At 40.9% G+C, this 71,240-nt stretch overlaps 5 protein-coding genes across 9 annotated transcripts in view; 3 read left to right on the plus strand and 2 right to left on the minus strand.

Moving 5' to 3' along the window:
• bmp7b (bone morphogenetic protein 7b) overlaps positions 1-15,143 on the minus strand; it is a 23,867-nt gene extending 8,724 nt beyond the window's left edge. Inside the window, exons 1-2 of the mRNA XM_039801848.1 lie at positions 14,420-15,143; positions 1-132 (exon numbers count right to left, since the gene is read on the minus strand). The exon at positions 1-132 is cut by the window's left edge and continues 61 nt beyond it. Coding sequence (XP_039657782.1) covers positions 1-132; positions 14,420-14,819 — 532 coding nt within the window. The 5' untranslated portion in view covers positions 14,820-15,143. The remainder of the gene's footprint in view (positions 133-14,419) is intronic.
• A 9,376-nt stretch (positions 15,144-24,519) lies between these two features.
• Positions 24,520-32,114, plus strand: spo11 (SPO11 initiator of meiotic double stranded breaks). 3 transcript variants are annotated; one of them, XM_039799353.1, is made up of 13 exons: positions 24,520-24,670; positions 25,816-25,929; positions 27,090-27,178; positions 27,540-27,606; positions 27,715-27,823; positions 28,293-28,379; positions 28,670-28,706; positions 28,862-28,971; positions 29,075-29,174; positions 29,571-29,608; positions 30,014-30,090; positions 30,496-30,607; positions 31,043-32,114. In XM_039799353.1, exons 1-13 carry the CDS (start codon positions 24,558-24,560, stop codon positions 31,160-31,162), a joined length of 1,173 nt encoding a protein of 390 aa, XP_039655287.1. In that variant the 5' UTR covers positions 24,520-24,557; the 3' UTR covers positions 31,163-32,114. The 3 variants fall into 3 exon arrangements, with proteins under 3 accessions (XP_039655287.1, XP_039655288.1, XP_039655289.1); XM_039799354.1 differs by having other exon boundaries at positions 28,670-28,694; XM_039799355.1 differs by having other exon boundaries at positions 24,522-24,680.
• A 1,165-nt stretch (positions 32,115-33,279) lies between these two features.
• LOC120558427 (5-aminolevulinate synthase, nonspecific, mitochondrial-like) lies at positions 33,280-39,132 on the plus strand. 3 transcript variants are annotated; one of them, XM_039799422.1, is made up of 11 exons: positions 33,280-33,376; positions 34,604-34,809; positions 34,963-35,139; positions 35,301-35,432; positions 35,526-35,742; positions 35,890-36,074; positions 36,229-36,408; positions 36,685-36,849; positions 36,938-37,206; positions 37,359-37,521; positions 37,899-39,132. In XM_039799422.1, exons 2-11 carry the CDS (start codon positions 34,620-34,622, stop codon positions 38,057-38,059), a joined length of 1,839 nt encoding a protein of 612 aa, XP_039655356.1. In that variant the 5' UTR covers positions 33,280-33,376; positions 34,604-34,619; the 3' UTR covers positions 38,060-39,132. The 3 variants fall into 3 exon arrangements, with proteins under 3 accessions (XP_039655356.1, XP_039655355.1, XP_039655357.1); XM_039799421.1 differs by lacking the exon at positions 33,280-33,376 and adding an exon at positions 34,084-34,246; XM_039799423.1 differs by lacking the exon at positions 33,280-33,376 and adding an exon at positions 34,268-34,295.
• Positions 39,133-41,988: 2,856 nt separating this feature from the next.
• LOC120559823 (dual specificity protein phosphatase 7-like) lies at positions 41,989-46,380 on the plus strand. The gene is made up of 3 exons (XM_039801853.1): positions 41,989-42,717; positions 43,385-43,813; positions 44,713-46,380. The coding sequence occupies exons 1-3, from the start codon at positions 42,348-42,350 to the stop codon at positions 45,021-45,023; spliced, it is 1,110 nt and encodes a 369-aa protein (XP_039657787.1). The 5' UTR covers positions 41,989-42,347; the 3' UTR covers positions 45,024-46,380.
• Positions 46,381-54,358: 7,978 nt separating this feature from the next.
• tnnc1a (troponin C type 1a (slow)) lies at positions 54,359-58,523 on the minus strand. The gene is made up of 6 exons (XM_039801808.1): positions 58,372-58,523; positions 56,949-56,979; positions 56,610-56,756; positions 55,882-55,996; positions 55,268-55,404; positions 54,359-55,070 (listed from the first exon to the last, which is right to left on the minus strand). The coding sequence occupies exons 1-6, from the start codon at positions 58,393-58,395 to the stop codon at positions 55,039-55,041; spliced, it is 486 nt and encodes a 161-aa protein (XP_039657742.1). The 5' UTR covers positions 58,396-58,523; the 3' UTR covers positions 54,359-55,038.
• Positions 58,524-71,240: the final 12,717 nt, after the last annotated feature.

Raw genomic sequence — 71,240 nt, forward strand, 5'->3', positions numbered from 1 at the left:
GTTCGTGGATGAAGTCTTTATATATACGAAACTCAGCAGCAGTGACCGCCTCACCCTCCGGGATCCGTGATAGGTCGAATCTGAACTCTCGGTGATGCCGCCGCACTGGTAGGAACTCCTTATCGTGCTCCACTGCAAACAAAACAAAAGTAAAACATGAAAACTTAACAAAAAAATGCATCATCTGACAGACTGTATGTATGCAGAGAATGTTGCTTTTTTTTTACATTCCCCCCTTTACCAGCAGGGATACAAAATGTGTGCAGGGAGACACAGAATTTAACTCAATAAATTCAGTTGCATCTAACAGAGAAACAAAATCTGTTCACAAAAGAAGTCGAGGCTCTAGAACAAATGTCTTTTGATCTCAGAATTTCTACTATTCAATCTTCCGCCACAGTCCATCAACCTCCGTTGTTAGCAAGGAGCTGACATAGCTTTTCAGACTCTGGGTCCGTTCCAGACTAAAACATCTATAGATATGCAGTACACATGTTGGCCTATGATTGAAACATTCATGAGGACGAGTACTAGAAGCAATGCATCTGGCACACACTGAGCCATGATAGAGAGATGCAGGCGGACTCTGACAGCTTTATGAGCCCCTTTCTTCTCCCTCTTCTTCCTCCTATAGCCCAAGAGAGTCATCCAGTCTGTCCTTCATCTGGTTCTCATGAGTTGGGGGCTTCATGTTTGGTGTACCCCATCCCCTCCTCTCTCTCATCCCCACATGCTAGCTTTCCAACCCCCTGCACCCCAAAGACGTGCCCCCCCTGACCCTGCTCCTCTCATGTCCCAGCAGGACATCCCAGGGGTCAGCGCCTTGTCTCTCATCATCTCCTGGCTCTCCCTCCACCTCTCTCTTTATTAACTGTCAGAAAGACCGCCCACACAACCACGCATCAATACGTATACAAACAGAAACACACACACAAATTATTTACGCTGGCAAAAACCATGAAAACAAAGCATCATCTACCCAGATCTCGTGGGCATTTTGAGCACTTCTTTCCTACGATCGTGTCCCCCTTCTATATACTGTAGTTTAGAGTAGAGATGTCCTCTCTCCCTTATTTATATAGTACTTATCACAACTAGAGATTACAAAGTGCTAACAAGGAAAAATTATTTAAAAGAAAATAGTGCTACAAATTATATTATACCATTGCAAATTGAAAGTTAGGGTTTGGGGGTCAGACAAACAAGCAATTTAAATCCAAAGGATTCATCGATTACATAAAAAAATGACTACAGAGTCTACAGCCATGCTAGCAGCTCTGTGAGGCTATAGGCACAGTGGTAACCTGACAAGCCAGACCCACCCCCTGGCTGCAAATTAAATTTGCTGCCACTAGGGTGCGTCTAGATTTCAAGGCTAGCACAGTGGTGCTTTGAGCTAAATGCTCAAAATCAGTACGCTAACATGCTAAGGTTTAGAAGGTTTAATGTTTATCATGTTTACCATCTTTCTAATTAGCGCTGAAAACAAAGCACTGCAAAGCAGATAGAAATGTTAGTTTTGCAGGACAGATTGAAATTTTGACCTGATGATGAAGCTAGATGATAACCAAAGTTAATATAGTTCATCCTGAGACATTTCATTTCCAATAATTGGGCTATTGGAAAAGGAAGGAAAAGGAAAAGTCAGGGGATGACCAAATTCTTTAGGATTCATCCTCTGGGGACCACCAATGTGATAAGATTTAATGGCAATCCATGTCATATTTGTTGAGATACTTCTGTCTGGACCAAAGTGGTGGACAGACTGACTGACCAACAGACTGACAAAGCTATCCCTAGAGCCATGGCGCTAGCGGATGAAAACAATTGTTTACAGTCCTAATACAGTACAACCATATGCCCCTGCAGGGCTGAGTCACAGCTGGTGACAGAGGACAGCCCCCTCTGCAATCTTCAGCAGCCATCCATCGCTACTCGGCAGTTCTTTATCAGAGTCAACTGTCTCTGAACTCTGCACAACTTTTTCTTTGCCGAGCCATCATCACACTAGTGCGCACGTTATTTTTACAGTCTGCGCACGCACGCACATTACAATTCAAAAGAATTTCTGACGACAGCATACTTGTTCTATACCAGCTGTTAGTAATATAAGTGTGCAATGATGTAAATGTTATGCATGTTTCACTACACAGCTAGTGCTGTGTTTTTTTCCTTTCACTGCACACCTGCCTCATTGTCTTCCTCAACTCTGTTTTTTATGGAGTTCTCCCGATAGACTTTCTGCCCTACACTACCTTTCATTTATGTCTCTATTAAAACCAGTTGCTGAAGGACATTATACAAAGGCAGCACTGTGAGATGATTGGCCAGAGCAGGAGTAAAGAAAGGATCTAATTACTCTTCAATGAGGGACAGCTCTGCTCTCTGTTGGCCATTAGATGGCCTAGCTTTAGGCTCCCATTGTCCTCGGTCTGCTATGGGCACACATTGGACTGGTTTGAAAAGTTGTTTAACTCTTCCTGAAAACAATGGACTTAGACCTTCATCAATTTAACAGTGCGCTCTCTGTCCACACAAATATGCACTGTGGACCTCTTCGTCAATCAGTGCTTTCATCAAGCCCCCACCCTCCAAGTCACCCTTTACGACATTACATTGAGTGTGTTGAAAATGCATGCTTCTAGTGCTGAAAAGTCTAAAGCTACACCTACACCTGAAGCTGACCTCACACTCCGACTCTACTACACACTACAATACGCTGTAATAGCCCAGTGGTTAAACAAAGCAAATGTTCTTGATTCAAAAGAGGAATATAACAAAGTTAGGACTACCATTTTGATTTGATCAACCATCCGTTTACTTACTACACGTTTTTGGTGCCCTCTCTCACGCATTCTCTTTTCACCTTCATACCTCTCTGCTCCAGGGCCTGCTGTTTCCTCTACCACACCAGGGACCTCTCCCTCCTCCTGTAGCCCAGTGCAGGTGCACTCCCTCTGGGGAGAAAGCCAGACCTGTTCCTCAGCCTCCAGGGCAGCCGCCCGCCCCTTCACTGTAAAAGCTCTTTATCTTTGCTTGTGAGAACAGCTGGATGCTGCTGTGAAACTCCCACACGAACAATTTCTCTTGCATCGTTTTCCATTTCCACTCCTCATTGAATGAATTTCATCTGTTCAGTTTAAGAGAAAATGAGAGCAGCCTACAAAGTGAAGCTTTAGCCTCTGCCACGAGTCTTCCTTTGTCTCCCTGATTCTTTCTCTTACAGGCCATTATAGCAGCATGGCAGTCATTATATGAGGGGAAGAGGCACAGTCAAAGTCAAGCGGGTGCATTTATGACTTCCTCTGGGAGGAAGCGGGTAGCCATCGCCCCACCTGTGTCACAAACATACACACACCACAAACATGGTGAACACACCCTCTCAAGGCTTATGAGCCCTTCACACACACACACACACACACACACACACACACACACACACACACACACACACACACACACCCAACTATCACAAAGTGTTTCCTGTGAAGCGAACGGTCTTGTGCGTCACAGCACGGTAACACAATCATTATGGGTTTCTGTAATCCATAATTAGAGATGCAACAACACACATGCAAAGAGACAAACACACAAGCACACAAACGTATACACGTACACAGTGAGCTGCTTTACCATTCGGTCTGACATCTGATTTGCTTTTTATACAACTTGCTGATGATGCACAGTTATCCCACATCATTTGACTTGTGTGGGCCACACACATGCACAGAAGCACACATCAGAGATTTCGTGATGATGACGACTTCTCCGTCCTCCAAACCTACCGTACACCTGGCAACCAGAGGGTTACTACGGTATGACCACTGCGTTAGCATCTTTTGAGATTTATCCAAGGCACACGGCTTCCTTGTCATGTTCTCCGCTACTGAGAATCTCTAACTTTTCCAGAAAATAAACAACACTGATTTGAGGTTCACTATCAATTCGGTGATTTCTGGATTTCATTTCATTAAACTGTATATTATAAATTTCTTTTTTTTTTTCTTTGTTTTGTCTACGGACTAATGAATTGATCCTACTAACAAGCATTGCTTTTCCAGCCAGAGCCTGATATAGCTTATTCTTCTTGCCAAAAAATATTAAAAACATATCACATATCGCACCAAAGCCACAGCTGAAAATAGTCCCCAACAAATACACTATTTTCTCCTGTTTGTGTAACATTTGCTAAAAGCTATAGTTATCCTTTGTTTATGGAAATGATCTAGCCTTTTACAAAAAATGAAAACATACATTTGTTAACCATTTCTCCCAACAAATGGGAGCCACTGATAGGCTGGGTTTCATTGGATTTGTTGACAATAACAAAAACATCGTATATACCCAGCTTTGTCCTTTAACTAATTTTTCTCTCTTCTTACATGCTCCTCTCCCCCTCTCCTGCCGGGCCAGTAGACCTAAGACACTTCTCCGACACCTCAAGCTCCGGAGCGGCAGTGGCCAAATCTGACGACTCGCATTAGCCCAAGTGTCTGTTCGGCACCCTCACACCTGTTAGTCCCGCCTTGCACGCTTCCGCTGCTCTGCAGGGGGGGATCTCACCCCTGGCACCACTTTCACTTTTCTCAACCGACAGCTTAAGCCCCCCCCCCCTCCTCCCATCCCACTTTCAGCTCTCTTGAGATAACTGTGCAACCATTATCTGTACCTCATTCTGCATCCCTGTGGATCCCATTAACTCTAACAGCACACCTGATTCCCAAACCAGAAACTAGAAAAAGCAATAAGTCAAATCAGGGTCAGTTCATTTTATCATGAGAATCTGGAAGTAAATGAGGGCGACTGGAACACTACATAGAGTCATGCAAATTTAAGTGATGCACCATAATGATCTGTCTTTCTTTCTTCCTCTTGCTCTAACTTCAACAATGTTTTAAGCACAGTACTGGGAACAAATAAGTCATAGTTTCCGTAAGCTAAAAGGAGGAGGGGAAGAAAAACTGAGTGCAAGGAACGGGCAGATGCTCAAGATGTTTATCCTATAAAGAGTAGAGAGGGTTTGATCTCTTGGGTACCGGGTGACTACCCACAGTAGGGTGATTACCACGTTAGGAAACATCCTGCCCACTGGCGACTACTGATGACATCATGCCTGCGTGATGTATTTGTACTGCTGTAGGGCCTGACAGCAATGGCTCCCTGGACAAGGGTCAGCGAAGTTTCATGCTATAACTTACTCACACTTAACGATCATTAACTCACCGCAGTGTGTGTGTGTGTGTGTGTGTGTGTGTGTGTGTGTGTGTGTGTGTGTGTGTGTGTGTGTGTGTGTGCACGATCACATACACATGCCTTTGAGCCTGTGTGCAAGTTGAAGCAGTAACCACAGGAAGAAGTCTTTACATTTTAGACTTGTGGTCAAACCAAACCTTTGAGTTCTTTAGCCTGAGGGCCATCGAGAGGTCTCAGATTCACTCACAGCAGCTTTGTTGACCACTCTCTCCCTCTTACTGCAGCCATCAAACATGTTTGCCCTCCGCACCCGTAAACTGTAGTGCTGGGTTCCACCTCATGCTTCGCTGGGCATCATGGACCAGAGATTTATACTGGCTATGTAACAGCCTGGAACTCACAGGAATGTATCGGACTGTAAAGCCTCTCTTTGGCACTCAACCTCTGTCCTTTACAAAGAAGCCGCGAGGAGCTGTGTTGAAGGGTCAGTTCGTCCAAAGTACAAAATGACCTTATCTTTACTGGTGTCTAGCCATGCACAAAGTTTTGGTTTAAAGGAATAGTTCGAAATGTCAGGGAATACGCTTATTTGCTTGAGAAGATCAATTCCACTAAATATGAAGCTGAAGCAGCTGGTTAGCTTAGCTGGGCATAAAGACTGAAAACAGAGGAAAACAGCTAGCTTGGCTCGTTAGTTTAATCTGTACAAAAAACTGAAGTGTAAAAACAACAATTCACAAGATTTATGTCCTGGACAATTTCTTGGCTGAGAGCAGTTGCCAGGCAACCAGAGGAGACCCCAATAAGCCAATTCCCGCTATTAAACTCAAAACTGTTGTTTTTACATAATGCGTTAATTAGTAAACGTAAGAGGTGCTGGCAAGCAGATTTTGTTACCTATAGATACAGCCAGGCTAGGTGTTTCCCTCTGTTTTCAGTCTTTGTGCTGAGCCAAGTTATATTATTCATATTTCATAGACAGACATTAGAGTAATATCGACCTTTTCGTCTTACTCAAGGCTTCTTTGATACCATTAGTGGTAAGTGAGAAAATACATAATTTCACATTTAAATTGTTTTATTAATTCATTTTGGATGAACCTCTCCTTTACTGTAAGCCAAAGTGATGAATCTGAAGAGCCCACACTACAGTGATTGAAGTTCCTGCAGGACAAATTGAGTCATCTCCGAAATTGGAGCTTAGACATCATCATCATGTTCGCTCAGAGGTCTGTCGAGAGAGATTGCACATTAGCGAAAGGCAACGATGACAACAAAGAAACCACATCCTAAATCTTCAGCGGCCATTGTTCTGTGGTGCGATATAATGTGTTGAGAGACAGGGACGAAGGGGTGTGGACAGATCTGTTACAAGCAATGAAGGATCTCTGTGTGCTAATGCCACAGTAACCATCTGCACTTCCTCTTAACTGCTGGATAAAACAACTCAGAGACGTGGAACCACAACCATTCAGTTTCCCCCTCTCACTCTTCCCCTCATCTCCTTGTTTTTATGTTCTTTAATTTTGTGGCCACAGGGGCCACACCCTTCTCAACTAGCCAAGCCACCTCTTATTATAGACCTCAGGAAAATGCACATACAATACGCACATTGGCACAAAGAGACACACAAATTTCCCAGGGTCTACATAAAACTTTTTATAATTTCCTCCTGCATCCCAGAGCGGCATCTTGTGCACACATGACGGGCACATTGGCACCCTAAATTTAACAGCTTGTTGTTTATTTTGTTTAATTACAGCCCATTGCTTTTTTTTTTTTTTTTTAAATAAAAAGAATAGCTGTGGAGGAAACACAGGGGAAACACAGCGGCACGCTTGCCTAAACAAATAGAAGCCTGCCACATGCAGTTCATATTCCACACTGTCCAACGCAAAATGTCATCACTTATCATAAAAAACACTTGCATACAGTTATTGCTTGGCTTTTACAAGCTTTGATTTGGCTGTTGAAACCTGTTGAGGAATCTGGTCAGTATTACGGGCTTCCGCTAACGCAATCTTCCGCTAGGAGAACCAACACACATCACACAGTGCAGCTGGTGACTGGGCAGGGTAAGTGGCTCTAAAATTGTGTTTTTCTATGCACAAACACACACATAACTGCCCTAACACGAATGCTCTAAACTAAAGCACATTATGTTCCCACAAGGAAAAGAAATAAAGAAAGAAATGCACTCGGTTTGAAGAAATGCACGGAATCCATTCGTGATCCACCTTTTCCCTCTCCTCTTGGCCTTTCCTTTCCTTTCCTCCCCTCTCTTCTTTCCTTTTCTCTCTTTTCCTTCTCTCATCTCCTTCCTCCTCTCCCCTTAGCCCTGTCAGTTCCCCCAGTACCAAGCAAAGAGTGCTGTATTTGTTTTTGCAGCAGCAGAGCTGTTGGTCCCAGGATCTCTGGCTGTGCTCTGGCCCACATCTGCTCTCTTAGCTTCGCTGCTTGGTACCCGCCGTCATAGAAGTGCAGGGGAGTCTTATGTGCTGCCGGTCACTGATAAGGCAAGGCCAAAGTAACCCAGATGAAAGAGAAGCGGCTAAACGCATGTAAATATTCATTCTGTTATCCTCTGCACTTTTTATAATCTCACAGCTCACTTCAATGTATCAATTATTCCTCTTTATATATGCACTTTGCAGTGGTCGCATATTGTCTACAGGTCAAATAATGTGAGTTCAACACAAATCGGAGCTACGTTTGGAGACAGACAGAAAAGAGAAAATAATTAGAGTAGGAGAGTGAAATTATTAGAAAAACTAAAATGAGCCCAACATTCCTGGCAATGAAGGAGCTCCGTCCATCATTGTAGCAGAGCTAGAACGCCCGCTGCTTAGTACATCTGGGCCTTTTAAACACTTGCCACATATGTCAAGTCCCACACGCAGAGTGTTTCATCATCCCTCCCAGCAAGTGCCTTAGACTGGCCAAGAGCACGGAGGCTCTGCTATGTTCATCCAGATGTCATTCTGGACTCCTGGGTTCAACAGGTGAATCAGAGATAAATGAAAACAAAACCAGGATTTTCCTGCATCTATGTGGCTAGAGACTTTGTAAAGCTGCCTGAAACTTAAGAGAGATTCTTTGTCTCCATTTGTGGTATTTATTTACAAACCAGACCTCAGCGTAATACATCAAACCGTGGAGAGCATTAGGAGAAATTACCTGACAGGAAGGCAGGGCTATCTGTACCAACTGTTACATTCCTCTGCTTCTGCTCACTCCCTGTCCAGCAGAAGGCAATAAAACATGCACTCAATAACACTAATTAGCTCCAGAAACATTCCTCTTGGGCAAATAAAGTGTGTGTGTGTTTCTCTCCACACATGTATGCATGCACGTACATAAACATGCATGTGCTTTTAGTTCACTAGGAGTGTATACAGAAGCGATGACATAAATCTACGGGAGGGAGAAAGGCGTACTAACAGTGGCAAGGACAGGCTGCGCGCACACACACACACACACACACACACACACACACACACACAGGAATAACTGGCCTTCAACACATACTTGTGTTTCAATTTTCTGGTCCTCATGTGATGAGAAGCCTTCTCAAACACATTTGGGGAAGCAGCTTCTAGTGTGAGATGGAGAGACCGAGATAGACGAATCCATCAAATTACAACAACTCAACGATAGGGAAAAAGTGTGAGGAGTGAGAAATTAAGTAGAGAGAAAGGGAAAGCTGTGTTTTGGGTTCAGAGAAAGTGTGTGTATGAGTGTATGTATGTGAGAGAGAGAGAGAGAGAGAGAGAGAGAGAGAGAGAGAGAGAGAGAGAGAGAGGTGGGGAGTGGAAAAACACACCAAAGAACTTGAGAAAGTGTTGAAATGTTTTATGTCTGGAAGCACGGGAGGTTTAAACCTCTGGAGGTGAGGGTCAGGGCAGGAGGTTGGAGACTAAACACCACACAACACCACTGGGACCATATAATAACTAACTAATTAAAACTGCTGATAATCAATACTGTTGGCTCAGGAGCGTAGGGAGGGAAATTTGGTATCAGATGATCCTGCGTGTGGGACAGATTGGAGACAGGGCCAGACATGATGGTGGAGGTCGAGATGAGGAGACTTGTTGGACTCTGAAAAGCTAAAGTTTCTCTGCACAGCTGCTTTGGCCTGCAGACAGAGGGAAACATCTGTATTAACCTCAGCACCATGGGCAGCCCACTGCGAAGAGGAATGCAAGGAGCAAGAGATGAGGGTGGGGAGGGAATGAACTGGATATATGAGTATGTTTTTTTTTAAAGAGATATATTGGAGCTATTCATTTGAAATCGTAAGTGTGGAACTCTCTACTTCTCGGCTATCGGCTATAAAACAAGAGCTGCGTGCCTCTGGCGTGACTGTAGTGTGACACAACTGCTTCCGAGCATGAGGCCGTGAGTGTGTGAGCCGGTGACACAATGCTGTCTGAAAGCCAACTAATTTACCAGTCAGACATTTCTTCCCCTCTCTGCTCTCCATTACCTTCCTATTACCACATTCTATAAAGCAGATAGAAGTGGCAGACAAACTGTGTGGCAGCACTGATGGGAGCAGACGGAGGGGCCATGAATGGTGGAGGGCCAGCTGGTGCCCTGTCAGGTCACCAAGGTAACGCAGAGGATAATTACCTGCTAGTGCACTCACTCACTCAGCCAAGTCTGTTTATGACACCTCTCCCTTCTCAGATCACAGCCACAAGTCACTAGTTGAATATAGGCAAAGCTTCAACATGACACAATACTGACACTAAAACTGGTCCCCATGTGCAACATCACGGCTCGAACTGGGTGAGATAACGATATCAAAATGTTGCATATTTCAACAATGAGAGAAAGAAAATCAGTGGAGCTTTGTTTGTGTACTGCTTTTCAACTCCGTTTAGTGAACTGTATCACATCTTGTGCAGATTAACAGCAGCAGAACACTGAGCAATTAAATGCACCCTGGTAGCACTTCTTTTTTTTTTCAATGGCTTTATATTTGTTCACTTTTTCGATGCTTTTACTTTACAACAGCAACCCCTCTGAGTGTCCAGACATAAAGGCTGACTTACAGCATCACTGTTACACATGCAGTGGCCTGCCAGCCAAGGTTCAGTTACTGAAAAAATAACAAGCACAGTTTATAAGAACAGTAAGCCATTGACAGTGTGACAGTGAGCAAGCATGCACAAAAACACAACCCTGAAAAAGAAGCCGGTATTATCATGATATTAATGAGGATTTTTTACAATACTGGTACTTATCATAATATGGCAAATGTATGCAAAATCACTTGTAAAATAATCAAATATTAATGTTACTGTCACCATTACACACGACCAAACTTCTCACATGTCAAAGAAAAGCTTCATCTTGTCAAACAAATTTATACATAATATACAATTTGTATATTGTTTTGGTCTTTTCATGGGATTTGTTGACAATTAGAAAAACATCCTTTAATTTAGAACAATATCATGATAAGACCATATCATCACAATATTAATCCACAGAATATGAACCATTACACTGAATTTTTGGCCAGCCCAAATGTACACGCACACAAACATGGAACGTAGAGTTGCCTCTTTTCCTCAAACTCACCTCAGACTAAGTTAATACATGCCTGATTGCAGACAAAATAACGAAACGGTGAATACCACACCTCATGATAACATGCCTCCCACACAAACACAGGTGATGATGTTGCTACTGTTTCATCCAGGATGCAAATAGTAGACGTCCAAGTCATAGCCCTTTCCTGTGGTATAGGACAGTGGTTCCCAGCCTTCTTGGTCTAAATTACACCCACAGCCCTCGATTCACTAATTATATACAGTATAAAAGTGGATATTGTTATTTTTTTTTATACAACTGAACTGTCAATATTAAGGTTGGTTTGGTCAGCAACTACTACTAGTATAGTGTTCTAGTACTCGATGTGCAGCTGAATGTTTCAACCATTTATCCAGCAGGCTAGTTTTAGCTAATTATTTTAACAGTTTAGTCATTACTTTTAGCTACCTGTTTAAACTTCTGTGCTCGATGGTAACTAGTTTTCACACACTCTTACACAACTGCAACACATAGTGCTTAGGTGTTACAGTTGACTCAATGTTAATATGTGAATGAATTCTTTTAATCAAATCATAATTTATATTTTTTCAAATAAGTTGGGTTACTCTACAATTTTTTCACGTACCCCAAAGCAACAGCAGAAGTACCCCTGGTTGGGAATCACTGCTCTAGGAGGTGTTAATGTGCATTTTAGGTTGGGCATGAGGAGTGTTTGTGGGTGTACCTGAATGGCTAAGTATGACTGTCCAGAATTTAAGATGCACTGAACTGAACTGTAGCTCAGCACAGGCCAAAGTAGCAGCCAAAAGCCCTGGAAGCTGTGGTTTGTTAAGGAGGAAATGCCTTAATTCACAGTGGCTGAGAGCTAATGCTGCCAGTTAAATACATTAAATAATAGTTACAAAAAGGATGTGTACTGTACATAAATCAGCGTGTAGGCAGATAGATAGACAGACAGACGATGTTGGCAAGTAATATGTTAAAATGCAACTTTTATAATTTTCTTTTCATACCTTTTTGTATACTTTTCTGTCACCACCTTGAGAGACGGGGAGTGTGTGTGTTGCGTGTACATTCTGGTGTGTTATCATGGCATGTCCGGCACACACCCTGAGTGCCATGGGTGACCTGTGTTTTGCGTAGCAGTGTACATTCTGAATGTATGCTGTAAGCCATTTACACAGCTGGGCTTTTAAACTGAAGTGACTCAGTGAGAGGATGTTCCTGGACCTGGGGTCTGTACCAAAGCCTACACCCGCCTTAGCTGGTTGCACTGGAGTTTGCAACACTCACACAAGCTGACAACAGAGTGTAGCAGCTCCCCTGAATGGCATCAGGAAGTAAGAGGATGAGCTAGTAAAATATATATTTTTTATTATTAATATTAAGTGTAGTTCACTGAGATATGTTCTTTGACTTAGTTTACATTCTACCAATAGGTCTATGGTGTACCAATTGTAAAATCAGATACAATCTTGTCATAGTATTTGCCTTCAATAAAAGCACAAACCAGTACATGCAAACAGGCCTCTCAGGAAGCAGCAGCCAGTGTGCAAAGTCTGACTAATGTACCTTGGCACGGTACTTTTGGAGACACGCAGAGCTTTGAGGGACAGTTTTTAAATAAAAGCCACACTCATTTTGCTCTCAGACAACCTAAATAAGAAAACAAACCCACAATGAGTAAATGTGGAAAGGAAGGAATTTGGAAAGGAAATAGTCAATCCATTCGATAGCCATCACTTTGCTCTCTCTCTCTCTCTCTCTCTCTCGTGAAGGATAATGAAACAGCATACTATCTGCTGTTTTGAATCAAGCTGCCTGGATACATATTTGATGGTATTACATGAGACTCAGGGATAAATCTAACAATGAACCCTACTGACAAATGCAACACGTGGCAGATCGTACACATAGCAATGACAAATGCCCACTTTATGTCCAAATGGGTAAAATATTAGGAAACACCGAACATGTGCCATGAGGAAGACTCAACCTGAACAAATGCCATCAGTAATTACATTAGCCCCAAGACTTCAGGAAGGCGATGTGAATTTCTTTCCATGATCCTCTAATATATTAAATAAAATGTTCTTTCCAGCTGATGTAAATTTTCTCCCTGCTTTAAGCATCATCCTTGCAAAAGAAATAGACCGAGTCCAAACCATCTTTCGTCTTTCTTTGTCTCTCAAAAGCTCTCTTCTTTTCGTCAGCTTACTGCAGCCTCAGCCCTTGAGTTTGCGAGTCTGTGGTCAAATCCATCTGTGTCAAAGCCTGTCAAAAATAGTCACAATGCAGCAGCTCCCACAGTAATTACACAGTGCAGTGGTGGAACCAGTGTCACCTCCCTCTCTCTTGCCAAGGCGCTCCAACATTGATCTTTCCAGGATTTAATGTAAACTTCCAACTCCTTGCAGAATGTCACCAAAATTCTGCCACTTTAACTGTATGCCTGCTCAGAATTCCATTTGCTTTTTTCTCCATCTTGTGCCAAATTTTGGTAAAGGTTAATACACTAAAAGTAAACACAGCTACTCATCTGGAACATAAGAGGAACAGTTGCTGTGACTGCACGTGTTGAGCAAATTGAATTATAATGATGTGTTTATCTATCCATGAATCTGACACTGCCTGGTAATGTTGCGATTATTTGCACTTAACAGCCTCTAAACATTCTGATTAGATAAGCACAGTGGTCTAGGGAACAACATTTAACAACCAAGAACTAAACAAAACTATTCCATTGGAGTGACATGCATCCTACAACGCAATGACTCGTTTGTGTGAAAACTAACTAAACTAACTTTGGATCATCATTAACTGGCATTATTTTGTGGTCTGAGTGTCTATAGGGATGTCTCCAGATTAGAGTGAAGGGAGGACCCAGTTAACTTTGAACCCATTCTGCTGTTGACTTACTCATTCTTTAGATAACACATGGTTGACATATTAGCTGCTGGCTAGTCCATCATCCACAGCTCCAGCACCTGAACATTAGCTGGTTGCACAGCTGTTTAACAGAGACAGACACTGGAATGTGACACTCCTGGTATTAGCTGGATATCTGTGCAAAGTTGTATGTAAATATAGTTGTTGTGGTCTCCTGTGTGTATGCATAGGTGTAACATCAGAAAAATACAGGTGCTGCTCCTTAGGGAAGGTAAGTCACAAGCTAAAATCCACAATGAATCTACTGTCACCTTTGATATCCTTCGACTGAAACACTGATGACGGATCCTAAAAAACAGCAGTGAGTTGCAACAAGTGGAGAGCAATACTTGCAGTAAACAGTGCATATATATATATACAGTAGATACAGGCCTACGGATGATCATTTGACAACAGCTACAGAAACTCCAAGCCAAAAATGTGTGACAGTGTTTGTGTCCTTGCAAAAATCTTTTATATTTCTGTTTAGGGGCCTCTAATTTCTCTGTGACATTCAAAATAATCACCCAATTATACTGTATGCTACTTTTTATCATTATAATTAAAAATCTAAATATTGTGCTTGAGAGAATTGAGAGAGACTGGACTAAGTAAAAGTGCACACGAGTGGCCTGGATCCTTGCCATCATTACAACATTTCTATAATAAATCTTGCGAAACGTATTTTCAATAGCTTTTGGTCATACAAATGGTGAGAGAATAAGGAGCCTACCCAAATTGACAAAGCTCATGACCATGTCTGCGTCGTTCAAGAAGTTGTTGTCTTGCAGGCTGGCTATTGGGGGCCCCTGGGTGGTGAAGACGGGCTTGTAGGGGTAAGAGTATCTGTCCTCGTCGCCCTCTGTGGACATGGCGTTGTACAAGTCCAACATAAACATCGGGGCAGCGTTGTGCTTTCCGTGGAGGTGGGGTCGCGGCCGGTGCGGCAGCCCCAGGATCGACAGGATCTCCCGCTGCATCTCTCTGCGCTCCTGGCTCTTCAGCCGACGGTGGATGAAACTGGAGTGGAACTCGTTGTCCAAAGTAAAGTTCGTAAAAGCGGTATCCGCCAAGACGCAGTAGCTCCAAACCAAGAGCAGAGCCGGAGCACGTCTATCCAAAATCGGTGCCATGGTACTCGCCGTGCGTAATTGCGCCCAGTTCTGTTCGCCGAAACGCTGGCAAATGGATATTGAACTTATAGCAAAAGGCAGCCTGTGTTCAATATCCAAAGTCAGATACGGACCCTCATGTTGAGGGAAGTGCTCCCAAATGAAACATCAACTCAACTTCAAAGTCCTTTTGTTGATTGGTTTTCTGGGCAGCTTGTGTTCGCGCGGACCTCCGTCCTCATCCACAGCCTGTGGCGAACAGCTTCCAATGGTAGTGCAGCCTGCAACTGCAGAGTGGAGACTGCGAGCAGAGGCGTTTCACCCCCGAGAGACTCGAACAAGTTCTGAGGACGCGCTGTGTGCTGGGAGGAGCAGGATTGACAGAGAGGGAGAGAGGGGGGATTGAGGGAGTGAGAGGGGGAGAGAGACAGAGCGTGTATGTTGTGGTTTCTAATGAGGATAGATCGAAGTTGGCCTTTGTTACCATTTGAAGAAAGGCTTGAGGCTACATGTGCTAATACAAAACGGATTAGGACGGGATTTGTATCATGATGCTTCAGTTTATGATAAAGCACATTTCGTCATTCTTTTCCCACAATTCCTAGGGCCTGTATGCTTGTGTGGATTCAATAATGACAGATGTCCAGACAGTGACAATAGCCTTTCAGTGTTAAGTGTGCTTTCGGAAAATAACAGACTTCATATCAGGGAGTAATTATTTGCTTGTGTGGGTGAATCCTTCAATACTATGTGAGAGGTTTTAACATGCAGTTGCAATACCGCCACTATAATAGTTACTCTGCAGGTGCACTCTCTGAATACCTTGGCTCACATGGTTGTTTTAATACTTAAAAGTTGGTTGTCTTTTGATGTCAAAGAGGCAGTATTACAGCCTCACAACGACCATTTCATGCTGCATTTTTGAAGATATCCAAGCTTTCTATCCCCACTGCTGGAGCAGGAAGTTTGTGACAAAGGCAGCGGTGCACAGACAGAGAGCAGACCGGCAAGGAGGGGTGCAGATGTTTGGCAGCTGCTTCATCCCTCCATCTGCCCCCCTGGCCCCAGCACCTCTTAAACACCACACTTTAATGGAACGCTGCTGACCCTCTTGTGTGCTCTGCTCTCGATGACACAGGCGGAGGCATTTTTAGATGGCCCATGGAATGACGGCTTTATCTAGACAGACCTCCTAAAACCTTTTCACTACACAGAGAGTGGAATTTTAAAGGCTCTGTACATGAGATGTTTTAGGGCTACAGCTTGCCAGGTGATTTTTATGACAATAAAATTAGACTTCAATAGCACAGCAAGAGAGGCTGCCAGACGGCTTAAGCTATGATTGCAAACAGGAAGAGAGGAAAGGAGGCAGAGCGTGTCTTGGGGTCTTCTACACTTAGCTCACCTTCCTGCCCATATAATGTGGTTGTTCTTGTCTTCAAAGGTGTTCCACTCCTCTTTTTCCAATGACAATTCAACATGGCTTAAAGTCTGAAAGCTTCCATAGCCTGCCACTACTCATTCTGTATATCTAATCCTCTATTTGCTTTTAAAATGGCCTTTCAGTAGTAGCCTGTAACATATAAACATTTCTATCCGGTGCCTCAGATAGAATCAGCTAATGGCCGCAGGTGTTTACATTACAGCAGTTTCCGACAGGGGACTTGAAAGGGTCTTGGTTTCAGTTATAACTATACATCTTCCTCTCCTTCCCTCTCTCTCATTGTCTTACACTCATTCTCTTGCTCTCTCAACCTTGCTGTAAGGTTGGTAAGGTCAAAACCCCTGGTGCTCCTCCAACAACCCCAAGCCCTTGGCTTAGTTTGTGCCCAAAGAGGGGCTGACAATCCTGGGCAGGATAATAGGAACAGACCCCCCTTTGTTTGGGCCTCCATGGGCCTGATGACAGTCACAGTAAACAGTGTTGGGCACAGGCTGAGGCCAGGCTGGGTGAGCTGCACTGAGGGGCCTTTGACAAGGAGAACTAAGGCAGAACAAATAGTGTTTGAACCTTCAGTGGACGACACACACATAAAAAATAAAAAACGTCCAAAAGATTAGACACAATTTCTCTCAAGTATTTCATGCAAAACTCAATACTTTGTATAAGATACACACAACCACTTACATATTTATACATCCAGTGATACACATGGTCAAGACCTGTACCATTACATTTAAGACAATTAAGTAGTAAAATAAAACATACACTGATAATGGCTGACTGGCCATTGAAGAGAGTTTATGCACTTCTGCCAATAGGGCTAGCTGAGTAAATCACCGGAGGACAGAACAGTGGTGAGTTGGACAGCTGTACAACCATGACATATAGCTATATACTATTAGGGCTTACAAAGGTGAGCTCACAAGACTTTTACATGTCATATTTATGGTCAGTTTCTTCTTCTTGTTCTCTATTTAGTTAGTTTTCCATCTTAAATTTAATTTAGCTCAAATTCAGCATTTGGCCCAGGGCATTTTGAGTGACACACATACACTCTTCCCACTATGATCTAAGAAAATCTGCACAAATACACACCTCCCCACTCCAACAGGTTGGAGCATGATACTAAGCTCCAAAGAAGACCACACAGCAGTGCAGTGAAACAGCCCTGGAAACAGTTTCAAACCCCCACAAGAACACACGAAAACACATTTCATCTCCGCATAATGCTCCCTCTTTCTCATCCTTTTTATCCGTGGTAAAAGTTGGTGCTTTTTCCATCTGCCTGCTTATCTCTGTTTAGGAGCTCAAAGCATACGGTCAGAGGTCAGATTAATATTTATTTCATGTGTTGCCTCAGAGAACAGCAGGCAGCAGTCCTTTGAAGGCCCATGCATGCGGGGAGGCGGATGAGGTTCGGTGGAGGGGGGTCTGACCAAGCAGATCCAACAGACGATACAGTAAAACTCTTTTCAGGGTAAACTGACCCTCAAATGAAGCAGTGTGGGGTCGGGGTGCAAGGACAGGAGAGGGTGGAGGAACATTTTTTCCTCTCCACCCTCCCCGTCTGCCTGTCCTGTCCGCCCTTGTCTACGTTTTTGGCGTAACCCCACTGTGTGCGCTGCACAAACCAGCGGCCTGTTAAAACAGCCAAACCAGGTGGAGCTGAGCTATTGCAAATGTTCCCCTTCTGGTGTCTCACACTTCCAGGGGCCTCATGAACATATGAGACACAGCTGTGAGACAGGCAGAAGAAAGAGAGGGGGTGGGTACATGAAACCGCTTAAAAATAGTTCACATTGTTAATCCCATATAGGTTTTGCGTTTGATAGCGTTTTGCACAATGTGGATCTAATTATTGGATTCAAGTGCTCTCCCCTTATCAAATCTATTTGATTTTGCATTTATTCAAGTTACACATTACATAATTTTCAAGAACTAAAACTCAAGGTCTGTCAGATAGATTACTTATTTAGACTATTTGTTCGTGCTCCGTACTGATAAAAAAAGAAATACAAATTTGAACTGGCAATTGCAACCCAATCCATATCCCGACCTCAATTTCTGCATTATAAGTTTGGCATTACCTGCTAATTGGAGATATTTTAAAATGAGGAATACATGATTATCTTATTTGAAATGATGCACCTTGCAATCCTCCTTGCCATCACTCAGTACCTACTTTCGCCTGTATCCGGTATGCCCTGTCACTCCTGCATCTGTCGGCAGCCGGATATGGTACTATGGAACACCAGGGCAGCTTGGAGCTGAATTATAGCTCTCAGCAGTCCAGACAGACCCATCAGTTATAGTTGGTGTCACCGACAGTCAGAGATACCGCTTTAGCTAAGCTTTCCAAAATACCTGGCTTAGTACAGCTTATCCATTGCAGGATATTATCACTCAGGCACTCTGTCACTTGTGTCATCGGCACAGAGTCCCAGCTTGACACTGAGCTGGTCTCTTCACCCAGCCACATACTTATCAGCATCCATTACTGAGGTGTGAGGGCCTGATAAAGGTCTATCCAGTTCCATGTAGCTCAAGGCAGAGGTCCCATTTAGATTGTTGTCTCTGCAGAGAGAGGCCTTGCCCCTTTGACTCTTGCTCTCATCACTCTGTAAGGCTGTGTTGGTCTGTCAATCAGAGAGGACCCTGGGTGATCAGTCAGCTCCTCTTTAGAGGATGCTGGTCTGAGGAGCCATTAGAGAGGAGGCGGCACAGCCAGACTGGCCTGGGCCAAAAGCTGATGAGAAACAGAGGAGCAGGAGAGCCTGAAGTAGAAAGTGTGTAAGTGTGTGTGTGTGTGTGTGGGGGGGGTGCTGAACTATGTGGATTGTGAAGGGAGGGCAGCTCTGTTTTCTATTTGTGAGGATTAGGTTGACAGATCTGTATTTAGTTTCTTTGGGCCTCTAGCTGCAGCTAATCCCCCTCACCTGCAGCGAGTGCCCCCACTCTCTTTCCTCTGACCCTGCAGCCCCCTACTTCCCCCATGTTCCCCTCTCCTGCCCAGCACAAACACTCATCCCGAGACAAGCACATGACTCGTTGCACTCTGTCTCCTCAGGTTAGGGCCTCACACTCGACACAAATCTCTCCCAGTCCAAAGGAACAGCAGGGGTCTCAGCCTTTCTGGAACACAAGAAAAAGGACCCCCACAACCTGTGGTCTTCCACATGTGAAGATTTTTTTCATTTTTTCAGGGTGAGGGGTTGTCCCTCATCACTTAGAGATAGCAATTACTCAGAAATTAAGAGCCATTACTACGGAAGCAGCTTGTCAAAGCCACTCAAGGGAAAGGGGGACCTTTGGTAAAGCTGCACATTAGGAAATATTCAGGGTCAGGTCAGGGGCACAGACCTCTTCTCTTTAGATCCTGGCTCCCACACACTCTGACCAGGCCTTCACACTGTGAAAGAAAGACCGCAGTGCCTCCGCAAACACACACAGCATGCCTGCCAACAACTCTTGAAGGTGGGGACTCTGAATGACCTAATAAACTTAGCACAAAAAGTAAGGAAATTTGTGTTTGGTAGATTATTTCTCTGTGGTAACAATGCTTTTGGGAATAAATCGTATACCATTGGAAAGCCTGTTTAGTTCCCTTTCAAATGGTGCCCCATTTGTAACGAACATGCATTTGTGGGATGAGCAGCAGCGCTGAGTATGTGGGTTGCGCCCATGAAAAATTTGCCAAATCTTCTCTGCCAATGCCAAACAGCTTATTCTGCCATTGACTTCGTTTTTGGTGTGGGATTGATGATTGAAGTTTAAAGACATATTGGCAATTTAACAATTTATTAATTTCACAAACAGGAGCCTCAGTAGCGTGTGGAAGAACCATACACAGCCACAACAGCCTGGCACCTCCTCCTCATGCTGCTCACCAGCCTGGTCACACACTGCTGTGGGATGGCATCCCATTCTTCAACCAGCATTTGTCGCAAGTCAGCCAACGTGGCTGTGTTGGTCACTCTGGCACGAACAGCATGCCCAAGCTGATCCCACAAGTGTTCAATGGGGTTGAGGTCAGGACTGCTGGCAGACCATTCCATCCTCTCCACTCCCACATTCTGGAGGTAGTCTCTGATAAACCCCAGAGGATAGAGTTCGGTTCCAGACTGTGGAGATATGGGATTGCCACTGGTTGCAGAATCTCTCTGCATTGAGATTGCCTCCAATGATGACAAGCCTCGTTTTTCCAGTGAGGCTGGTGACCAGCATGAGGAGGTGGTGCCAGGCTGTTGTGGCTGTGTATTGTTCTTCCACACACTACTGAGGCTCCTGTTTGTGAAATGAATAAATTGTTAAATTGCCAATATGTCTTGTTTCTTCAAACTTCAATCATCCAATCCACCAAACACCAAACGAGTCAATGGCAGAATAAGCTGTTTGGCGCATAACAGCAAATTTGGCAAATTTTTTCTGAAGCGCAACCCACATACTCAGCGCTGCTGTTCATCCCACATATGCATGTTCCTTACAAATGGGGCACCATTTGAAAGGGAACTAAACAGGCTTTCCAACGGTATAAGATTTATTGCCAAAAAGCATTGTTACCACAGAGAAATAATCTACCAAACACAAATTTCCTTACTTTTTGTGCTAAGTTTAGTTTTAGAATCTAACATTTTTCTGTTAGAGTGACATGATGGCAACAAGATGCAACAAACTGAACTGACTGAAAACAGACTGAAACAGGTTTTGAAAGGTTGTTGATGACGCAATATGCAGGATTTCCTCAAGGCTTCATATTCATGTAATGTCATTTTAATGTTTAGAGCTAACAACATAATTATTCAATAACTGTCTGATACACTAACTTAACTGCTACAAAACAAAATGAGCAACATTTATAGCATCTCACGGAGCCCTAAAACACATTGGCCAGTATTATCATTACACACAACCATCATCAAAATTGATCTAAAAATTACTTCCACATGGCTGGCTGACATAATATATATTTGGTTTCTCCGGGACTCTAACCACTGTCAATAACCCCCACACACCCTATGCAAACCACCACCACACACAGACAGAAACACACACACATAGAGTAGACGCACCTTTGGACAAGTAGCAGCAAGCTCACATAAAGGGTCTTGTTACTGAGTGCCACAGAGGGGATAATGGGGATTTTTCTTAACACCACCAACATAGGCCTTCTACCTCACACCGTTGAGGTGATAACTGGCCCACACACATTCCTTGATCATATTAATGGACAAAGCTAGCAAATGTGTACTGACCTTTAGCTTTAAGAGAAAGACTGGTAGCTGCTTGCAGGTATTTGCTATGTGCCTGTTAGGACATCAGTACTAATTGAACTAATACAGAGCGGAGAAGGTTTAGCACATAAAGTCAAGAAGAAAATCACACGACAACTGGTTTAATTTAGATGTGGCAGCATATCATAAATACTGAATGATTGATTGTTTGCAGAAAGTGCACATTTGCTAGCCTGACAAGCCAGACCCACATCAAGATGTTGGGTCTGGGAACTCACCATTGACAGGGCTCAATCCGAGGGGCGGGATAAACAGTTGTCTTTCAAATTCCCTCTGCACGTAATAGGATAGCGCTACAACCAGGCAGAGCAACGAAGAAGGAAGAGAAGCTATGGTGCGTTCTTTTTGTCTTGTAATTGCGACTAGTAGCTCGAGTGTGACGCCACATCCATGTCGGAAAACGAATAACCGCGGGTTGTTGCGTTCTTTTTGTCACACAATACTATGAGTCGGAGAAAAGATGGATTTTTGTAACATTTTTAGTAACATTTAGGATTCTATTCACCCAGTTACTGACATATTACACAAATATAGTTCACAGTTTGATACATGAAAATTACATTTTGATTAACGTTAGGCTACTGCTCTGCTTTCTGCTCAAGACGCGGCTTATTAATGGTGCGTTCTTTTTGTCTTGTAATCGCGACTAGCTTGAGTGTGACGTCACATCCATGTTGAAAAACGAATAACCGCGGGTCGTTGCGTTCTTTTTGTCACACAATACTATGAGTCGGAGAAAAGATGGATTTTTGTAACATTTTTATTAACATTTAGGATTCTATTCACCCAGTTATTGACATATTACACAAATATATTTCACAGTTTGATACATGAAAATTACGTTTTGATTAACGTTAGGCTACTGCTCTGCTTTCTGCTCAAGACTCGGCTTAAAGCCATTGTTGTCATATAGCAACCGAGCGTCCCTAGCCAATTTCAGCTGCACAAGCTACAAAATGACTAATTAGGCGGTATTTAACTCATAATAAGACTGTAGCGACATGCCTATAGGTAGCAGTATACAGTGCTATGTGTAAAACTTCTTCATTTGGTTACAACAACGACAAAAGTGATTAAAATTGTAGAAAACCACAATGTTTACTACGTGTGATGCACGACGTAGCCATATTTGAAAGTGAGTTCAGTGAGTTCAGTTCAGTGAGTTCAGACGACTTGACGAGTCGTATACGACCTCGGTGGCGTTCTTTTTGCAACTTCCGGTTCGTAACTCCGGAAAACGACTCGTAAATCGACTTCGGTGGACAAAAAGAACGCACCACTAGTTGATAGATTAAACTTTTGCCGTATTGGGTCGGCAAAACTCTAAACACAGCTTCTTTTTTTAAGAATGATTTCTGTGCCGTTCTTTGTTCTTTTCTCAAAAAAAACCCAAACTCCAAATCTTCCAGAAGACCGCTGTTCCCAGTAGCAACAGCCATAAGCTCGCCCACCGACTCTATACACGATGTGATTGGCCTGACCAGAGTTTGGTTTTTCCAGCTCGCAAGCCAAAGGAGGGTGCCTAGACTGACCCTGGCTGCAAATTAAATTTGCTGCCACTAGGGTGCGTCTAGATTTCTAGGCTACACATTTGCAGCAATACCACAATGAAAAATACTCCAAGTAAATGTCAAGCATAAAAAACTCAAAAAGTGTGCATATTTTATATAGGCTATATACTGTATAGGCCTATACAGTACTATATTTAATATTCTGTTGTGTAGTATAATCTATCACAATTCAATGCATCATATTTTATAAACTGTCAGATGGTTATTGACTGACTTTGGTCATATGTGGGATATATATAAGCCCCGTTTGTGCCTTTCATGGCCCCTTAACACATATCTCAACTACCCTTCCCAGGTTGATTCTGTTATTAAATGGCATTAACACTTCATCATGCTACGCAGGAAGTGTGTGTGTGTTTGTGTGTGTGTGTGTGTGTGTGTGTGTGTGTGTGTGGTATGTTACAATACTAAATTGTAAATAAACTAAACTTGAAAATAAAGACCTGTATAGTATGCCAGGTGAAAGTACATTCAATTACTCATATCTACCAGAGCTTTATGATGATCAACACAACTGCAGTCAGAGCTCTGAGGAAATAATAGGTGCAAAAATAAAGACACAAATTAATTATGGTGGTGCAATTGACTAACCCTTGAAACTAAAGACACTTGGCAGATTTGAACTATTTTTGAATGTTTTTGTGTGTACAAATAAAACTAAAAACATATGTTACTGGTATAAACAGTAAACTGAAAAGTATTTCAACAAAATGGTTACAGTGTGGTCTGTTGTAAATGTGTGGAGATTTCCTTGGGCCCACTCCAGCCCTGGATCTCTCACTAAAAGTTAAATCAGAATCAGACTCAGAATCAGAAATACAATAATACCAGGGGGAAATTATTTAAAGTAGTAATTCCAAAATGTACACATAGCCTACTTTATTATAAGTAAATGTCTTGCATGCACCTGCCAATAAGTCTTTCTGGTTTAACTTTAGCTCTGAAAATGTAGTCAAATAGAATAGTATTAAAGCATTAAATGTAGATAATTAAGTTAGTAGGCCTACAAGTACCTCCAAACTGTAGTTAAGTACAGTACTACTTAAATAAATGTACTTAGCTTCTTTCACCACTTCATGTAGGCCTATGAGAGCTTAAGAGGCACAAACTGGGGCTAGTCTGTAGACATATCTCAATGTTACACTTGAATCCCATTCAGAAACACTGAATGGTCATAATGAATGTCATGTTGTGAACATCGTCTTACCATGTAAATATGGTATGTATGGTATATGGTATATTAATTCCATTGTTCAGTCTATTCCATGGGTCTTTCTTTCTCTATGTCCAAAACATACATCCATGGCCCAGAACAATTTAGCAAGTTAGCAAGGTGAGTTCTTCCGGCTGGAAAATTCGGCCAATCATTCAACTGCGCCAATCGCGCGAGGTTTCCACAAAATCCTTACGCGGGAACATCGTGTATACATACAGTCCTGTGTAACAATAGATCATGGGATCCTGTGAAGCAGGGCTGTTTACAGAAATTGACAAGCTCCGTGCTGAACTGGTAAACAATGTCGAAGTCATGCCAGGCTGCCAGCGCGATGAAGAAGAAATTACCTAGTAAGTTCCGGTACGCCTGCTAACGTGATGTTAAACTGAGTTAGCTAGCTAGCTAACGTAAGCTGTCATCCTTGTTACCAGCCACATGGTTACCAGCGTTGTGCAGGTGTCATCACGGTGCTGTTGCGTTTTCCAGCAGCAAAATGACCGGTTAATGCAACTGGTATTTCACTTGCTTAATTATAATATAGCGAGGTTTAATCATTGATTCGTTTGTCAAAGGGCAGTTTAGCTAGATTTTACTCTGCCCTGTGATTATTACCACATTGCTAATAGGTAATAGTTAGCTAATTAGCTGTAGTCTATATCCTGCAGACATAACGTGAGCGCTGTGTTAACGGTAGCATGTTAATAACATTGTCAGACTGGGTTTATTGATCATTAAGGGTCTGTCTGTGTCTACCATAATGTGTAGAGTTGGTTGACAACCATGAGACATAATTACTAACTACTAATACTAACTTTATTAGAACACATATAACCAGTATACAGCCAGGAATCTACAGATGACTTGTGTAGGGGGACTAGCATGATGAAAGAAAGTAGAATATGTTTAATCTTTAAAGTTGTGTTTCACGTTTTTTTACACCTGTTTCACCTCACAAAAGTTTAGCTTATATCTTGTAAATTGTGATTTCTGACTGAGCATAAAATTGGGTCAACTATACATTTTTTCCTAAGTGAATTAAAGGTAGATATAATCAGCAACAAATCTTGACACTTTACACAACAATTGTTTATAGAGCCAAGACCAAAACAATTGTACCACTGTTGAGTCAATATAAATGTGTCGACTGTCAAAGATTTTGCAAACAGTACTGTAGTACAGTAGCTATCATCACAGCATCTCTAATATTAGACCATTTGTGGGCAATATTGCTAATTAGTGAACAGCACTGCTTTAGGGCAATATTGGAAGTACCTTGATATGTCAGGTTTTTATTCACTGGATTACTCAGAAATGTTATTCCTCTTCGATTGTTTTATCCGTAAACCATTTCTCACATTTCCCAGAAAATGTGCTGTGCTCTATAACCATATAACAATATATATATATATAGCTTAAGTATTATGAAAAAATACAGAACCCTGTGCTAGGTTTTTGCCAGCCCCATATTCAAAGCACTGTATCTTTTTTTTTCCAGCAGGGAAATTTTGAGCCGCATTGAAAACGTAATCCTAGGAATAGTGACAAGTCTTTCCAAAGATGAGAACCCTGTCCTGGCACTGCCCAACAGATCCAGCTGGGCCAACGTCAGGTAACTTTATTTAAACACGCTGTAGCATGAAAAGTATATATTTATTTTTTATAGTTTTCATAGTACAATTGTACAAACAACAACCCTGATCCCACCCACCCAAGGGTATACATAATACACACACACACACACACACACATACACAGTCAAAGTGTAATAACAATAATAATAATAATAATAATAAAAGACACCCTGTACATTTTGTTAGTGAATGACTATTCATAAATAATGCAATTGTACTGCACCCAGCGCCCCACCAGTCCAGCTGACGTGTGCAATTGAGGATCAAGAGAAGGGCAGATTGTCTGTGAATTGTAGAAAAGGACTCCAGGTGATATGGAACCTATCAGAGGATTTACCCCTTGAAAAGGTTTTTTTTTTAACCCACCCTGAACACGCAGTCATTTTACACACTGACTGTGGGATCCATGTAAGCTGTCTGACCTTTAACAGATAAACGCAAGCAGTCATGTTGTGTAAAGAAATAAATAAACATTTATTTATTTAGTTTTTGTGGGAGGTCAGGCCACCCAAGATGATCCGATTGCTGTTTAATATAGACTTCAACTCTGTCTGAATTTGTATAAGGTTTGTTGTAAGCAGACTGCAGGGGCAACCAGGTAGTAGAAAGAAAATGGAACTTTCAGCTTTGGTTCAGAGAGATTGAAGTTGAAATAACTTCCTGCTGCTTAAAAGATGACAGAATGATAATAATTTAAAAAGCACTGACCTACACACACACACACACACACAAACACAAACAAAGCTACAAAGGGCTTTAATGCGACTAAGCTGCGGAGACCTTATGCTCACAACAAAGTAGACTGTCTGGTGTTGTTTGGATCAAACCTTGCCGCAGCTTAAAGCACATTCTAGCCCGGCCCATTTAAATATGAGAATCCCACAGATTGAGCGCCAAAGGTTTCACAGAAGAATCAGGATGGTGAGGTACGGGGGAGGCTTTCCCACAGGTAGCCCTCGGGGTGTTGGGAATTTTGGATGGCTTACAGGTGATGGAGCTGATTTTCAAAGCTAAAAAAAGTAAATGTAGCACACACAATCTGTGTAGATTGCTTCATTTCTTCTTCATTTGCCTCTTTTCTTCCCTTCTTTTCCACTTACATTTCCATATGTTTTTATTCCATTACTTCCCACTTAAGTTTTGACAGTGCCATCGGGCTTCAAATGAATTCAGGAAGTTCTGTCACCAGCATTAGGAGCGACAGTCCGTCGTCTGTTCGTAAATTTGGTGAGAAGATACACACACCTCTGTGGTTATATTTTCTCTTTTCTGTTCTTGACACCCGACATTCCTCTTAGTCAAAAAAAACTTTACAGTTGTACTGCACTTCATGTGGCTTTCATTTATATTCATTGTGACCACATGCAAAAACTGCACAAACAGCAGTAAAAGTCAGACTTAGTTTTAGGTGACAAATTGGCAGAGGCAGTATATGTTGAAAGAGGCTTTTAGGGATCGGTTTACCACATGGATATCCTAATTAAGAACAGAATGTTTTTTTTTCCACTTCAGTCCTTTTTAATGGTGTGATAAGTGAATGTAGTGTTTATAATAACTGATTTGGTTTTGGTTGTGTCTCTGTTTGAAGCGCAAATTCTCAAGATCTTCTTGGTCATCTACAAACTTGTGCAGAGCAACTCCTATGCGACCAAAAGGTTATCTGTTGTCAATTCACATTTTAAGTGACCACTAAAGCTTTTGTGAGGCAGTTTTGTTTGGCTGGGTTATTCCTGAATTTAAAGATTTACATTTTGTTTCCGCAGAGACATCTATTACAACAATACACAGCTGTTTGGTTCACAAAAAACGGTTGATAGTATAGTGGATGATATTTCCTGCATGCTAAAGGTTCCTCGCAGATCACTACATGTGGTAAGTGTGTGTGTATCCATGTTAATGTAAGATCCTTTTGGATATGCTTAGTTATTATTAGTTCAGGTCCCACAGATGAAATCTGTTAGTTTAGTGTGGCATTTTAAGCATTTTGTTCTGCCTCATAACTTCGGAAACACCTCTGGGGGAAAAAAGGTTCTTCTGATCAAACAGAAATCGAATTCGAAGTTGTGGCCGGGTTGGCTCAATGGGTAGCGCAGGTGCACATAAATATAGAGGTTTATGCCTCGATGCAGAGGTCCAGGGTTCAAATCCGACTCGTGATGATTTCCTGCATGTCTCTCCCCTTTCTCACCTAGCTGTCCTATCCATTAAAGGTGGAAAAGCCCAAAAAATAATCTTAAAAAAAAGAAAGAAATTGAATTATAGTTGAATTCAAAGAGGCGGTGTCAGAAGTATTTGTGCATATGCATGCATTAACTTGTGTGTGGAACTTTTATGTCACCAGATGGCCACGTCCAAGGGATTAATCTCGGGTGATCTGTGTTATCTGGAGGAGGACGGCACAAGGGTTGACTGCCGCTCCGGCTCTGCTGTAAGCTCCATCAACAACATTCAGTCTTCATGTGAAGTACACTGAGACACAGTACATTGACTATGACTTGAAGGTACCCTGAGGAGTTTTCATCCTAAAAAGAAAAGTTGTTTTTCTATTTGTTTCCCACTAAAAACATTGTGTCAGCAGCTCCACAGGGTACCTTGTGTTTCTGACCAAACCAACAATAGTACAACCAGGCTTATGACAGAAAGGAATATATTTAGACATCTTTTACTGGTTGAACCCACTTTTATGGCTGTTTTTTTTTTCTTTCTTTTTTTTTTAAGGCTGTTGCAGTTTCATCGAACATTGGTGGGATTAGAAGTATCCTTTGTGATTTGTTTGAGTTTCACTGTGTATGCGCAGCCATGCCTCACCTTTTTGTTGCTCTTAGATACCTCTGAGAATGCGATATCGTGAAGTTTATATATTTCTCTGTGTGTGGTTAGAAGGTCTGTGTTTTTCTTTATTGTGCGCAGATATTGTGTCATCTGCAAAGTTTGTCATGATAGTTGAGAAGGACGCAACGTTTCAGAGACTACTGGATGACGACTTCTGTGAAAAGCTGTCTCCTTGCATCATAATTACGGTGTGTTTCTTTTTTCCGTTTTATGAATCATATTAATTAAAATGTCTCAAAAAGGTCAGTGTTAGTGTTCTGTATGCATAACAGGTGTGTTTTTGTGGATCAGGGTAAAGGCGTGCCAGATGTGAACAGCAGGTTGATGGTGAGAAAGCTTTGGGACACGCTGCACATCCCCATCTTCGCACTGGTGGATGCTGACCCTCACGGTACTCATCCTCCGTCTGAGTGCAAAACCAGTTTTACCTATCCTCACGCATACTTCACATGTTTCCACACGTTTAACAACACTTGACTGTCTTTTCAATCTCCGCACACACCACACAGTTGGGTTGCATGTCCCGCTAAGCCAGCAGATGTTAGCACCTGTCCGCTACGTCATGGTGCCTAGTCAGACTATTATTTCCGTTGGCGTGATCTCGTCCTGGCGGGATGGCTCAATTTCCATCAGTCTCCATACCTCTAACCCTTTTACCATTGCATGGCGAGACACATATGTAATGCTTTACTTTGTTCTAAGCTCCGTTACACATCTCGGAGGATAATTGCTCTGGTATGTTGGTGATTGCAGCGTGTCTGTGTCTCTCCCTCTGATTTTCTCCTAGGAATTGAGATCATGTGTATCTACAAGTACGGATCAGTGGTGAGTCCCGCCATGCCAATTATTCCTGTACTGTATATTATCCAATGTGGCCTGTTCAATGTCTTTCTGTTAGGAATATGTAATTATGCCCCAATCATCCATCTAAGAATATTCATACTGACATTGTATGGAGTGAAAATGTTGAGTGATCGTGTGGCAACGTCTTTGTTGATCTTTGAGATGTTTGTGTAATCATCCTTCCTTGTGTTCATAAACTTCATTGTGAACATGTGTTGGGCATAACCCATAGGTACAGTGCTGATTAGTGTGTTTATTTGAGATTGTGTGTGTGTGTGTGTGTGTGTGTGTGTGTGTGTGTGTGTGTGTGTGTGTGTGTGTGTGTGTGTGTGTGTGTGTGTGTGTGTGTGTGTGTGTGTGTGTGTGCGTGTTTTTTTTTTTCCACAGGCCATGTCGTTTGAGGCCCACAATCTGACCGTCCCCAGCGTTATGTGGCTAGGCCTCCTCCCCTCTGACCTCCAGAGGTTTGGACTCAACCTTCACTACTTCCTTCTCCTGCCTCTAATTGGGATTATATTCTGGGGACATTTAGATTGTTTGTTTTGGTTTCGGTTGCTGTCGCCTTTTTTTTCCCCTTTTTTAAGGAACTGCATCGGAGAGCATATTGAGTTTTAAGTATACGTCCCCTTGAACAAATTTAGGCCCAAAGGACATTTTGACATACATTTAATTGTAGTCTGTACAGTTTTTCCTCCTATGTTTCCCCCAAAACATACACATAATAACTCTTCAATGGGAGTCTGTTGAGAATGGGAGAAAACCTACTGTGGGGACGACATCCATCAACAGAGCTGCCTGCTGGCTGCTGTCATTTTCTGAAAATGTATTTGGTTATGTACGTGTAGTAAAATCAACGTTTCATTCTGTAGGTTGCGGGTTCCCGAGGATGCACTGATCCCCCTCACAAAGAGAGATGAAAACAAACTTAGCAGCCTCCTTAAAAGGCCATACCTAACCAGCCAACCTGACTGGCAGAAAGAGGTGAGAAAGGCTTCAAAGTAAAAGACAGAAGTAGCATAGAAATGAATCCTATCGCTTCAAGTAACCTAGTAATAAGACTAAAATATTATTCAGTATTGTTTACTCTCTCTGGAGTGTTATCCTATTTAGATATCTTTTAGTAGTTCTCAAAATGAGTAAGTTCAATTTGACCAAATTCTGTCCCCACGTGAGATCAAATAAATGATTTTTTTTCTACTAAAACATGCGACTAGATTGGATTAACGAGTGAATGACTTTCAACATCTCTGCTCATGTGACACACAGCGTAGGAATGTGTGTGAGAGGACTCTTTGCTCGCTGGTACTGAGGATACAGAAGAGCCACTCTGTTGAGATAAACACCTGATGATTTATGCTTGTTTGCTCGACTTAGTCTTGCATGCTCCTTACAACTGCGTGTTTGCTCTTGTTGTAGATGGAACTGATGCAGCAGACTCAGGTCAAGGCTGAAATCCAGTCCCTAGCAGCCATAGCTCCTGATTTCCTCACCAACATCTACCTGCCCAATAAGCTGCGTTACGGTGGCTGGGTCTGAGCCCAATGCTGCCTCTCAATGGAAAAACAAGTGAACTGCTAAAACAGGTTGCAAAACTAAAGAAAGATCGTCCATGTAACTTTCCTGCCTAACCTTGTCAGACAGATTCAAATCTTAAGTTGGTCTGTAATGTTTGCATATTTATTAGAGACTATGTCTGTTTATCTTTAATACTAAACACTAACTATCTCCTATCATTAAAGCCCTGTAATCCCATTGACAAGTCAGAGCATGTTGTTGATCTTTATATTCTTGTTGGCCTTGTTTGTATTCCCTAAATGTTTGGACCTTGCAAAGTCACTAAAGTTTGTTTCATTCATGGAGTTAATTATTCTACCTTGCATGCTTTACAGCCACTGAGCACCACTGTGCTGGTGCAAAGACTGCAAGTGAGCAGATGATGATGATTCAGTGGTTTGGAACTGGAGTATCTGTGAGGCTGTTCATTCATTAATGCGCAACATATAAAGGCTCACGTTGCTGTTCTTTGTGTAATCAGTTCTCCAGCAGGTGCAGACAGTGTTCATTAAATGGAAGAATTGGGCACTATTTTAAGCTTTATCAGGGAAGAACGAGGTAAAGACGAGTAGAGCCATTCAGGAGGCATATGCATCACTGTTAGGCTAGACAGCCGGTTTCAAGGCTTATCTTTAGAGAAGAGGGCCATTTTATGTGTGCTTCCTCTTTATGTATTTATTTACTTCATTTAACCTATGTATATAAAAACTAGGGATAGGCTGATTATCGGGCTGTTTTTTTTTTGGCAGTTTGCAGATCATCTGTATCAGCGTTTTATTTGCCTGATAACCGATAAAGTTATATAATTAAAATATGCGCTACTTTGGCGCCGCTACAGCTCTGTCTGTCCCTCTGTTTCGCTTTCACTCCCCACTGAGTCAGACTTAATGTTCCGCCCACAACACTATCTGACTATCTTTTACTGTATATTATGTTGAATGTTTCTAATTTATTAAATAATTGCTTAAAGCATTTAAACAAAGTTTTGTGTTGGAGTTTGTAACGTTCCAAAATCTTAGATCTAGATTTTAATTTCATTTCATTTACATATCGGTTCCAAATATCTGTTATTGGTTTCATTAACTACTAATAATCAATATCAGCCTTGAAAAACCAGTATCGGTCGATCCCTAATAAAAACGGTTGCTGAACCTATTTGACATGTATATTGAAATATATTTTAAAAAAAAAACTTAAAAAACTTTAAGAAATTTGTATTGTTTGTAAGATCAAAACAATTTTTTGTGTTGAGTAGATAACGGGAAATAGAAGTGTGTTGAGAACCCCTTAAACTAATTATAGATTTAAAAAAAGTCCATTACTAGTTTAATTTAAGTAAAACTATAAACTTCAGGCTATCACTACAAGTTAAAAAGACTGCATTCAAAATTGTACTTAGAAGTACAGAAGTATGCAGAATGGCCCTTGTCAGTGTTGTTCAGTCGGTGCATGTAAAAAGTATGTTGATGTTTTAGTTAGTCAAGGTTGAGCTCATTTTAACTGCTTTATGCATGTTTAGGTTGTTTAAACTACAGCAATGCATCATATTTTATAAATTGATCATAGCTTATTTTTATTTGTTGAGATAAAGGCATAATATCAATAACAATAGCAGTGAAATAAATTCAGTGGAGAAAAAAGTAAAATATTTGCCCCTGTAATGTCGTAGAATAGAATTATTGTAGTAGAAATAATGAAAATGCTTAAGTAAAATACCGGTAGGCTACCTCAAAAATATGATTCAGCAGTACTTGAGTAAATGTAGGCCTACTTAGCCACTTACTACCACTTCCCAGTAAAGTAAGGACATTTTTAGTATTGACATTTAAACAACTATATTTAGGGCTAAAGAGATGGGCAACTTTAGTAATATTGAAATATCAGACCCATGTTTACAAGTAGCTTGTGTTTACTTTAGAGTGCTTCCTGTTTATTTTTATTTATTTATTTTTTGTATTTTTTACTTTTTGAGTGCTTCCTGTTTAGAATAGACGATCTTTGGCAGTATTACGTGCGGCTGGTGGGCGTGGCCCACTTCTTGCGCAACATACTACTGCTACGTCACCGCAGTGACCGAAATGTTATAATTTCTCCAGCTGGAGTAATAGAAGCAGCAGAAGAAGAAGCGTTTTTTTTTTGGAAAACTGCCGAGGAACACAAGACTGAGCATCATTTACATGATAAAGGATAAACCAGGTGAGTTACTATAAGAACTGTATGAGGGAATAAAGCAAGGATGGTTTGGTCCAGTCTCATGTCCAGCAGCTTGAAGACAAGATAGTTACAGTGTTTTTTCTGCAATCAATTAAACCTTGGCTTGATACTTCTTTACTAATTTGAACTGATTTAAAAGTAAAAAAAAATACCTGTTCAGTTCCATTGTAATAATTCTCCTTAATCTGTATGTGAAAGTTGTTGCTTTACTAAAAGCCTCTAGAGACGTTAAGAAGAATGATAAAAGCAACTGGATACTGAAATCCTGTTTTATTTTTTTATTTATCAGATTGTGGATGCTGTAAAAAAGCAGTTAATGATAGGTTCATTATAAAGCATGGTAAAAGAAAGTAGTGTACAGGTACTTTTAGCTTGTAATCTATATATCTTAAATCTGTTGTCCTTTTAGTGGTAATCGCAATAATGATTTCTGAGTCAGTTTCCTCCAATGCAATAAATACTTGTATTAGTTGTATTTACAAATTAAAAACAATTTTAAAAAATGTACTTTATTACATAGCAGTACGTTTGACTTTGTGTATCGTATGAGTCCCAACCCCTGTTTTGTAATAAATGGGATGGTGGGGGCTCAGTCTGTTACAGTTCTAGTATCTGTTTCATGTGAACAGCAGCCAGATTGCTCTCGTTGCAAGACAGGTCCTTGAGAGGCCTTCCCTTTCCCACTTGTCAAGGACAGCTGACACTGACAGAGCAGAGTGAACAAAAGTAGTCTCTTAGGCTTTAAACATAACATCCTCTCAGTTCTGACTGGTCATAGATTAGTGTGGAATCAGTCATGTTTCGCAAGACATTTTTCATCTGTTACATTAAGGTGGACTGGGATGTGTTCAGGTAAAAAAAAAAAAAAGACTGTGTGGCACTAGGAGACTATTAAGAGAAGGTAGGCATTTTATGTGACCTGTATGGTTAAATAAAAAAAAATTCTCAAATGTTAACTGAATAGTTAAACATTTTCACATTGTTGAAGTGGTACCTTTAATAGGATTATTTCGTTTTCAGTTAAGTTTTAGAAATATTTCTTTATCACACTGCCCATGGTATCCGTTTTAATTTGACGATGTTAAGTAGGAAGGGTCGGTTGCATTCCAATGTCTGACCTGTATGCTATTGATGTCCATGTTGTGCTCCTTGAAAACTCACAGTCAAACTATCTTGACATACTTTTTTTCCCCTTTTCATATACTGTAGAACAAGAGTATCGCATATGGACGCAGTGATCCGCAGGTGCCCTTTCCTCACTGTGGTGCCTAGTGTTGTCCTGCAGCTGGCTGGGAAGTCATCACTGGCGAGCTATGCCCAAAAGTGCCCTGTGATGATGGACCTGGCCTCCAGACCTCTGGCCAGAGCTCTGTCCTCTTCAGCTTTTGAATCCAAAGGCTCTCCAACAAATGATGGTCAGTTGTAAGCCATCCTGTTATGCCTCTATATGATGAACTGTTAAATCAATACAATTAATGGAAAATTGAATGCAAACAAAATGTATTTATTTTATTTTGTAGACAGAAATAGAAAATAGATAGACAGAAATGTATTCCTGTCTTCTGTAGATCAAAAGAATGAAGTGAAGTTGGCCCCAGGGCATGTCACGCCACCTGCTGGCCAGACTGTAGGCTCTAAATGCCCTTTCCTGGCTGCAGAAATGGTGCAGAAAAACAACAGGGTAGTAAGAGAGGCCAGCTTGGAGCTGCAAGAGGACGTCCAGGAAATGAACTCTGTGCCCACAGGTAAGAAATCGCACAGCCACGCATATACATAAGTCAGTTATGTAAACTGTGAAAAGTCCTTGTTTGGAGCATACACACTCAAGTGACATTTCATGTTCATAGCAAATGAATGTCATGCATTGATTTAGAGATCATTAATAGTGTGCATCTTTCTCGAACAGGGAAACAAGATGTGGATTTATCTGTTGTGGATCTTATCGAGGAAGACAAGGCCAACACAGGGGCACCAAAAACCCGTTTTATACCCATATCTTTCAAAGTGTCACACCTGCTAAAGACTAATCTGCCTGAGGGTGATTAAGACAAATTCTTCTTAATGAACAATAATTCTCAAAGAGATTTATTTGAAGCTTATAAAACCCTCCTTCAACTATTTCCTCCACCAGTCACCTTCCAGTATGACGAGTATTTTGAGAAGAAGATTGAAAGCAAGAAGACAGACCACACATACAGGGTTTTTAAGACAGTGAACCGGCGTGCCTCCTCGTTCCCCATGGCAGACGACTACTCCGAGTCCATTCATGCCAAGAGAGACGTGTCTGTGTGGTGCAGCAATGACTACCTCGGCATGAGCCGTCACCCCAAAGTCACCCAGACAATCATGTGAGTAGGCTCACTGATCAGCTGGCACCCATAATCCTGATGAAGCAGAAATCATATGTGGATGGTGATCATTTCAGTTTCAGCCCTGATGAGATATGAGAATAAACTAGTTTTAAGAAAATAAACGCTTCCTTTTTTTTCTTCCAGCGAGACTTTAAGGAAGCACGGTGCTGGTGCTGGAGGCACACGAAACATTTCAGGGACGAGCAAATTCCACGTGGAACTCGAATACGAGCTAGCTGACCTGCATGACAAAGATGCTGCACTGCTGTTCACTTCTTGCTTTGTAGCCAACGACTCCACATTGTTTACCCTGGCAAAAATGCTACCAGGTGGATTAAATTAAGTTTGGGAATATTACAAAATGTGACCTTAAGTTCCATGCCTTTGCTTTGATAGAAAATTGTGATGATCACATTTTTTTCTTGATTCAGACTGAAATTCATAGAGGAGAATTTATTTCCCCCCATTTGTTTACTCCTTTAGGTTGTGAAATCTACTCCGACGCTGGCAACCACGCCTCAATGATCCAGGGTATAAGAAACAGTGGGGTCAAGAAGTTTATCTTCCGTCACAATGACGTCAGCCACCTGCAAGAGCTGCTTGAGAAGTCTGACCCCTCCACTCCAAAGATTGTTGCCTTTGAGACGGTGCATTCAATGGATGGTAAGTCGAATCCCTCCATGCGAGTGTCTCTCTTATTTAATAGGACATGTAAAAGATTTTTATTCTCGCCTAACTGATTAGTCCATTTTTATAGGACAAACAGGATTTATATAATTTAGTGTTCTTGTCTCCGTAAACTTAAAACAAATTACTGTTATAAAACCACAACAATGTGAATAACATTAGTGTATTTCTCAAAATGACCAATAAATCACTAGTGTTTATTGTGTATAATATAATCTTAAATAGTCTAAATAAAAACGGTGCTGTCTACAGGGGCTGTGTGCCCACTCGAAGAGATGTGTGATATTGCCCACAAGTTTGGTGCCATTACCTTTGTGGATGAAGTTCATGCTGTGGGCTTGTATGGGCTCAGAGGAGGAGGGATCGGGGACAGAGACAGAGTCATGCACAAGATGGACATCATCTCTGGAACCCTTGGTAAGTAGAGGTATTCTACTAATTGTAACACCCTTACCTGTTACATACAGGATGTGCCTCTCTAACTTGTTATGGGTTTCGTGTCCAGGCAAGGCATTTGGCTGCGTGGGTGGCTACATCGCCAGCACCAGCGCCCTGGTGGACACGGTGCGCTCTTACGCTGCAGGCTTCATCTTCACCACTTCCCTGCCCCCTATGCTGCTGGCAGGGGCAAAGGAGTCCATCAAGGTTCTGAAAAGTGAGGAAGGCCAGGTGCTCAGGAGGAAACATCAGAGGAGCGTCAAGCTGCTCCGACAGATGCTGATGGACTCAGGCCTTCCGGTGGTCCACTGCCCGAGCCACATTATTCCTGTCCGGGTAAGGAAATTATTAATTTATCCAATTAATGGGTGCTGATGCAGGGATTCACTTGGGAATCTTTCACTTATAGGACAGTCTCTTTCATAGCCTAAATTACATTTCAGACACTTTGGAATGTGAATCTGACATATGATGTACCTGTGTGGCAGGTGGCAGACGCAGAGAAGAACACTGAGATCTGTGACATCATGATGTCTCATTACAACATCTACGTCCAGGCAATCAACTACCCCACTGTGGCTAAAGGAGAGGAGCTGCTGCGCATCGCACCCACACCACACCACACTCCCCAGATGATGTTCTACTTTGTTGGTATGCCCACTATGAATTATGATGCCTATTTCATAAATCAAAAATATACAAAGTATTTTGTGTTGGATTGAGCAGTTACATTTTCAATTGGAAAAAGAACGAAATTTTATTATTATACTCTGGAAATAACCTCGTCATTAGCAAAGATGATGAAATACATGAACTCGCATTCACTGGCACTGTTAAAGGAAAATATTTTGGTGAATAATGCATCTCTGAAGCCCAGTAGCTGCATTGGATAGTAATACAAGTATTTTATTATTAACCCCAGCACTGTTAGGATTATTTTGAAACTTTTGACACTTTAAGGTTGTATATCTTATATCCACAATTCATGACGACGATCATCCTTATCCTCCTCTGCTTCGTCTCCACAGACCGGCTGGTGAAAACGTGGAAGGAGGTGGGTATGGAACTGAGGCCACACTCCTCAGCAGAGTGTGACTTCTGCCAGCAGCCTCTTCACTTTGAGCTGATGAGTGAGAGGGAGAAGTCCTATTTCACAGGCCTCAGTCACATGATATCAGCAGTAGCCTGATATAAATTAAAACATTAAATCCCTACCAGCCCCACCTCCTATATTCAAGCTATTTATTTAAATTCACATTAAATAGTCAAAATAATAATACATTTTATTTATAGAGCACTTTTCAGGGTACTCAAAGACACTTTACAAAAGTTAAAATGATCATCCATTATTATTAATCACACATTAGCATGGCTCTGGCGCCCCAGGTCCGATGCTTGGTCCTGAGTGGTGGGCATCAGATATGTGTATAAAATGTTCTATGTCACCAAAAAAATGTGTGGGTAAAGTGTTGATTTACTCTTGTGTCTTCACTTTTGCATGTATTGACTATGACTTCAAAAGGCCAAACTTTTACAAATACATATATTTGTACATATGTTTGACATTTTCATCATGTAAAGGAATCCCTCAATAAAAAAACAAATGCAAAGCATTTTAATGAGGCTTTTTACATAGCGCTAGGTTCCAGAGCATCTAAAGGTTGAACTAACATTTTCCAACTCCTATGGGTTGGAGTCCTAAGTGCTGTTTCAGAGAAGCTATGCTAGTAGCAAACATCAGCAAAGGCAATTATGTATTGTTTAATTGTGTTTTTTATGCTGCCTTTCTAAAAAGTGTATTACTAGGTGGGTTGTCTTATTGATTAGTTGCAAATGTGCATATTACGCGTTCCCCAATATCTATGAGGTGTTACGCAAAATCTAGAATAATCTTCAAGTATGAAGGGAATGAGATAGCAAATGGCATGGAATATCACACACTCACTCCAACCCAGTTGTACAGCGAACACACAGTATCTCAAACCATGTCTCACTTATAGTGTTATCTTTTTACATTTACACCAAGGGTATTTGCTGCACATACATGTACTTTATATGTAAACTATTTCATTACATGCAGTTCTTCTGGCTTGTATCAGTTATAACATGTTATGGAGTGTTGCTGTAAGAGCCAATTAGTTCCCTTGGTATAAACCGGAACCAATCTTTGGTTCCTCGGGTGCAACCCCGAAGCACATACAGTTTTTGACCACACGAACACACACACACACACACACACACACACACACAAACACACCAACACCACACCGGCATACATACAAGAAGTGATTTGTCTGGAAACCCAACTAAAATCTCATGGAAATAAAGGGAACCAAAGGTTTTAACTGCAAATATGACTTAGACTTTCATTGTTCAAAAAGGTGCATCAACTACTCTACCCATGGAACAGCACCTCAGGGGCTTAAAGCTTGGGCTTAGCCCCTTCAGTTTCATTGCTTCCTTCTGTAGAAAATATCCCTCAAAGGTCAGATACAATGTGATGGAGAAAGTGTGTGGTTTGGGTATAGGGTTTACTCTTATTACAAAATTAAATAGTTATGATTGTAATAAGTAGCCTATGTATATCATAAACATTAACAACATATATAATGCCACAATAACTATTTATAATATTTATTTATTGGAAAATCTACTGGTTCAGCAAAAAGGCAGACATGCATCAAGTAGTGGTGCTCATGTATAATCAGCTTAAGGGCAGATTTGTGGTCATCTGGTCATTCATTCATGAAATGCATTTCATGGTATTCTTGGTTGTCGCCACACGGAGGCACACTGGGTCTCTTGTATGGAGCTGTGAGGCTGTGACTCCAGACTCCTCCTTCCTTTGCAGATGACTCATAGCTGGTGCAGCAGCTTTCATGATGAACCACTAGATGGTATTAATATAGAACAGGATATTGTGTTTCCCATCTTGATAGTATGGGACATCATATTGGTTGTAATACAATGCAGCACATACACTTTTACCTCACAGCACGTGTCAGTGCATGCTGACATGCAAAATCGGACATTATAGAACGTTTAAATAAATTGAATTGTCAGATTTATACCATTAATGTAGCAGCCTGGTTCTGTTATGTAGCTTTTTCTTCGATAGAAATAACATTTTGTTGACTTTATATGTTTTCTACCCTGTGGCCTATGATCATCATGTTTAGATCAAATTAGTTCAATAAAAAGCCCTTTGCGCTCACATGCAGAGAAGCATCAATGGAGGGGAAGCTCTCCTCCCATTCTGTCTCTTCTCTGAGTGCTTCCCACTGTACATCTGCATGTGACAGGGCAAAACATTCTGTAAATTAGTTTTCTATCTGAGTGAATTACCATGAGCTCACGTTTGGAGCGCATTATGTAACCAAAGTGTTGGTGGGAGTGGAGCAGTCAGGTGACCACCACTCAGAACATGAATCAATAGGCCTACTCCAGTTACATGCTGTGTTGAATTTCAAATCTTGAGACATATTCACTATACAGAGGGTCATACACAACAGCACAATTTTGTTCTTGGATTTGATTAATAAACAGGGTCATTTGCATTGTTTGAGCTCATTGTCACACATTATATCCTTCATCTATCATTGTATTTTGTAGCAGGCTCAGTGCCTTACTGTCAAAAGTCTGAAGGCTAGTCCAACACCTCTACATTTGCTGGAGGAGAGTTCAACTGGAACAGCAATCATGTGGGTATGCGTGACTACAGGCAGTGTATGTGTTGGTTTTCAAACGTATGTGATGGTTGTCTGTTGGAGGCAGGTGCTTAAATAATGGTGTGAAGTAGTGTGGTGATGACATGGTGCCTGTTGTTTGTCCAATCAGTCCATGGTTGAGAGCATTTGTGAGAGGCTGTGTGTGCAGGTTTAGCTCAATTCCTCATTCTATGTTAATCCCGATGCTCTGAACATCTGTCTCCCCGACTCACGTGTGCAGACAGATGAGCTGGGTGGCTGGATTCTCACTGCACACATCTCTCTCTCTCTCTCTCTCTCTCCCTTTTCTTCTCTTTATTCCTCCACATTCATCATTCGCTTGCATAATTATACACATCAGTAGCGTACCATGGGAATGTTGGGGTTGCATTCTAGGAAAGACATTCATGCACTCATTCATTTCCTATTGTGATCACCATGTAATATAGTGTTGGAAATAATTTAAAAAGAAACGTCCTTGATATACTTCACCTCATAAATAACATGAACATTCGGGAAGAGATCAATTTCAAGGGTGTGTCTAATATGATCATAAAAATTATGATGAAAGATGACAACATACTTCCATAGTGAAATGTTCTGCTGCTCTCCTGCAGAAAAATGCATCACCAATTCAAAGTACTCAGCAGTGTGAGTGGTCCTTCATGGTGGAGTGTGGAGGAAAACTACTGGATTCGGCCCATTTTTTGTTGTGTAATGGAGAGTGTGATTTCATTGTAAATACTGCATTGCACTTGTTATCCTGTGTAATGAACTTATAGTTGTTGTAATAAAACTAGTATTGGTGTTTGCTGTATAGTAATATATAGTATCTGGTGCAGTCTAAAATACAGCACATCATAGGATTTCAGTTTCAAAAGTTATCATAAGAGCGCTTCAGAAAAATGCTACATAGGTCAGGGGAATAATGAGACGATAATGCATATATTAGGTCACTTTTGCCAAGAATGTCCACCCTAAAAAAAAGTAACAATCATGCAAGTTGCAACTATGCAAATATTATGCAAGGTTATTGTTACAGACACACTTTGAGCCCCTATGGGAATATTAAAGTGATAGGATTAATAATTAATTAGTTACACACGGTCATTATGAAGTCATTTGGCAGCATTGAACAGAACCAATTAAGTCCATAGGAAAAATATTGGAATCATATTTAGTGATTGTTGGTGATAACAACCCCCTTAAAAGTCAGTATCTACTTGCTATAATATCACAAACAGTAGTTTATAAATATCATAGTGGTTAACAAAATAGTGACTGGCAAAATGATTTCATTGAGAGACCTAGTGATACAAAACTTTGTGATATTTCAGCTATGACTTTAAGTCATAAGAAATAAACTCCTCCCTCTTGAGTTGCTCTACTGTCAACTTAAAAAAAAAAACTAAAAAAAAACTCCCCATGCATCGGAATGGTAAAACGAGAATGTGCATGGAGGACCCTGGTACGATGTGGAGTAGTTGAAGTTGATGAAGAGATTATTGGCTATAAAACATTTGCATTTAAACTTAACGTGAATTAAAGGGTAATCAGGTCTCCATTAGACCTGGGGCAGGTCAGATTCTCTGACTGATGGAAATAGAGAAGAGGAAAAGGGGGACATCTCTTCACTCAAGCAGAAGCGCCATGCACTGGCGGAGCAACATTCAGTGCTTCTTTTTTTCCGGATGAAATGTAGTTTATCGTCGTTTGGTGGACCATGTAGTAAGTGTTTGTGCTTGCATGTAGTATGATATTGAGTCCGATATGTCTAATGTGACGCCGAGTAAAAGCGTGGAATGGCTGCAACTCGAGTTAGAGTCCGGAGGCACTTCTCTGCTCCTGCTGGACTGCCGTTCACATGAGCTTTATGAATCATCCCACATAGAGACCGCCATAAACCTGGCCATACCGGGGCTGATGCTCCGGAGGTTTAAAAAAGGCAACATACCTATCCGGACTATCATCCCCAACCATGAGGATAAAGAGAAGTTCATAAGACGGTGTAAGACGGACACGGTCGTCCTGTACGATGAGTGTACCATGGACTGCCAGGACAGTGGAGCTCCAGCCTCGGTTTTGGGTCTACTTCTTCAAAAACTATGGGAAGACGGGTGTAAAGCGTTTTACCTGGAAGGTAAAGAGCTTTGCTGTCGAATTAACACAAAAAAACAATGGCATTATACATCAATGTAAAATATAGCTAGGCATCGTTTACGTTAACGTGTGTCTGCGATGGAGTTTATAACGTTCGAAAACGTTAACTGACGTCGCTTCACGCTAAAATGTTCTTATGGTTTTGCGCAATATTAGCATAACCTAGCATCGCTATGAACTGTATTAAAGGCTAACAAGCCAGGTCGAAGTTTTTTTTTTACGGGAAGAGGTTTTAAACTTTCGAATACCGAGTTTTGAACGAGAGTAACGTTCGTCTCGATGTTCTTTCGTTACTAACGTTAACGTTACTTCAGCGCCAATGTTCATCCAGTGTTGTAGGTTTGCGGTATGTAAGCTGTTCAAAAGTTTGTGTGCTGTGTGTCACTGAGATTCTCAATTAAAATTCCAAGATGGCTGCGCCATGTTTTGCTCTAGCAGAAACCATTGACATATATATAAGGCAGGAACAGGCATGCATTTCATGAATGGTTCTTTTTTTTGGGGGGGGGGGGGCTTCAATTCCCAACAGCCTTTTTGCCATTGAAAATATTGTTATTAAAAACAAAAATTATATAAGGTGTCATATTTATTTTAAAAATGATTCAGGGCCCATTGGTGTGACTTCTTGTGTTTTGGCTCTTGCCCAGGTGGATTTGTAAAGTTCCACACAGTGTATCCAGAGCACTGTGAGACCCTCATAGACAGCTCCTGTCCCAGTTCTTCTCCTCCGCTGTCTGTCCTGGGTTTTGGAAATCTCCGGATCAGCTCAGATTGTTCTGATGGGGAATCTGATCGAGAGCCGAGCAGTGCCACAGAGTCTGAGGAGAGCCCCATCCCCAGCAATCAGCCTGCCTTCCCCGTCCAGATCCTACCCTACCTTTACCTGGGCTGCGCCAAAGACTCCACCAACCTAGACGTGCTGGGCCAGTACAACATCAAGTACATCCTGAACGTCACACCCAATCTCCCCAACATGTTTGAGCATGACGGCCACTTCAGGTACAAACAGATCCCCATTTCGGACCACTGGAGTCAGAACCTGTCCCAGTTCTTCCCAGAAGCCATAACATTTATAGGTGAGTAGGTCAATAACTTGCGTTGTGTCACATTTTTCAGTAAAATTATAATTTTTAGTGTGTAGGCTGTTGTTTGTTTTGTCACAAGGAGTGTCATGTACTGTATATTAAGCCCATGTGGGCTGGGCACCTTTTGGTATATGATACCTTAGTATTAATTAAGTAATTGTTTGCAAATTATGTTTAATTACAATGTAGTAATCAATACTTCTGGATCATTTAATAATTGTTTTTTAAACTGGTTTGTGAATGTGTTTGTGGGGGGTGACTTGTGTGTTATTTTCACAAGCAAACTGGTTTACACTGCGTCACATGATAAACGTTCCCTCCCTAACCACTTGTATAGGGTGTTATAACACATTGTACAACAATATCACAGAATTTCTTTGATAAAAAGCAACAACACATTGATCTTGAAACTAAATATATAGTTTTACTTTTACTTTTGATTTGTTGTCTCTTGCCACAAGTGCACCTAAAACCACAGCTTTGTGACTTGTTTGTTTGGTGGTTGCAAGGCTGTGTATCATGAACTAGTTTCCAAAGGGTTCAGAGGTAGAATGAGGAAGGAAATGTTGTTTCCACTCTCTTTGGGGTTATGTTTGAATGTAGGTTCACAAGTAAAGCGATTGTTTGCTAATCTGTGTAAGTAACGGTATACTAGGTATGCAGGTTTTTTTTTAGATCAAATTGTTTCTCAAAACAAAAATTGAGTTGCTTAGTCACACCATAAGCTTATGTTACCAGTATTGTGCCATCAATAGGGTTACTTCTGTCAGCTAAGAGCCAGGATCACATTGATGACATTAAACATTGTATTACAGGAAAATATGAATCAATGAAAATAATATTTAGAGCAACAACTTTCTGCTGACCGTAGATTTCCCTTCCTCTCACAGATGAGGCTCGGTCTAAGCAGTGTGGCATCCTGGTCCACTGCCTTGCTGGCATCAGTCGCTCAGTCACAGTCACCGTGGCCTACCTGATGCAGAGACTCAACCTCTCGCTCAACGACGCTTATGACTTTGTCAAGAGGAAGAAGTCCAACATTTCCCCAAACTTCAACTTCATGGGTCAGCTTCTGGACTTTGAGAGGACGCTGGGGCTGCACAGTCCCTGTGATAACCGTTCCACCAGCGAGGAGCAGCTCTTCTTCACCACACCAACCAATCACAACGTCTTCCAGCTGGACACACTGGAGTCTACATGAGGATTGATTAGATAGCCTTTGTGCCATTTCCTGGTGTCTCTGAGGGTTTTCTGAGCCTGTCAGATGCCGAGCTAGCTGACACAAGGAGTAAGTCAGTTACAGTATTTCTGCACCAAAAGGAACTACATTGATCTGTTAAAGGAACAGAGTCCGTATTGTAGAGAACATGATACATTAGATCCTGCCTGCCTTAATTTCTAACACAAGGATGACTTTTGCTATCAATGGCATTAATCAATGGTCATGTACGGCCATAAAAGCAGGACATTTCATAACTTTTCTGTTAATCTAGAATTGTTGTTTGACTGTTATTTGTTATTCACCAGCTGTAAAGCGGTTCTTTGTATACGTTGTAATTATTGCCTTGGTGGTCTAAACAAAAAGTCTTTGGCCAATCAGAATGTTTTCTGGGGTCCAATCCAAGATGTTTTTGATGGTACTCTTACTGAGGGCAAAAAGCTACTACAGTGATCCGGCCTTGAATTATTGTCCAGTTTTTCTTCTGATGACTGTCTGCAGCTCACTTGCTTACCACAGAAAGCATATTTTCGTGTGCTATCACTCAGAATACCTTCACTAATGTCTGGTAAGCACCATTATGTTAAACAGTTATTCTTTAAATACAAGATTGAGTGTTCACATTCTGTTAAAATATCAAAGTGAAAACATATTATTCTCCAGAAACACTCCTGTACATTTTATTGCTTATAACTGCATTATTTGCATGTGATCATGTTCTACCAAGGACCTTGTTTTGTAACCTTTAGGTCATATTTCCTGTTGTTGTTGAGGCCTTGACCGTAACTTAACATGGAATTGAACTATTTGTCAGTTACCAGGTCGAGGTATACTGTATAGGACTGGCTTTTGCCACAATGGAAAGGAACAAATGTGTAAGTAATCAGTGTATAAAGGAATGGATGTTCACATTATTTTTTACTCCAACAGTCTTCAGTCTGCAGCTACTCCTTCAGTGGCACAGCGATGTGTAATTAGCTGTTCTCTATTGCCAGTCTCGTCTCAGAACAAATGAGTGAGTTTGATGTATGAGAGGAAAGGAAAGGAAATTAATTTGACAAATGTGTTCTTACCTCACAGAGAGACATTTTCAGGGATTTTTATACAAGTCATCTGTATCTCGTCATGGCCTCTTAAAGTGCATCCAAGGGCTGTTTCGTTTGGTATGTTTGTAAAGATGTACAAAAAATGTGGTCGTTATGGGGGACGTTTTCTTAAAATCATGAAGGATGTGAAAGTGACCCTATTTTGACCCTTATGTATAGTATATGTAAAGCTAAATGTCCAAGACATTCTGTACAAGTTTATACAACAAATATATTGTATATTTTTACTTGAATACCTTTTGTTTGTCTTTATTTTTTTTTAATGAAAGTCGATAGCACACGTTCATAAAACAGAACAAAAGTGGTTATGTGGTTGAGTCAGGACCTTAGAGTGCTCAGAGAAGTCAGAAAGTTGTGGCTCTGGTCTGTCCAGCCCCAAGGCTCCAGATGTGGTCAGATGTTTTCTGTCCACTCTGATGCCTGGCTTCCTGTCTCCCCCACGCTTTCTGACACAAAGGGCTAGACCTGTCAATTACAGTGCAGACACACCTACTACCGTTTACTCAAACCGCTTAAAGGAAGAGGAAGATGACACAGCATGTGCTCAACCACAGATACTTCCGACAGCTCTCCTCTGCAACTTGGGGAACGATCAAATTTAATAACAGCGTTGTGCAATCTGCATTTAAAGCTTATTAGCCTCAGTTAAACACATGTTTTGTTCTTTATTATGATTTAAACATTCATTAGCAAAAGTGCAATATCTTGTAAAGCCATAAATGCATGCGGTTGTTTAAAATCTTCACATGCTGCCATTTAGAGAGTGATATTCACATCGTCTGTCTGCCGCAGTTATACCATTTTTATGATACAATTTAAGAAGTAATTTAAAATATTAACACCAACGTTAGTTAAAAGCACTGTAGAGTAATTCAAAACAATATTTAGATGTCAGAATTTGTATGTTATTGCCAGTGGCAGAATCAGGTGTGCTTACTTTGCCGTATCACCCAATGATTAGACTACACAAAGTCTGAACGTTTCTATAGTTGATGGAAGAAATATGTGTTGTACTCCTGAGCGTTATGTCAGATTTATGCTTTGTTCCAGCTCCGTGAATTTTCAATTCTTTCTGGTATTGTTTCTACCTTGTCTGGGAGGTTTATGTTCTTCACTAGATGACAGAAAGATGATGCAGTGAATTCCCTTCCCTGAAGAAATTATTTTATGAACTGCAGCCAAGCCTTTTAAGTCATGAAAAAAATAGGTGGAGGGAAATGTTCTGTAGTTGATCTGTGCAGCAGTTCATGGTCCAATAACTGTCACTCTGTGGGATTTAATGACTTAAATACTGCACTAAAACACTTTTAGTTCCAGCAGGGCTGAGATGATGACTGAGAATGTTGTAGCAGGCTGAAACTAAAATCTTCAACTTTCACAGAAGCAATACAGCACATGAAGAGACTTGCCTAGCAACACGTCGCAGTTGTGATAATAAAAGCTGTTGAGTGATGGGTTTTCCAGCGTGACTGAGCCCGGCCAGCCACATACCTGCAGGGCAAACCTATGATTAAGTCTGAAAAGACACCCACGACAAGGCAGAGGCGATGGGTAGCTGCAGTGCATGAAAGATAGGAGCACACTGCCTGGGGATGATGGGAGTGAGAACCATTAATCAGAGAGCTCTTTTCTGTAACACTGTGCATCTACAGTATATAGACAGTACTGTACAAGAGTAATGAGAAAGGATTTACCTTTGGATACCAGTTTTTATTGCTGTTGCATAGAGTCTTTAAACCCTTATCCCCAGGTATAATATACAGTAGCTGTTCAAGTTGGGATTCCCTAACAGCTGCTTTTTGGCACCAAGTGAGTGTCTTACCTGGGAGTTAAGCATAGCCTTTTTGCCAACTTCAAAAGCAACATGTGCGGTCTTAAACGCTCCTGTTTTCCCCTATTACTAAGTTACTCAAAAGAAAATCCGTCCTCACGCCTGCTCATGTAAGTATAAATAAACAGAGAAAATATTGTGAACTGAAGTAAAACCTTTGAGAAAGAAAAATCAATGTGTGTTTGTGTGTGTGTGTGTGTGTGTGTGTGTGTGTGTGTGTGTGTGTGTGTGTGTGTGAGATTCACACATTTTTTTTTGTTGCTGTCACAATATGTTTTGTGTGAAAGATAAGTTGAGTATTTTTGTCCTGTTATGATCACCCATGAAGGGAAGCAGAGGCTAATGCAGTGCTTACTCAGCAGTAGTTGCTGGGGAAGCAGATGTGCATTACACTGACAGGATTTTAGCTCGGGGTGGGGACGGGAGGGGGGGGGTCTGTTTGCAAGAATTGTTTGTGTGTGTGTGTGTGTGTGTGTGTGTGTGTGTGTGTGTGTGTGTGTGTGTGTGTGTGTGTGTGTGTGTGTGTGTGTGTGTGTGTGTGTGTGTTGCAGAGGCTGAGCAGAAGCCAGTCAGAGCTGGTTCACACCTGCTATGGTTATGAGAACATACTTATCATACTGCATGACTGACAAAAAATTCACAGCTGCTTCTGCCTAATGCACAATAAATGGAATAGTTCATATATTCAGCTCACCCTCGCTTAATATAGAGACTCATTTTCATTTTTACATAAGGATAAGGACCAATTCATCTTGTAGTCTCAGTAGAATGATTTAGTGTTTTGTATTTCCATATAAGAATAGTTCTAATAGTTACGTTAGTTATGAAAAGGGCCACTATTATCACTATTAGTTACAGATAGTATACAGCCTATCATCTGAATAGCTGCCATCTTTACCAAATGGATTTTTACTGCCAGTGGTCTCACTCTGTTTGTTTACATCAGATGTTCAGGACCAAGGAGAATAATCCTAATCTCAGTATTTTGCCGAATGCTGTCTCTGACACCATGTCACTGAAGAGGAGATGACATCGTTGATGCTGTGCTGTCCTCTGAGCCATGCTGTCTTTATTTCTGAGAGAGGACACGTCATATGTCAAGCGTTTAGACAGGGCCGTATGATAGGAATACAAGGTTGTTACCAGCAATGACAATAAACAGGAACATTTTGAATTCTTCAAAGTCAGTTTCAGTTAGTGGCTACATTGAAAACACAGACATTCCCTTTAGCCATAGTTCCATTGAGCTATGTATAACTGTATTGGAATGGCATGTATTATACCGGTGATTTCATCTCCAGTTGTTGGGGATTGCCATTTGATTCTTAGGAGCTTTTCGTAGCCATTTGCGTACTTCCTACTGCCCCATATGTGTAATGGAATAGGCCTAGATTCGAAGGAAGACGGGCTCTCATGACATAGAAAGGAAGGACGCATTTAAGACAAGGCTCAACTGTGTGGTTTGTCGCCATACTGTAAACTTTAACAACATTATCACAACTGATTATGACATTTATTTATGACATCTGTCATGTCGGGCTTCCCGGCCATCTAACAGGAAGTACCTTATCTCTCCAGTAACCCACTACAGATATGCTATGTTTTCAAAACAGCCCTCACAAACCTAACTTGTGAGACATAAATCTTTTCTAAGAGACATGTATGAGGAAGAAAAGTGTCAGTTTTGGCAAGGAGGATACTGGGTCATGTGTAAAGCACAGCCACATGGAATACTAGTGGCAGAGTGAGGCAGCCATCTGTTAATACAAGAAGACTCTCATTTTGTGGCCAATTTCACCATCCGGTGATGTACAGTACTCCCGCTCTCACAAAGCACAAGAACAAGGTGATATTTGTTTGCAGTTTAATCTGTGGTAAAGTGAATGCAAGGGAACATTCCTGTCTTTCTAGACCCAACAAAAAGTAAAGGTCATCTGTCCATCATGTGTTCTTGCTTAGGAACTACAGAGGAGGCCATGCTGGGAACTGTCTTGCTATCTTTTATGTCATTCACACAAGGCCATATGTTGCTTACAGTAGAGAATTGCAGAGTGAGCCAAAGAGCATGTCTGTGCTTTTACAACATTAGTGACCCAAATAATGATGTCATAGCACAGAGGACAGGGATTTCCAAGTCAGACAAAAAACAAATTAACTCAATAGGACCACTGGAGGAAAGACACTTTTCTCATTTCTCCAGTTCCACTCAGCTCTTAGGAGCTTTATAGCATCTTTTAGCTCATTGTTTTGGTTTTTCTGCCCTCAACTTATCATTTTGGTTCACTCTCACAGCTTTCATAGCATCACTTTCGACTTCATTAGGCAACTGTTTTCCACGAAAACCCTAAATCCTAAGTACACTACCTGCCCAGCACCAAACAGTAGACAGACACAGTTGGCGACTAGCTGGTCAAATATAGTGGAGCATTTATCAGCTGAAGAGACAGAAAAATGAGCTAAACACTACTCCTAATGAATGCTTATAATGCTCCATATTCTAAATAGGCAAATGTTTCCTACGTTCGCCACATCAACTTAAAAAGTAATACAGCTATATGTCAATTTGTAAAATTCTCAAAAGTAGTTCCACCAGCTACAACATAAAAATGCTACTTACATGTTAATGAATTAACAATAATCATCCAATAATGATAATATAACAGTTTTGCTCATGGAGCACATTTACTACTTATGGTTACATTTTGAATGTGAAAACCTTTACATGTAGTGAAGTATTTAAACATTGTAGTATTAAGTATATGATCTAAATACTTCTTCCACCATTTTACACACGTACGATTTTCATTTTTTAAAGTGGTAAAAATAGATAAACCCTCCAGTGGTACATTAAAACAAAACAATGGCTGTTATTCATTTGAATCGATGAATAGTTATTGTGGAATTTGAGAATTCTGTGTCATGTAGTCTTGCTGTTCTATGGGCCATTATGGCCGGGGCAGTCCAGAAACAGTACTTTAGTGTTCTCAGCAACAGAAGTGGGATGGAGCATCATGATACAATATTCTGTCTGTTCAAGTTTGATTTGCAGTCCTTCCACTCTCTCTTTGTCTAAAGCCTTCCACTTCCTCATTGTGTATTTATGGCAACAAAAACAACCTACCATTTGCTCTCCAAAAACAGGCAATCATCTAAGTTTCTGTATTTATTCCAAATAAGATTATTTATAATAATTCCAAGGTTTCGTTTTCATTTTTAGAGAGGCGAAAGTTGCTCATATATGGCAGCATAAAATCATCCTTTTACCCTTAAGAGCCAGAATGTTAATAGCACAAAACATCAAACATAAGAAGTCATTATCACATGGCCTAAATTATAACTAACAATGAATCTAGAGAGTTTTAGAGCATACATTCTGTGTTTCATGCCATTGTGAATGGGCTAGAGATTAGGCTGTAATATTCAGCGCTGGACAACTTCCAAAACCATATGATGTAGAGAAGCAAGAAAAACAGGAATCCTCTAAACCCAAAAGCCTTCTGGCTTTAAACAAGGTCTGCATGCGTGGGCCGCAAAAAGATGGTATGAGTAGTTAACGCCTTCCAAACTCTGAACCGTGTCCGGGGTATTCCTTGCTCTTATGGGGATTTTATATGTTTATATTTCTCTGTTGGCGTAGCTTAGTAACATAGTTTTAGAACAATTTTATGGTGGATCATGTCTCTTGTGTGATGGGTGAGTTATAAATCAATAAAACAGTGCAGTGTGTGTGTGTGTTTGTGTGTGTGTGTGTTTTCCTGACTACCTTCGGGGACATATTTCAGACTAAAGACCAGTTTATTGGGGAAGGCTTGTCCAATTGGGGACAAAAGCCGTGTCCCCAATTGGGAAAAAGCTGATTTTTAGGTGAGTCTAAAGTTAGGGTAAGGCTAAGGTTTGGGTTAGGGTTAGGCAAGTAGTGGTTATGGTTTGAGTTAGGGTAAGTTTCCAGGATATGTGAATTAATGTAAATCTATGTAATTTCCCCAATAGAGTGTTGGTGTGTGTGTGTGTGTGTGTGTGTGTGTGTGTGTGTGTGTGTGTGTGTGTGTGCGTGTGTGTGTGTGTTATGTTTGCACTATGCAGCTCCGTATCCTTCTGACTCACTCTTAGACAATGAATAACCCGTTTTACCCAACACACACACATACACATACAAACACACCCACACTCACACACACACGCGTGCACACACACACACACACACACACACACACACACACACACATACAGACACACCTACACACGCACACAACTGGTAGAATAATACTGAATTAAGTCAGTTACATAATATTGATAGCTTACTATTACCTATTACAAGTCCTCTCTATCTCAGTCACTTTCAGAGGTCAGTGTTACAGTGGAGTGAGTGTTACACACAATAAGGAAACAGGTGGCAAATGTGTCCCTGAAATCCACATAACCAACGGTGGTTCATAACCGCAGTGTGTGTTAATAACAGCAGGCATGAGTCATCAAGCCTGTCTTACGTAACTGCATCACTTCTCCACCCAACTCGCTGCTAGTGCGCCACACCCCAGATTCATTCACACATTGCTCTGCTATTGACCAGCCTTCCATTGATGGCAGGGAGAGCACTACTCATCCTGTTCTCACGCTGCAGACGGCAGCTTAAAGCTTATACAAATCCTGGGTAGCAGAGCAGTCTAATCAGTGCGATAAAAAAACAAACGGTAACACTTTACTTGAAGGTATCTACATAAGAGTGACATGACACTGTCATGACACAGTCATGACACATGAACCCTAACCCTAACCATGACTTGTCATGACAAAAACTAAATGACACTTACAGCGTTATGTCATAAATGTTTATGACTTAACTCTCTTATGTAGATACCTTCAAGTAAAGTGTAACCAAACGAACACTGACATGACATTTTTTCACCTGATGTTATCACTTGGTCTTACTGTAGTATTTTGATCAGTGCAGCTAGACTGGAGATAACTGTAGATAGTGCAGTTGATGTAGTGTGATATATATGCAAGACTGCTGAGATTGGTCTGGCAGAGCAGCTGTGCTTCACTGCAGATCGGGGTTTAAAATCCCATCAGTAACAAAGACCATGAGGACTAGATGGAGCTAAGAGGACCCTTAGGGAAACAGGGAAAGATGGAGGGAGGTGGGAAGGACATTCAGTCAGGCCACTGACATCACCTGCTCACTCAGAACACAGTCGAGCCCATTTCACATAATAAAACTGCAGAAAGGTCTCACAATTTAAAAACGATGGGTGCTTTTTAAAAATGATATATATTCATTTTGGAAATGGATGAGTCATCACATATTCAGTCTAGAAATCAGAATGTGATACTATAATGAACCAATGTTGTATTTATGGTCATTTTCAAAGATAAGTTTCGCACATAAACAATTTATACCCTAAATCATCAACCCCTTTTCATCCTGGATCTATTTACTGTATGTGTTTTTTATAGATTGGCAAGTAAGTATTATATGTCTTTGGAAGGCGTGTAGCTGTGACTTGAAATCTCCTCATCGACTGGTTCCTGTAACTGAGCCAAACAAGCAGATAAGATTGTGTTTTCCTGCTGACATCAAGTGGCCACAGTTGCTAACTGCACGACTCCTCTGCCACTAAAACTGCAGCCTTTTCACCTGGGAATGATCTCCTACACAACTAACAGAAACATTTAGGATGTTACAAAGATGTTTTTGTACTGTTTTGTTCAGGAATTCCTCTGAATGTGGCGCTTAAATTAAAAAAATCATATATTTCTTCTAGAATTAAATGTCTGAAAATGAATCTTTCTACTCTAATCATCCAGATATTTCAATATACTAACGCGCGTCAGAATTAAAGTGGTTTTAACAATAGAACTGTTATCCCTTTGTAGTTAAATAGCATTCTTAATATGGACAAAGGCATCTGATTGTCAACTGGTGTCGGTCAGTCCAGATCCCCTAACATGGGCACTAACATGATTAGACATAAATAGCTCCTGTCTCAATAGACTGTGTAACTAGATACTTACACAACAACCATGAGAATAGTTCACATGCCGTATACAAGAGCCACTATAGAATACAAATTACACAGATAAATCAAAATGTAGGGTTGACAGCACAATTTCACACAAAAAGTTTTTTTTGTTTTGATATTACATCAGTGATATTTCAGGCCTCCAAAGACCAGCGAAGCAAACCAGGAATGAAATTGTAAACTAAGTGTTGTTGTCTGCTTCTCAATAACAATTGCTGAAAGGCACCGACCTAAGGACAGAACATAACATGTCTGCATCAGGCCAAACACTTTGCAAGGATCTCAACTCTGATCTTAAAGTGAGTATTATGAGAACATTGTAATAAGATTGTTGTTAAAATGAAAAATTTACAAAAATGACTGCTCCGACAAATGCATCTTGTTTATTACATGGTCGCACATTCCAAACTGACTTTTCGTGTAGAAATATGCAGGAGTTCCAGGGCATGAGAGGGGGATAAGAAGTCCTAAGGGTATCTAAAACATACAGTAATGTATACAATGTGTACATAAGAACACAGTACAGTATACAAACTAGATCCAGTACATTGCTCTAAAAGTATGATTAGTCTACCAGAGCCTGGTGTAAAACTATGTTGAGTCATGGATATGTTCTGCTTTGTGCACACATACATTTTCTGCCCAGCTAAACAACATCAGCCCCTCAGTAAGATGATTTGTAAACTGGCTGTGGCACTTTAATGTTAAGATTTAGTCAGAAACAAACACAAAGTTGATATTTCGAGCAGCTAAACTGGTACACTATGTGGCCTCTATAGAAAATACAAGTAATTTGGATACATTTACACAAATTCTGTATACATGGGCTCCAAAACTAGTTACAAACTCTATTTACAACGATGCAAGAGATGGTAGAAAAATACAGAAACATTCAGCTACAGTATTCGACTGAATCTTGCAAAGTCGTTCCATTGTTTCTATCAGCGGCATCCAATTGAGATTCCAGTTTTCCACAGATGACCGTGGAGTCACAGAGAAATACAAAAATAACACTCTGGATCTTCTCTTGCTCAGGATTACTCCACTCCTTTCATGAACTCCAAAAACTCTGTAGAATTAACGAAGACATAGTTAGCAAATAGCTTCTGAGCCTAAAACAAGCCTTTATCAAGTTAATGTCTTATTTGGTGTGTATTTTGTTGGAATGGATGACTAATGATAGATCACAGAAAATGAGAGCATTTGATCTACATAACCGTTTCACCCTGTCTCTTCTATCACTTTAATACATTTCAAACTCCTCACCATCGTAGTCAATTTTGCCGTCGTTGTTCTTGTCCCCGTCTTTCATCAGCTCCTCAATGTCGTCCTCAGTAATTGCCTCTCCTGTAGATTCCAGCATCATTTTCAGCTCGTCCAGGTCAATGTAACCATCTGCGTTCCTGCACAGAGGAGTAAAATATATTAATGCACATAACAAAACCTAAGTTAAGCCTCACAGATGGTGGTGGAGGAGGTGGTGTGTTTGTGTGTGACATGTGACTGATCATATCTTGCATTCAAGTGTTTGGGAACCATCATTGTGTTTGTTCTTTGATGCTTGACGAGGTGTCTGGCTTACATGGAGTGGGTGTTTGAAATATTCTGTGCTGTCAAAAAGGATTATGGAGCAGATTACATGCTGTACTCAGCAGAGCTACTTGGCATTTTGTCAGTATACATACGTGCACATGGGGAGCATACTTTGCTGGAAACCCACTATGAAGAATTTGATGACTAGTCTGGTGATTTTTAGATGATAGCACTCTCCTATTGTAGAGGCCGACATTGAGTTTAAGGTATGTGTTTTGTGAATTGCTAACTTGATTCTTATAATTCAATGAGACAACCTCGCAACATGGTTTAAACCTCAAACTCACTTGTCAAACATGCGAAACAGCTCTGCCAGTTCTTCCTCTGACTTCCCTTTGCTGTCGTCCTTCATGCACCTTACCATCATGACCAAGAACTCGTCAAAGTCCACCGTCCCACTCCCTGCACATATACAATACACTTCATTACATCCTTACAACCCACACTGGATATACTTTTATATTATCTAACCACCAGAACTCCAATGTTCTGCTTAAAGGCCCAATCTATGAACATAGTGTACCAATAGAAATAGAAATCAAAACACAGTATTGGAACCTGCAATGAATCATAAATTGACTGAATGGTCGTTTAATACAAAGTCACAAGAGAGTACCTAATTATATTTATAAATGTTTATGATTTGCTAACAAACAACTGTTTTATCATTTAGTCAATTTATGTGGCCTACTGTAAATTACACTATTTGACAACATGACATATACATTGAAGCGTTATACAGATCCATGATGCTATTTTTTTATGTTTCATTATTACATCAAATGGAAAATTCAAGATGACTTGTGCATCATCTGATACGCATTTCCCTTTATTTCAGCCTGACATATCTTGTTGTATGTAAGACCCATGACTATCATTTGACATTAAGTCCAGAGGGGATTGAACTGCATTTGTCTGCACCACATGACTGTGCAATGATGAACCTGCCAGCTGGGCCGTGGAGAGGAAGAGGTCAACGACAATCAACCAGTGGCACAGCGGCGTTTTGATTTACCGTCTTCATCCACCTCATCAATCATCTCCTGCAGCTCCTCTGGTGTGGGGTTCTGGCCTAACATCCTCATCACCTTCCCCAGTTCCTTGGTGCTGATGCAGCCATCTTCTGCATCTTGTACGAAGATGTCAAAGGCGGCCTTGAACTCTGCAAAACCACACAGTGAAACAACTCTATATCAACAACAAATGTGATGGACCTGGACATGGTGAGCCACACTTTTGCAACAACCTTGCAACATGGTGTGTAGATTATAATAATTAATTCACATTTTTTTGATGCATGCTTAAAGAGACTTATTACATGTGTACAGTCTGAAAGACTATGTAATTCACGCACCATTTTTCTGTTCTTCTGTCAGCTGCTCAACCTGCAAGAAGTAAAAAGTTATAATAATTAATGATTTGGTTACTTCATTGTACTATATGTACCTTTTTGGGAAATCAGTGTCTTTGGTACAGCCTGAGTTAATGTACATTTTTATGTTACTCTTACATCATTATGCATTTCGTACAAATTCTTAAAAAAGCCATAAGAAGTGTTTCACTGATGGAAATCGAGTAAGAAATCTCAAGATACCACCTTTTGGACTCCATTATCTCTATCTGTATTGATAACTTTTCAGTCTACAAAGGTAATACTTTGGTCCCACACACTGGGGCATCCTTGACAAAACACAGAACCTATACATCATATGTGAGAGCCTGTAAGAGGAGGAGTTAAAAATAAACAGACAGGATCAGGAACCACAGATAAAGGACACAATACACAGTGCTTTAAATTAGCATAGCTGTGGATCTGGCCCAACAATGGAACAGTAATCCTGGAAAAGCTACCACGAATGAGAGAGGGAGACAGCTGCTTATGTAAGAGTTAATGTCTGCCGTCCATTATAAATTGAACACACACACATGAAGACGCACTCATATACACACACACCTCTTGTGATGACATATGAAAAACTCCATCTAAACAAACACATGTAATGTACGTTCCCGTGTGTTTTTACTGTCTCAGCTGCACTGCTCATTTGGGATGTGAGTGGACGGGACAGCCGGCTGACCATACGGGCGGAGATGAAAAGACAGCCACACAGCTTTCAGGCTCACAGATAATGCTGGAATTCAGCCATGGTGGGGGTTATCTAAACCTGAAGCCCTTCTCTGGCACCAGAGAACTACGGACGCAAAAGCGTCTGAGCAACTGGCCCAAATTAGCCATGTGAAGTGGGACTGTTCCATTTCAAGTCATGAATGAAGCAGCACAATGCGAACCAGGGACCCGTCCTGTCAGTGACCTCCTGAGTGGATCCTATCAGCTTTGATAGGGCTGAAGTAGGAGAACGTCTAGAGACCTATATGGTGTCAAGGCTCTGTTGACGTAAGCTGGTGATGGAGGCGATGTGCTGCGCAAGCCACATCAACAGGGATTTGTCAACCATTCAAGTAATGTCAGATGTCAGATGAACAAACTGCTGGGGGACTTTTTCATACAACAAAAGTGCCAGAATATTCCATACAACAGCCAGAATATTCCATACAACAGCCACTTAAAGTACATTCTTACATTATAAATCACTGATCATATGTCACAAACTAATAATAAATGTTAGGGATTAGGGTTTGTGATCCAAAACAACATCACTCTCATACCAGATTTAGTTCACACACAGATTTTTGGTTAGCATCCAACAAACTAAAATCACTTCATCAGAGGAAGCCAACTGCGCACTTTCAGCTGTATGAGTTGTGAGAGGACGTACCGCTGCCTTGTAGATGTCGTTCATGTTGGAGGCTCGTCTGCTGCCTGTCCTGGTGGCGTCCTGGCACAGAGGAAGGAGGTACTGTCCAGCTCAGAGCAGGACACTGGCCCCATCCTGGGAGGGTTTTATAGCTGGAGCCTGTCTCTGTCTGGTCCTTCCCCGGGCGGACCAGCCTCCCCTCTGTTTGTGCCTACCCGTGTGTCCATCAATGTGTGTTTGTGTATGTGTGTCATTTGGCCAATCTATCACAATCACCGGGCTCAGATAAAAATGCGGCAGCTCTTAGGGGGCATACTTGGGAATGGAATGAAGTGAGGGGGGCATGGTGAAGCCTAATCTCCAGGGAGGGGGCTATAGAGACACTCAACATTCCTCTAGACCTGGACCAGAGACGCGGAGGGCTCAGGAGGGTGTGTGTGTGTGTGTGTGTGTGTGTGTGTGTGTGTGTGTGTGTGTGTGTGTGTGTGTGTGTGTGTGTGTGTGTCTGTAGGGCAGGGGTGGTAGAGGAGGTATGAGGCCAGGATGGGATTGACGCAGGCTACAGCCAGCAGACCATGAAGGGAGGATAGAAAAGGAGGGCAGAGCTGTGGAGTCAGAGCAGAGGAAGGTGCATGTGAGGGCATGGTTCAGAAAGTCAAAGAGCTCATCATACAGGTAAAAGTCTATATTGACTTGGCAGACATTGTGACTTGTAGAAGGAAAAGCACAAGGGTAAGTAATAACATTAATGAAGGTTCCATTCCATTTAAGGCTCCTGGTAAGCCATACTGGTGCTCAACACCAGGGCCCTGGACCTGGGACACCTAAATAGAATACAGCCATTTTTAATGTTAATAGACCTATAGAACTATTTTTCTACTGAAGAAGTAGTCTCAGTGTGATCTGTGGATTATCCAGAGTAACTGCAACACTGTTTGTGTAAAAATGTGAAGTTTCAGTGATGTGAGAATGAGAAAATTTTATTCCTCGATTGTATTGGCGTGAAGACAGAAATGTCAGGGCAAACAGGGCAAATAAAACCAAAGTTACCACTAGAGTCAAGTTAAAAAAAAAAAAGTTTTTGTCATTTGGGTGAAAAACATGAAAAAATATCATTGTCTCCATATATTTAACTGCACAGATATACCTGGATTTATTTACATGCTAAATGACACCTTAATCATACACATTAGATTTAGCCTATGAATAAGACAGTTCTGGCAATTCCCACTTTACATGATTCATGAGGATTTTAATTTAGCTTTCATGTGCAGCACAGATATAGTCAGCAGAGGGTGCTGCTCACTATATATCGACTAAATGAATTTGTTGCACAAGCCTGCCTCCGGATATCCAATTTATCAACAGTGGGGTAGGTGAGAAATCTGGGTCAAACAAACCAAATACTTGCAGACACTTTTAAATTGAATTGTACATAGTGCAAGACTTTGCAGCATTTTCTTTCATGTTCTTTTGAAACAAGGCAATTTCAATCACTTGACCCACACACACACACACACACACAGAACATGCTGTGGCAGGCATTCTAAGTGACGAGTGATCATGCTGGTTCATAATGAGATGCTAATGGGGACTGGCACAGCTTACAAGCATCATACAGCCACTCAGAGAGGCAGAGAGAGAGCTCACACTGAACAACATACATGTCCTACTCTTACACAGATACAGACGCAGATCTCCTGACAAAGACCTCACATCAGTGCACATCAGTCACATGCAACGTGTGAGCCTCGCATGAGGCAAAATGAGATTTTATGCTGGTTTTCGATGTGTGTTTTTCTGTCAAGATTTCTTAATCAAAACACACTTGCTATTGGAATTCAGAGCAGAAATGAATCGTCATCAGTGGCATCGGCTCTTTCAGCTGAAACCCAAAGCATACTGATGAGTCTACATGGTCAGACAGACAGTTTCATTTGGAGAGCTGAGTGCAGTCTGGTAGGTGCCAAGAGTGACGAGCAGCTCTGCAGGGGGCACTAGATTCTAACGTAAAGCTTCCATGAGCGTGCACACACATGCACACCCCCACACACACATGCTGTAGTACCAAAGACTGGCACACACACCAAATAAAGCATATGGAGTGTTGTTTCATTGGAGCTCTCCACCAATTTCCTCTTACAGAGGAAGGCTGACGAAAGAGCCAGCCATCTCCTCCACACAGCGCAATCAGACAGCGCATCTCAAATCCACAATTCACCGCGCACCGCTTTTTGAGGGGTTGCCATAGAAACTCTGCTGGGTAGAAGCGGGCAGAAAATGAGAGGAGATGAGCGGGGCTATTTCCCCCTCCACCTCCCTCTCTGCCTCCCTGCCACCACATTTTGTCCTCAGAGTGACTGTATAATTTTCTATTCTTTGCCTCGTATACGCACACATGCTCACATCAAAATTGCATACACATATGGGGGTCACAATTAGGGTTAACAATGGTTATGTTGTGCTCCAGAACCATTCATGCAAATTAACTAAATCCACAAGTCCAAATGATTACGTTTCATGTCTCAGGCTGAATACCGGAATGCACTGCATTCAATTCTGTTATACTTGCATCGAACCAGGTTACGTGAAATGTTTTGAAGTTTCACAAGCATGCACATTGTGCTTGTGAGTCCGACTAAACATCATAATAGTTATCTGACTGCCTTGTTATTTGAAAAGCTGTATTTCCATCATCAACCAAAATCTTTTCCTGCAGAAAACATTATAGATTCCAAGTGCGCAATATGTCAAAATGTCTGAGGCGTAACATCTCATGCTGACAGTAGGTACTGAATCAGCGGGACTACATTTGTGAAGATGTACTACTATACACAGCATACATCATGTCAATTTAAATACTTGTGTGATATAATGATTAGGTTGACGTGCAGCTGAGCTTGAAGCATAGGCCCTATGCTCTCTCCTCCTCCTCCTCCCCTCTGTGTCCTCACCTCCTTGATTGCTGAGGGGAGGAGGGGAGCTGATAATGTCAGCCTCTTTCTTTCTTTTTCTTTCTTTCTTTCTTTCTTTCTTTCTTTCTTTCTTTCTTTCTTTCTTTCTTTCTTTCTCTCTCTCTCTCTCTCTCTCTCTGCCTCCTTTCATTGATGACCAACCTGTCAGCAGCTCCTGTTGTGGTAGGCTGTGAATGCTCTGCATGTGACTGAATGATACACAGTATTTTTCACCATGAAATAATCTCTGCCTGTTCAGTGAGTGCTTTCTCAGAGAAGCCCAATCTCTGATCAGTGACAATGTCTAACCCAAATTGAGGGATGCATCTTTAAAGATGAGGGAGAGGGTAGTCTTTACTTTGCTTCACTGCGTTCAGTGGTTTCTTTCTGAAACTTTTGTTCAAACATTTCCACACCCCCCCCCCCCCCACCCTTTCAAACCTTTAATAACCAAATGCCAATTTAGCTCCAGCGCTGATAGAGCCACGCTGCCAAGGGGCAGCGTTTTCCAGTCCACTGGACCACCAAGTCGCCTCTACCACCCTTTCTACCCAAACCCCCCACCCCACCCGCCCCTCCAACCTCTATAATAGTGTGAGACACCCAGAAAAGATTTCCTCTAGGATATATGGCGAAGGAAGGTCGCTTCAAGCAAGAGAGAAAATGAATTTCTTCTATGTGGCAGCAAAAGGAGCAGTCATGATTTTGTCTTGAGATTTATCATCAAACACGCTTTTCAGTGGCAATGTTGAAATAAATAAATAAATTGTCATTTTGTCGAGTGAAACAAGAAAAATGCCTGTAAAAAAATGGCTCAGTAATGAATACTGTGCTAGTTACTGCTAACTATTATTCTAGGCATGTCTACAATGTTTTTTTCATATTAAATTGTCTGGATTGATGACGGTTCATTTTCCGAATAGTTCCGGCACCGTCGGAAGGTCCTTCTCCTTTCTTTGTGTTTACGTTTACTTTTTAACTCCGGTCGCGTCAAGGAACAACAACCAGAACCTCTGAGCTGGCAAGCTAACGTTACATGCTGAAAATGGCCAGTTTTGAAGAAAATTTGGATCGTGCAAGAAGACAGGCCTGCTTGGTTCTTTCGGGGAATGATTTTAAAGATTTACAAAGAATATCTTTATGGCATTAACTCTCTAACTGGGACATTTTGGGATCTTTTGGGGGGATTTGCTATGGACAAAATGCACACGCTGGCACACTGGGAAGAGCAAATTACATATAACCATGTATCCAGCTTATTTAAATAGCTGACGTTACTGTATTGTGTGAACAGTTAAATTCATTTAATATTATATGTGGCGTTTTCTTTTGCAGTGTTCAAATGTTCCACCAAAACAAGTTCCTTCCCGAGACCATTTTGCAGAGCCACGCTCGGTGCGTCCAGAGCATAGACTGTATTATACAGTCTATGGTCCAGAGCTTAGCGCCATAGCGCCATAACATGGGGTTAATTATCTCATGTAGCAACTGGAGTAGAGTTAACCCTCATGTTCTGTTTGGGCTCCTGGAGAGCTAAGACCTTCTTAAACAGCTAAAAAAAAAACATTATTTAAGATTGTTTTATCACCTCCATACTTTTCCTAATTGTATGACAACTGCCTATAAACATGATTTTGAACTGATGTCTCAGAAGTCTTTAAGAACCTTTGTAAACATGCAACTACAATGGATTTCCACATGCTCTATATATCTGTGATTGGTGTTGATTACTTTTTACGCAGCACTATCCTACCAAATGCCAAATAAGTACTTTGGGATTTCTTTTATTGCAGTTTTGTAACAGTTGTTTTTAATATTAGAAGCCATTTATCTTTAATAATCTAATTGGTTCTAATTAACCCCAAATATAAGTAACATCACTATGTAGGATAGTGTAATGTACATTTCTTTCTCTCTGTGAATGACCTTTTGGCAAAGAAAATAGACATATAGGTCTGTGAGACCCCAAACAATGAGGAAGCAATGTCAACAAAACACAGGGGCTATATGAAGCAAATATCATTGATACAATAAATTAAATCTTTAAGCCCCTTATAAATGTAGACTATGGCAAGAGTTGCCTGTCTTGCTAAGAATTCTCTCTGCATGCACACACACCCATTTTGGATTCGTCAGTATCTCTGCCTTCTCCTCCTCCCTTCAAATAGCAGCTATCTGAAATGGAATCTGCAGGCCCTCTGGGTTTCTGACAATGTTTCAGACATTCCTAAGTAAAATGAACAGCGGTATGACTTCAGCAATACTACATTTTAAAGGTTTTCTCTATTGAGAGTGCATGGAGAGAAAGCGCGTCACACAACTTTTAGTTTGCCGGTTGCCTTTCTGAGCTAAATCAAAGTTGAAGTACCACATTTCTGCACTAAGATTTTGGAGAACAGTGATGGAAAATGTTGGCTTTTATAACAGTAATAAGATACAATACAATAAATTGCAAAATTGATATTGTAAATTGCCCTTTGCCATTAAATACATTAAATACAAAACAATATTTGTTCAAATATATGAAAGTCATCATTTATTTGGTACATCCACATCCGCTATTAGAAAATGCATGGCAGTAGAGCCCACTTGCTTTGACAAATGTAAAAATGCATGTAATGCATTATAAAGTGTAATGCATCTTTACAAAGTTTATCCTGGGTTTTTAGGCCACACCAAACCATTGCTACTCTTACTTTGGTCCTCTGACTTTTCCTCTAGCACCACCATGAGGTTGCCATTTTTGTTTTTTAGTTAAATGTCTGGACAACCATTGAATGGATTGAAATTTAGTACAGATATCCTAACCTGATATCCATGTTTTCAGAGGATGAATCCTATTGACTTTGAGGACCCCCTGACTTTTCCTCTAGCACCACTAGCAGGATAGTGTTTTTTTATTGAGAGCTTGTTGGCATACTGTCTCTCGCATTTAGCTCTAAGCATTGCTGTACCTAAGTAGAGTACAGCCTCACAGAGCAGCTAGCATGACTGTACTCATGTTCTCATAAGCAGGGGATAAGGCTACTGTATTTCTGTCCTAGTATTTGCTATTGGCCAGTGCTGATCTGTGCTCTGTGTGGTGTGTCCAAGAGAAAATGTTTTGAAATGGCTCTGTAACTGGGATACTGTCTGAGCCCTAAACAGTCAGAATTAAAGCTGCACCAGGCGAAATAGTAGTCACAATACTCCAGTGTAATGCAAAAAGAGATGCAAAAGATGAAAGTGTCCCATCCCAATCAAATTAGATTATTAATTCTAATTTGGTTTTGTTTATTTGGTCAGAAAAGGACATTTTTGCTAGAGAAAAAGGAACTCAAAATAAGGCTACCCTGTATATTGGTCACTTTAATACTGCCATTTGGGGTGACCAAGATGCAAAACTGCAAACTAGTTCAGCCTGGTGCAGCATGTCAGATCAAAATTTCTGTCTATACAAAGATTTGACCTAATGAAGAGTAGTGGACTCCAGCAAAACCTTGATACGTTTCTAATTTTATTATAGCATGCATTGCTTGTTCATCTCACAAGTCAAACAGCTAATGAAAAAAAGCCACTGTGATGGGTCTTTTGATGATTCCAACTTTGCCCTCTATGAGATGTGGGTCCAGAAGTACAGTTTTATTTGTTAGACAATTCATGGAACTGTCTGGGGATGAATGCCCTCCAGAGGCTCATTCATAACATAAATTGGCCTGGAATTCATTGGTCCTGCAGACAGTCTGTCTCCCTTTGTATGTCTCACTCTCTCTCCTGCTTTCATGTGCAAACACACTCACACAAACGGTCACAAATACTAACATACACACACGTCCCCTATTGCACTTATTTTCTTCCGTGTTATTCGAGGATGCAGTATACGCTCGGGCTAAAAGAGGGGAAAAAACACCTTTGCATCTGTCTGTGTAGCTGAAGTCCAGCCTTAGGCCTACTAGGCTTCAGTGAAGTGTGCTGTGATTTGACAAGGCCAGTGACAGGAGGCACTGTAAATATCCGGCTGTCATGTGACTCACTTGTTGGCCTCAAGGAACTAACGAAAGGTCAATGTTTTCTGATGCCATTGCCAACAACTAAATTAAGTGACTTCATCTCTTGCTCATGCATCTGTCCCATTTTAAGAGATGGATACATTGGAGGTGGTGCATCACAAACTGCTCACGCACTGCAATGATCATTCACGTTTCTAACACACAACAAGCATACACATACATTAGGCTCATTATACAAGTTCATCTGCCATTTCTAGAAGTGGATATATGTAAACAAACAAACACACACCATCATACACGTGGCACACAATCACAACCTCTGGGTTTGTCGTTATGCATGTCATGTCTGACAGTGACAGCAGTGCATTAACATGCCTCCACAGCTTCTCTCATTAAGTAAATTGCAATCCATGTTCTTTATCCCAAAGCAGTGCAAAAGGTTAAATAGCATAATGTCACTACAAGAAAGAAAATACACTTGAAATCAAAAGGACAGTTTTTGGTCCAACTAAAGCTTTTGAATGCGTATCTGTCCTGTGCTTTGGGGTCTTGCATTTATTCTGCATACTTAAATGTTTCCACCTCTTAGTGCTAATGCATATGTACTACACCAAAACGTTTCTGCCCTAACGGAGAGTGTTATGCACAACGAGACAAAAAAAGAACTAACAATCCTGTTAATCAAAATAAGTTGCTCTTTACACGTAAGAAGCAGAGAACTTGAAGGAAGTTTAAAAATAGATCTGTTGGAAGGAAAAGCAAAACTGGGAAAGGAAGCTATAAGTAAGTATGAGTACATTTTTAAGCAAAGAGAAAATAGATGCTGAGAAATGTCCAAAAATCCTGAAACTCTGTAATGCCTCCAGTGGAAAAGCCCTTAATGGAATATTTGCTCATGTGCTAAAACACTCATCACACTGATTAATTGGGCAACTTTAAATCAATTTTCCAGTCCACCACTGGTCTAGGCCTGCGGTAAATCTAATGCTCTCTAAATAAAACGTGGTTTACTTTGTACAGTTTAGCCATGGGGAGACATTGAAGATATGAAGATCATGAAGGAAATAAGTGAGATATAACTAGCAGCCAGAGCACACAAGCAAGACTGGTAAGTCTCCCATAGTGGAGGCTGAGGGTGATAAATCTAACAGGTTTGGAATTTGTATTCAAAGCTTAGAGCACGCTATTATGTGAAATATACAAATAAGCAGCCAGCGTCTCTGGTGACAAACAGGCACTACACCAGTGTGGGCCAGAGGTACAATAGTGCACCTTATAACCAGTGTCAACAATTCATGATGGAGGTAATCTACTCGTCAGCTGTGTTGCGTCAATGATCATGTCTTTAACATTACTTGCAATGTATTTCGTTTATATTTATGTTATTCATTTACTAATTTTATTTTTGTCACTTTTTGGACAGGTCCAAACTAAATGGTCGTCTTAATAATCATACCTGAAGACCCAGTAAAAACACTTATTCCCTGCAAAAAAGAAATAATGCTAATTTGCTCACACGTATAGGCTATTCTTCATATTTTTATCAGTTTGTTTTTGTTCAGCTTCAAAATGCACCAACAACAACCCAATGTTCCTATTCTGGAATAAATATACCAGTATATTTAAACATTAGCTGTGTAATGAGTCAACTTGATTTTCCATTTAACTTACAATGTAATTCTAGCATCCTCATGGTCATGGATGGATTACTGAAAGGGCCTCCTGGACAGAGGCTCAGACACCCCCTGAGGTAGGACCTCATATATAAAGAGACATTCATATTTAAGTAACAAGTAATACTATATCTACATTTTCTAATGTGAAATATGGAGTACCTCAGGGATCTGTTCTTGACCCTCTGCTTTTCTCTCTTTGTATTTCACCTCAAAATTATAAACAGTCCTGGAATTCATTTTGAATGCTCTAATGATCGATAGCGGATTTTGGCACGGGCGAAGTGGGCAGCTGCCCGGGACAGCATTTTTTCATGACACATGGGAGGCGGCACGAGCACTTAAAAAAAAAAATCCTCTGCGCCGCGAAGCCAAATGTCTTCAAAGGAATGAAACATTGATAATAAAGAACAGTGATTTAATAGTGATAAAGAGATGGTGCACTCCCAGGTCGGTGGGCAGTTGTATCCACGCTAACAGCTTATATAGTGGTCTTTGCTCCAGTCTGGCACCAGACACCCTGTGATGCCATCCAGTTCTGCGGCTCGGCGTGCTATTTAGGATTCACAAGGAGGAGCGATACACGCAGCCGCAGGCGCGTGCACGGAATGTGTGTGTGTGTGTGTGTGTGTGTGTGTGTGTGTGTGTGTCCTACCAAAGCAAAGAATTAGCTCCATGCATAGTTCATTATAAGCTAAGTCCTAAATATATTTGGAATATCCATTGAAATATTCACATTTTACATGAAAAAAAGTTACTCTCAGATGTGTCCAGTTTGGGACGTTGCATAGCATTATTATTGCGTGCTGGGGTACATTTTCACATAATTTATATACAAGTGGACACCTGAGTATTACCCCCATATTGATATAAATACACCCAAAACATGCATTTAGGGATATTGTAGTCAAATATAGTGATTGTGATGTCATAATGCAGCAATAAAGTAATCTGTATTTACTGTCTTTAGAAAACTACTAATCGATTAAAGGTTAAGGCTGGTGATAGTCTGTATTTTTTAATCAATAAATCCCATTAAAGACCCAAACCACAGCCTGATAAATCTTCTTCCTCCAAAAACATATCAATGAGCAACATCTTGTTAAAAACACATCAATGAGCAGCATGTTGTTAAGAAGTTATTAGCTAGTAGTACACAGGTCATACTGTACATACTACAGGTAGCTACAGTGCATGTAAATACGTAAGTCAAGGTGCATTCATTTACTACAAATTGTTTTAAGACTGACTTGAAAAATTTAAAATTGATTTTTTTTAAACCCCAGGCCGCCAACACACATCCTATACGCATGTTAAAGATTGACGTTTTCAGAAGAAATAAATGGGTTTAGGAATGTTGAAAGTAATAAGAGACAGCTTTGGTCTTTTCATGTCATTTGTTGTCAACAAATAACAATTAATGTTATAATAAAATATAACTGTTTGTGCAGAAATTCGAAGGGGGTCTCGCCCAGGGTGTAATTCAATGTAGAACCGCCACTGATGATACTCAGCTGTATGTGCCTGTAAAGGTGGATGATCATTCCCACATAAAAAAATGCACATTACAATATGTGTCTCTGTCCGGTGAAAGCTTGCCCTTGCATTTGGTTTTCTTGCAGCTGCAAAAAAGTGACAAACAACGAAATATAACTTTACATTTCTTTATCATAATAAACCCATTCTCATCTAACCTTTACCATATGTATACCCATATAGTTGATTTATCTTGATAAAAGCAATGGGTTTATTGTCAGATGATGTGGATCAGTCCAAGAAAAAAAGCCTTTATATAAGACTCTTGACGAACTGCTTGAGATGTCTGACATATTGGTCCTTTCTTTGCCTTGCCTTGCCTTGCCTTGCCTTGCCTTGCCTTGCCTTGCCTTGCCTTGCCCCTTGCCTTGACAGTGTTTGGGAAGATGTCTATCAAGTAAGGCCAATGACATGAAGTAAATCAAATTATATTTACATCAGAGCTTGGTGTTTGCTCTGAAATTAGATTATTATCATAGATACAGGGTTGAGATTGAAACCTGTGATAATCGATAGGTCGTTTTGAGTCACTTATCTAGTAAAAATCCCACAACAATGGGAGCAGCTACAAGACAAGGATGTCCTGTTTTTTCTGTTTCATATCAGTGGCAATTTATTCCCTGACACTTTGGGCTGCAGTACCTTGTAATAACATGTAATAGAAATTGTTTTTGACATTGTATAGACAAGGTGATTGACTGATTGATTAAAAAACAAATAAATAAATAATTTAATTTGCAGTTATCAACTTAGGTATCTTTAATTGCAACCATGTACGTGCAGAGGAACATTAACTGTGCCATCAAGCTTTTGTACAAAAACTCACCCAGGCAAGCATTTCATGTCCCAGGCCATGCTTTTGACATTTTTGACAGCAATAGGCAAAAGTGGGTATGATTACTGTATGTTGCTTGGTTTATTTTCTAAGGCTTAAACTATCTCAAGATGCATGTAGCACAGGCTTCATTTTCACTTGCCTATGTTTAGGTTGTTTCCTGTAAAACTCTGTTCTCCAGCTGATTCCACCTTATCCCAGGCTACTTATGTTAGCGCTGACCAGGCTGATGGTGCTAGTGATTATAACCATTTTTCCCCCTGCAATTAGCAATTACTGAAGCTCTTCTCCAAGATGTTGAGGGGGTTGAAGAAGTGGTTTGGGATGGATTAAAGCTGACGTCAATGCCAAATGCAAATTTGCTTCTCCAAGCTTTATGTTAAAGCTCGGAATTGGGAGCTTAACTGGGGAATTTTGTCCACATGCTCTAACCCATTCTTGTCAGTGCTGGAAGGATTGCGTGGTCTCACTGATGGGTTGGACGACCAGCTCCCTCAGCTTTGAAGCTGATAAACCTTTTAAACCATGACAAATATTCTCCTGCAATTTTGCCAGAGGAAAGGCAAATAAATGAAATAGGTAGCCGGCGCAGGAATATAAAATCATACTTCATCCACCTCAAACTCCCCACCATACAACTAAGTTTTGATTTTAAAGGCTGAAGTGCTTACTCTTGCACAGCTTTAATCTTATTGTCTCTACTGGAGCAGTCTACCAGATTTTAAAACACATTAACCTAATGGTCCTGCATCAATGTGGCAGCTACTAATAGCCAATAACGTCCCAACATGGAGACATGTGGCGTGTTGTGGAACGGTGATCAGGCAGCATTTAACTGCACAACCTCCATGTCAGTGGCGGACATGGCTGCACAGCACAAGTTAGGCAGCAAGGGTGAGAAATCCAGTCAGTTTCCATAGTGATGTGGTTGAATGGAGAGGATTAGCAGGGGCAGTGTGGTGAGAAAGGATTGCAGGCTTCTGTCAAAGCTTTCATTTAAAGAGCTCCATGTCCTGGCTCCCTCCTATTTGGTGATGCTGATGATCGACACCTCGTCTTCCTTCACTCCCCACACTTTCCCTTTTATGTGCACAGAAACAGCTGTCTCCTTTTGCTGTGGTGGTTTCTCAGCTGTACAATATTCAATGAGCCGGTTGTTGACCCTATGTGCAAACCCTGTTGCCAAATCTAAAACAAAAACCTTCAGAATTAACTTTTTGATATATCAGATATTCTAAATTGTATACCATCAAAGTGTTAACATATTGCATTATACACAACTTTTCTGTAGTTCAACTTTCCACCACCACAACATACAGACTGCTTTCTCAGTACACACTTAAAACCTCTAGATTATATACTATATGGATTAGTTTGCCTTTAAATCTGCAGAATGTGAAGTTAAACAGGAAATTATTGCCAGTTCATAGTCAGTCATTTTAAAAATGTAATCCTTACCACTATGGCTAAGCATTATGTGTGTGTAATCTCAGTCTCACTTCAAATAACACCCAATAATAATATAATAAATTAATTTCCCCCAAAATGATCCGCAATCTGATTATTGTGGGTTTGTCATTCATTTGTAATCAAATTGCTTTAATCCTTTTATGGTTATTTCCCATTTATTAACTGTAACTCTGGTTGCAATGGGGACTAGGCAGTTCTACAAGGCAAAGAATTATGGGAGCTGAATTGCAAATCTTAATTATAGAAAGAGCACTATAACAAAAAGACAATTAAATTCTGGAGAATAACTAGTTATTATCCGATACTGTACCTTTGATACGGTGAAATTTGCTAAATCATTTTATTGACATTGAGGTGGAGATTTAAATATTATTTTTTGTATCTCATATATCAATGTAAACTCAAATAGGCAGTTGCATACAATTCAAACTGA

This window comes from Perca fluviatilis, chromosome 5 (assembly GCF_010015445.1).
Source record: "Perca fluviatilis chromosome 5, GENO_Pfluv_1.0, whole genome shotgun sequence".
In the NCBI taxonomy this organism is placed as follows: domain Eukaryota; kingdom Metazoa; phylum Chordata; class Actinopteri; order Perciformes; family Percidae; genus Perca; species Perca fluviatilis.

Coding starts and splice junctions, on each gene's coding strand:
- tnnc1a (XM_039801808.1), bottom strand. CDS start 58,395: ATGAACGACATCTACAAGGCAGCG. Junction 56,757..56,948: donor GACAGAAGAACAGAAAAATG/GTGCGTGAATTA, acceptor GTGGTTTTGCAG/AGTTCAAGGCCGCCTTTGAC. Junction 55,997..56,609: donor TGATGAGGTGGATGAAGACG/GTAAATCAAAAC, acceptor GTATATGTGCAG/GGAGTGGGACGGTGGACTTT.
- LOC120559823 (XM_039801853.1), top strand. CDS start 42,348: ATGTCTAATGTGACGCCGAGTAAAAGCGTGGAATGGCTGCAACTCGAG. Junction 42,718..43,384: donor TAAAGCGTTTTACCTGGAAG/GTAAAGAGCTTT, acceptor GCTCTTGCCCAG/GTGGATTTGTAAAGTTCCAC. Junction 43,814..44,712: donor AGAAGCCATAACATTTATAG/GTGAGTAGGTCA, acceptor TTCCTCTCACAG/ATGAGGCTCGGTCTAAGCAG.
- spo11 (XM_039799353.1), top strand. CDS start 24,558: ATGGGATCCTGTGAAGCAGGGCTGTTTACAGAAATTGACAAGCTCCGT. Junction 27,607..27,714: donor AACTCCTATGCGACCAAAAG/GTTATCTGTTGT, acceptor TTGTTTCCGCAG/AGACATCTATTACAACAATA. Junction 27,824..28,292: donor CTCGCAGATCACTACATGTG/GTAAGTGTGTGT, acceptor TTATGTCACCAG/ATGGCCACGTCCAAGGGATT.
- LOC120558427 (XM_039799421.1), top strand. CDS start 34,191: ATGTTTCGCAAGACATTTTTCATCTGTTACATTAAGGTGGACTGGGAT. Junction 35,743..35,889: donor AAAGTCACCCAGACAATCAT/GTGAGTAGGCTC, acceptor TTTTTCTTCCAG/CGAGACTTTAAGGAAGCACG. Junction 36,850..36,937: donor CATCATCTCTGGAACCCTTG/GTAAGTAGAGGT, acceptor TTTCGTGTCCAG/GCAAGGCATTTGGCTGCGTG.